General features: G+C 28.8%; 3 protein-coding genes across 5 annotated transcripts in view; 1 reads left to right on the top strand and 2 right to left on the bottom strand.

Moving 5' to 3' along the window:
- Positions 1–940: 940 nt before the first annotated feature.
- Positions 941–35,646, bottom strand: LOC136081802 (ribonuclease kappa-like). 2 transcript variants are annotated; one of them, XM_065799969.1, is made up of 5 exons: positions 35,493–35,646; positions 15,336–15,420; positions 14,064–14,152; positions 5,862–5,964; positions 941–1,057 (listed from the first exon to the last, which is right to left on the bottom strand). In XM_065799969.1, the coding sequence occupies exons 2-4, from the start codon at positions 15,405–15,407 to the stop codon at positions 5,871–5,873; spliced, it is 255 nt and encodes an 84-aa protein (XP_065656041.1). In that variant the 5' UTR covers positions 15,408–15,420; positions 35,493–35,646; the 3' UTR covers positions 941–1,057; positions 5,862–5,870. The 2 variants fall into 2 exon arrangements, with proteins under 2 accessions (XP_065656041.1, XP_065656042.1); XM_065799970.1 differs by having other exon boundaries at positions 5,878–5,964.
- Positions 17,982–19,024, top strand: LOC136081360 (uncharacterized). Its single transcript, XM_065798671.1, has 3 exons — positions 17,982–18,031; positions 18,128–18,588; positions 18,660–19,024. The coding sequence occupies exons 1-3, from the start codon at positions 17,982–17,984 to the stop codon at positions 19,022–19,024; spliced, it is 876 nt and encodes a 291-aa protein (XP_065654743.1).
- A 14,798-nt stretch (positions 35,647–50,444) lies between the features above and the next one.
- The window catches only part of LOC100206232 (ran guanine nucleotide release factor), a 28,490-nt gene continuing 17,392 nt past the window's right edge, over positions 50,445–61,542 (bottom strand). The window contains exons 4-7 of one of the 2 annotated variants that reach the window (XM_065799966.1): positions 57,293–57,339; positions 54,731–54,785; positions 54,401–54,495; positions 50,445–50,633 (exon numbers count right to left, since the gene is read on the bottom strand). In XM_065799966.1, the coding sequence (XP_065656038.1) occupies positions 50,540–50,633; positions 54,401–54,495; positions 54,731–54,785; positions 57,293–57,339 (291 nt within the window). In that variant the 3' untranslated portion in view covers positions 50,445–50,539. The remainder of the gene's footprint in view (positions 50,634–54,400; positions 54,496–54,730; positions 54,786–57,292; positions 57,340–61,542) is intronic. The other variant, XM_065799967.1, reaches the window with a different exon arrangement.

Below are 61,542 nucleotides of genomic sequence, written 5' to 3'. Positions count from 1 at the left end.
GGATTAGCAATCTTTTTTCTGCCATTTCGTAGTTTCATCTTTTTCTAAGAATGTATAAAATGAAGAAGCAGGGTTTTTACCTCCCTACATTTTCTTGGGGTCGAATCTTAAGATTTGCCCATACTAAAAAATTAATGAGAGGTGAGAATGGTTACGAATCACGATTTATGTATTAAAATTAGCAAAAATAATGAACTATTAACTATAACTAATTAAATTATTAACTTCGACGTCAAAAATAGCGTTTTTGTAAAAATGCAATGCGACACACTAAGATGAATATCGCAAAGTAAAAAGAATTTTTCAAGTGTTGTGGGTCATACCATTAATCATTTATAGATTAAACTAGAGATAAATTAGTAAAATATATTACTTAGTTTAGTTTACATATTTTTTTTCAAATTGGATATTTGAGACAGTCGTCATTTTGACGTATAATCAACTTTTTGTTATACTGGAGTTATCAGAGGTCTATTGAATATTTTTAAACAAATTAGTAAATTACTTAAACGTTATATAATTTTTTTTTAATTGAATATTTGCGACAGTCGTCATTTTAACGTATATAAATTGTTCTCTGCGTGACACAGATGTTACCTATCGCTTTGCTTTCGTCATTTATAAAAACTAATAGCTTTTAAACAATGCGTTAAACCATTTATTAAGACGTCCTTGATATAACCAACCCAAAACGTTAACTGGGATTTAAAGGATTCAGCATCCTTGAGAGCAAAAGAATTCACCAGGCGTTTATAAGATTTCTAAACAAATTCGCACAACTCTAGTGTAAGTAACTTTAAAAAAAATCTCATAATGCGTAAGACAAGTTTTGTAAATATTTAAGTTAAAAGAGATACTTCTTTAGATACTTCTGATTATCTTTAAACCCCGATACATTAGCTCAATCATAAGAAAAAAAAAAGCATAAAAACAACACAAATTATACAAAAAAATTAGTAACTAAAAATCCATTTATACTACATAAACTAAAATATTTTTTTTATACAAGTAAATTACGGTTGCTAAGTGATGTAACGAATGTAAAACTTCCAGTTATCTAAAATTAAAATTAAAATCTATTTATCTAACAGTTATTAAAAAAATAACAAAATTTAAAAACTTTAATTCCCCTTACCACAAACGTGAAAGAAAATAATTTAAAAATTATGACCATATAAAATTTATACCACCCTCATCAAATCAAAAATGGTTATACCATATACGGTCAAAATTTTCATCATTCATAAGAAAATATTGTACGAAATAATAATAATAAAAATTTTTTTACTGAAGGGTGTAGGACAAAAAAAATTAAATTAATAAGCAATACCATTGGATAGCTTTAATTTAGTTTAACAGCATCAATTAATATGCGAACTATTAATAATCTTTATAAGGAATATGACATCTATTACAGACAATTTACTAGAATTGCCTGTAATAGATGTCATATTCCTTATAAAGATTATTCTTGCCGTAGAACAAAATCTGACATTATAATGACATACAAAATTATACACAACTTTGTCGATCTACTTTTTTCTGAGTTTTTTACATTTGCACTTTCTCACTATATGTTATGCCCCAAAATTTATTCGACGTAATATATGTAATAACGACACCCAGCGATTTTTTTTTCTGCAAAAAAAAATTATTAAGATATGGAACTCAGTCACCTTATCTTTGTTTAAATCAAATTTAAAAAAGTACAATATACATCACAACTATCCATTAAGTGTTTTGTTAATATATGGGAAAAGAAATTGGTTTTAATTAGCATAATCTGTACAACTTTTTTTTGCTGAACGTTTCATTCAAAATTTCTTTTATTTTACTTTTATGTGTACTTTTAAAATACGTTTTTAAAGTAATTTTCATTATTTGAAATTTGCTACTTTGATTATTAGTCAACAGTTTATTGAATTTAACACAAAGGTAATAATAATTTTGTTCACTAACGGGTGATAACTAAAAATCCGGACAAAGTTAAAGTTAATTTTGCTTCGTGTTAAAATAAGTATACATAATAATTAAAATATATTTATTTAGCTCACATATTCTTTTTTTAGAAAATCATAAAAAGTATTTGAATCAATCATTTAAAAATGAAGGTGAACCAAAAAAACAAAGATGAACAGCAGAAACGTGTGTATGAGTTTTATTTGGAAAATATAAATCTCGGCAAAACATACACAGTAAAGCATTTTCTTGCTAAAAATATTCCAAGAACTACCATTTATGACATAATAAAACGCGCTGAAAACAAATTTGGACATGAAAGAAAGCCTGGAAGTGGTCGTATAGCTAAAAAATTGCCAAAAAGTAAGGTTTCTAAGCTTAAAACCATGTTTGACCATCAAGATGGTATTTCACAAAGGCAAATAGCTCGTAAATTCAGTATTTCGCAACCGTATGTGAATAAAATACTCAGAAATCAATCTGCTATCAAATGTTACAAAAAGCAAAAGATTCCGAAGCGAGATGAGCAAATGATGCTAAGAATTCGAACATGCTGCAGTCGGCTTTACCAAAATTACCGTGACTTTGAATGGATCATTGATGATGAATGGTATTTTACTTTAAATCACAGTTCGATAAATGGAAATGCTAAGTTACTACTCCAGTGATAATTTATTCCACCGAATGTAAAATACAGCCAAAAAGAGAAGTTTCCAGAAAAAATAATGGTCTGGATCGCTATTTCGGCCAAAGGTACCTCAAAACCATATTTTCGAGAATCTAGCAACGCTATCAACCAGTTTATTTACTTAGAGCATTGTGTTTAAAAGAGACTTATCCCGTTTATAGAAGAGCATCATTTAAAATGATAATTTTGTGTTCTGGCCAGACCTTGCATCTGCTCATTTAAAGGCTAAAAATATTGAAATTGTACCAAAAAAAGATAATCCGACAAATTTACCCGAATGCAGGCCCATTGAAAATATTTGGTCAATATTGAAAGGTCTCGTGTATAAGAATAATTGGCAAGCAAGAAAACTTTCACAACTTAAAGAAAGAATTAAGTATTGTTTGACCAAAGTTGATCCTAATGTTATCCAAGAAACAGTTAGTCGCACCAAGAGTTTGATTGATAGTGTCAGACGAAATGAAGTGAATGAATCAAATTGAATATTATATTGAATAAATTAAATATTTCTCTATAAAATACTTTTTTTACTTTTATAAAACATTAAAAAACAAGGAAGTTATGGTCCTTCAAACTTTGTCCGGAATTTTAGTTATCACCCATCAATAACATTACAAAAGATAAATTCATAATATTTCATCTTAACTGTAAATTGGCAATTTTCAACTTATCTTAAGAGTTTTGAGCAGTTGTATTGTTATGCTTATTATGATAATAATGTATATTATGATAATAAATAATGAACCTCCCCCCCCCTCCCTATGCATAACCTCCCCTAAATTTACTTTTTAAGAAATTTAAGAATTATAAACGTTATTTGTTTAAAATTTTTAATGACAACAGATTTTTTAAAATAAAAATTAAAATTTGTAGATAATTTTCCTTTAACTTTAAATAGTACGACAAAAAATAAATTATGGGTATTAGGATTAATATTGTGTAAATCATTGTAATTTGACATTAGTAATGTTAAATTAAAATTACCGTAAAATGCATTGCAATAAAAATAATAAATTATAAAAACAAGTGTTTAAAGTTTCGTTGAAAGTTGTTCATAGTTTTATTGAAGGTTGTTGTTTGAAATATTAGAAATTATTGCTTGTTTTTCACATCAAGCATCCTACCATTGTGAGCATCTCTCCATATCCAAAAGTTACACAACTGCATTAATGAATTAGATCTTGCTTCTCATTACAGACTTGTCACTACAACAAATTGTTTTCTAAGATTTCTAAGTAGTTTTTTTTTCACTTTTAAAGACCTTGACATATTATATTGGAGCTTGGACTGATATATATTTATTGATATATTATATTGGAACTTGGACTGGTATTTATTTATTTATTTATTTTCATTTTCATTTATTTATTTTCATTTTCAAGGAGCTTTCACTGACATATGGATCTTTTTTATTCCAACTGAAACAAATTATTAAAAAAAATTGTTGCAATAATAATTAACAATCATCATTCATATTTTAAAAATCTGGAAAACATTTTGCAAAAACAAATCTGAAATTTTACAGTTGTCTTAATTTAGTTTTAAGCTGATGGTTTCTCGATATTTTTGAAACTTTGCTTATTTTTTGTATGAGTAATAACTGAAAAAGTTGAAAATAAATATATTGCAAAAGTATATATATAAATTTGTATGAAAAAAAAAATGACTGAATAAAATGACTGAAAAAGTTAAAAAACATATACATATATATTGCAAAAGTATATATTTAAACTTGTATTTATGGAAAACTGCTTTGAAATCCGGAAAAACTATTAGTTGAAAGAAATATCTGAAATTTTAGATATATCCAGAAAAAGATAATCCCAGAATTAAAACTGAAAAGAAATGCATTTAGTTAATACATTCAAAGGATACAAAGAAATGCATTTAGTTGATACATTCAGGATCTATACTCCAACAAAAAAGAATGGTAGAGATAAGGAGGGCAAAAGATAAAAAATATCAAACTCGGAGATAATTTGGCAGAAAAAAAAAAAAAAAATCAACCCATAAAGATAGAGAAAATTTGCACAAACTTATGGTTATTCTAGACTAACCATGCAATTCTTAAATACAACAAATAAGTGAATTTTGAATGATGAATTTTGGTGCTGAGCCACTAAAGTAAAAAATTTGACTTTATTCTATTTCCAAATTTTATATACTGAAATTTATAATCTATTTAAATATTAGATCTAATAGTAGACTCTTGGTCCTAATAATAGATAGAGAAAATATAAATTTTGTTCTGCCTGCAACATTTATACATTTATAGTACAACATTTATGTGCCTAAGTAGTCCAGTTTTTTGTCGATTTCTGAAAATCAATTTAATCACCTTTTGAAAATCCACTCTCCAATTTATCTAAAATTTAGTAATAACAATATTATTTTTAATGTTGTATATAAGTTATAGAGCTATGTACAAAAATATAATAGATTTTTTGACTTGACTAAAGAAAAAAAAATACTCTTATTTACAAATCCCTTTTATTTTGCCACACTCCACTTTAGGAGTTTTTAAACAATGGCTTTAAAACAATGGTTTTAAAACAAGCAAAGAACTTGAACTTTCCTTTGATACCTTTTTAACAAAGGATTCAGAATCCTTTATAAAAAAGGTATCATATAAAATTTTTATCAGATTTAGAATCTCCATAAAAATTTTCACAAAACATACCTCTTCCTGTTTTTCAAAAGCTTTTTTTTTTTACAAACACTGCAAAGTTTGTATATCATTTTAAATTTGTTTTTATTTTTAATAAAACTTATTAAATTTTTAATTAGCTTTTATTTTGCTTCTTAGTGTTTCAAATTTTTTCATAATAATACATGCTCATAAAATTAAGCAAAATAAATATGCATGGAAAAATGCAAGTATAAATAATACAAGTATTATTATATATTAGTAAGTATAAATAAAATATAAGTATTATTATATATTAGTAAGTATAAATAATATATAAGTATAAAATAATATATGCGAGAAAAGAAGTATAAAATAATATATGAGAGAAAAGAAAATTATTAATACAAACAATATACAAAAACAAAAGCATGTGCATTTAATTAACAAAAAATAAAAAAATTTTCAGTAAAATAATTTACCATATACTTATGGTAACAAAGTAAACTTCTTATTTTTAATAAAAAAATAATGTGATTAAAACATGATTGAAATACCTTATAAATTATTATAGTATAATTGAAATACCTTATAAACTTAAAACCTTGTGTATCCTTTTGAAATTGCCCATTTCTGATAACAACACAATATAAGTACTGCTCCATAGATTCCAGCTGCTATAAAACAATTCCTAAAAAATCAAAACATTTATCAATTTTTAACATGTACAAACACGTATATTAAAGGGATCCCAAACTGTCGAGACATATTTTGTTCATAATAAAAAGAATGGTTAAAAAAAAAACATTTCAGGTAAATTTTTTTGATTGAAATAAAAGAACAAATACAAACAAAAAAAACCCAACTTTTTATTTTAGTCAAAGCTTGCTTTCTCTGTTTTGTAGTAGGCCAAATAACTTTCATAATATATGCCACAGACTTGATGATTTATTATATCTACAGACTTGATGATTTATTCAAGTTTATTTTATTCCTAAGAGTTTTAGTACATTATATCATTGACTTTTTTGTTGTTGTTTAAAAAACTGATTTTTTAGACAAACAAAAAAATCAATGATGTCATGTACTAAAACTCATAGGAATAAAATGAGCTTGAATAAATTATTAAGTGCGTATTGTGGCATATATTATGAAGACTATTTGACCTACTACAAAACAGAGAGGGCAAGCTTTGACTAAAATAAAAAGTTGGCTTTCCTTGGTATGTATTTATTCTTTTGTTTCAATCAAAAAAAATTCAGCCGAAACATTTTTTTTATCATTCAGTGACCATGAGGAAGTTTATTTAAAGGCATTGCTCAATGAAGGTGCATGTTAAATGTAAAAAGTAATTTCAGATTCAGGAATTTCACTCTTTTTTAACTTAAGAGGTTGATTGCTAAATAAATATCAAATGTTTACATGACTTAGGAATGGGAAATCCAAAAATAGAAATCTAAGTGTTCTAAAAAGAATTTCTAAGTGCTAACTGGTATAAATACTCACATTTATACCAGTTCGCACTTGTGCCAGAATTTTGCAAAAGTGCGCCAAAAGAATTTGCAAACATTGGTATAAGCGCAAACTGGCATAAGTGCGCCATCCAAAATTGCAAATATTAACATAAGTGCAAAGTAGCATTTCGCATTTATGCCAATGTTAACAAATTCTTTTTGCGCACTTACACCAGTTCGCATTTATGTCCATTCGCACTTATGCCAGTTTTTGCAACTGCTTTGCACTTATGCCAGTTCACACTTATGTAAGTTTGCACATACGCCATTCGCACTTATTAAATTTGCGCTTATTTAGTTGTCCCATCAAGAGACATCAAAGGATACCATAGGGTAATTCCATATGAAATCATCTTAAAAAAAATATTTTCGACACCTTTACGTAAGAATTTATTCATTCTTACCTTACTTGCAGTCCATATTAAAAAACTAATAACTGTGAAAATTTTAGTTACAAATACACATGGGGTCCAGAGATATCGACAGTTTAAATAATGCTGACTCAGCATTTTAGTGATTATCTGGAGCGACTACAAAGCAACTTTGACATATAGTATCTTCATAATGGCTTGGGAAAATTTCCTAAAATTGGGTACCCCAATAGATTTTTACTTGCGGAATCCAAAAAGAGCACCCTCAAGACTCAATTGTCTCAGGAAATGTCTTGTTTATCCAATTTTGTTCAAAATTATGGACTTGAAAATTCATGATTTTTGGAGGTAAAATGAAGGCTGTGGCCCGAATAAAGTTTAATTGTATATCATTATTTTATCTTAGGTCTACTAAAAAAAGTTAGGTTCATCAATTGTCTCTCTAATACTTGGTCAAAATTTGCATTTAAAAATTGCGTATTTTTAGAAAAATTTAAATTTTGTAACGAAAGCAATTGAAATGTTTTTTAGAACATTTATTTGAATAAAACATCAAATAGTGTTATTTATTGATTAGTTTAGGACGTTTATAGTCATAGGCCAAGGGAGGGCCAGGGGACCTCTGACCAATTCTGCCCTCCCCTCCCCCCAATCTCAATTTAATAAAATTCAATTTAAAGTTTTTTTTTAGTTTAAGTTTGAGAAACAATTTTTAATCATTATTTCAATTCAAATCAGTGAATGCTCACCTCTTATTATATCAAAAACAAGCAAATGTTTTGTTCTTTTTGAAGGTTTTACTTTCCTTGTTTGTATTTTTATAAAGAATGATTGTGAATTTTATTGTTTTTGTATTTTTTTAGCAGGTAATATTATAAATAATAATCATATTTAATATGGAGAAATGTGACATTGGAAAAAATCTTAACATTCATTGCCACAAAACTGGATTTTCTAGAAAACAAGGTTTTGTTCAATTCAAAGATCTTTCTTGTGAAAAACAAGAAGTAATAATATGGCGAGCAAATTTAAAGGAAAAATAATGTTCAATAAGAGTTATATGTTGTTATCATGAGCAATTCTATGGAAAATATTTTGAGAGAAAAATTACAAAGTGTTGCAATCCTTTTGGAACACACATGGAAAGTAAAAAAATTGCTATAAAAGGTAATCTAACATTAGTTACAACAGAATTAATATGGAAATTAAAATAAAAGAAAAACATTTTATTATTTATAAAAATTTTAAATTTTTAGTTAATTTAAAAACTTAAAACTAAATTTGTTTCTTAGGTAATATAAAGATTTCCCTAGACTTGGCGAAATTTTTGCAACAAAATAATGTTTATGTAACCCCAGGTTGGAAATTCTGTAGTAAATGTTACAAAAAAGCAGTAGAAACAGACGGAGATCTAAATTCACAGGAGGAATGGGAATCAAATTAAAAAAGAAAAAAATTAAGTTAGATACCACTATAGAATTGCTTGGAATTTCACCAGTCAAACTAAAAAGTTTTTCGAAATACAGCAAATTGCCTGCAGCAAAACAAAAGTTTGAGAACACTATTGACAGAGTTGCAAAAATGGTCTCATTAGCATATAACGTTAAAGAAACTTCTTTAACAACAGAAGTGGTAATTGTAAGAAGTGGTAAGTGGTACAACAGAAGTGGTAAGTGGTAAAGAATGCGGTAGTGGTGTAGTGGTAGTGCGCTCGCTTCATAAGGGAAAGGTTCCGAGTTCGATCCCCACCACGTCCCTGGTAGTACCGCGCTCAACTTGCTTCTCCGCGCAGCGGCCTTGTTCGTCAAGGTTTGTGTTTCGGAGTTATAGAGTTGAGAGAGGGTTATAACCACAATTAAGTAGCCTCCTCATCTGTAGTGGCCTTCTGGGCCTTGGGGAGGTGAAATAACAAAAAAAAAAAAAAAAAAAAAAAAGTAAAAAGCCCTATTTCAAACAACAGCATTAACAATGACTATGATCTAGACATTTTAATGTATGAAATAAAAAAAAAAATTTCAGGGACTGACTCTTATCGCCATAAGGTGCAAATGTTAACACTCGCACCAAAATCATGGGCATGTACAAAGATATCAAGCTACTTTGAAGTGTCTGAGTATCTTGTTCGAACTGCAAGATAAGTTAAAAATGAGCATGGAATTCTATCATTGCCAGAAAAAAAAATTGGAAACCCACTTTCACCAGAAACAGTTAATTTAGTGATTAACTTTTATCAAAGTGATGAATTTTCGAGAATGATGCTAGGAAAAAAAGATTTTTTAAGTGTTAGGAAAAACCAACATGTTCAAAAAAGATTATTGCTACTCAATCTTAATGAATTACATGTTGCATTTAAAAAAGACTACCCTAACATCAAAGTCAGTTTGTCAAAGTTTTGTACTCTTAAACCTAAATGGTGTATTACAACTAATGCGTCAGGTACTCATAATGTATTTGTATGCAAACATCACCAAAATACTAAATTTCTCATTGATGCCATTAGGTGGAATAAAAGTTATAAAGATTTCATGGCATTGATTGTTTGTTCGCTTGAAAATGCAGAATGTATGTTGCATCGATGTAACCAATGCCCTGGTATTGAAGCATTAAAAAGTTTTTTAGTGCAGGAGTTTATGGACCATGAGCTCGAAGATGTAGCATTCAAGAAATGACAGAGTACCGATCGTACAACACTACTATTACAATCATTGCCACTAGATGAATTTAATGATTTATTATGTGACAGCATTGACAACCTTACCACTCATTCATATATTGCAAAAACACAAAGTAGATACTTAAAAATCTGTAAAGAAAATCTTAACCAAAACGAATGCTTAATTTTAGGAGATTTTGCTGAAAATTATCAATATGTTGTTCAGGATGAGGTTGAAAGTTATCACTGGAGTTAAAGTCAATGTTCACTTTTTACGATTGTACTTTATTTTATAGAGAAAAAAGTTCTCAAACACAAATCTTTTTGTTACCTTTCAGAAGATGTTAATCATGACACAGGATTTATTTACAAGACTCAGGAAGATATAACTAGATATATCAAAGAAAATCTACCTGATGTATCAAGTGTGAAATACTTTACCGATGGTTTTGCAGCACAATTTAAAAATTTGAAAAACTTCATCAATCTTTGTCATCACAGTAAAGACTTTGATTTCAATGCTGAATGGGTATTTTTTGCCACCAGCCATGGTAAATCCCCCTGTGATGGTATTGGTGGGTCTGTTAAAAGAGTAGGATGTCAAGAAAGTCTAAAACAAATAACTACTGGGCAGATTTTAGATGTTAATTTAATGTACCACTTTTGTAAAGCCAAGATAAATGGAATTTGTTTTAAATTATTTTCTAAACATGAAATCAACCTAACACGAGCACAATTAGAAAAAAGATATTTAGGTGGAAGAACAGTTCCTGGTACAAGCACATATCATCATTTTATTCCAATTGCTTGAAACACTATAAGTTATAAAAAAACAAGTATTGATACATGTATTGAAATTTTAATATCATTCCAAAAAGCAAACATAAAGAAATTTCATTTAACACTAAAAAAATGGATTATATTGCATGTTTTTATGACGGATTTTGGTGGGTAGGGATTGCTGAAGATGTAAGTGAGCTTGATATAAAAGTCAGATTCATGCATCCACATGGACCAGGTAAAAACTTCTTTTGGCCAATGAGAAATGACAAGTGTTGGGTGCTCAATTATGAAATTATCTACTTTCTACACCCACAACAATATCAGGTCGTACGTACAACATATCTGATTTAGATTTAGAGGATATAAACAGTTGGTTACAAAAAAAAAAAAAATACATTTAAAATTATTTTAAATGTATTTTTTTTTTTTTTTTTTGTAACCAAATCTGACTTTTCTTTTTTTACTTTCCATGTGTGTGATTTTTTCCAATGTCACATTTCTCGATATTAAATATGTTTATTATGGACTGCAAGTAGGTAAATATGAATAAATTCTGAGACGTAAGGGTGTCATGGTCTGGATGATTTCATATGGAATTACCCCATAAACATCAAGATATCAAATGATGCCATAGACATCAAGTGATATCACACAATGCCATAGACATCAAGTGATTTCACACAATGCCATAGACATCAAGAAATATTAAACAATTATGCAAACAACTGTTATAACAGCACAAGCAAAAGAATTTTTTTGCACCATGAATTAGCTACAGTAGATAATTAATGCTTTTGAACTGTGCAATAATAGAAAAACATCAACAATATGCTAAAAAACTTGACAAAATTATTTTGCAGCACCAGGCTTGGTCCGGAAGCTGGAGCGATCGCTCTCGATAACTGACCATGGGAATAATATTTAGTTGCAAAAAACTAGCCAGATTTTTTAGTCATTTTTTGAGAACATTTTGAGAACAAAAAAAAAAGCATTAGAAAGATTAACAGGACCAATGAGAGAAAATAACAAAAAAAACTAGAAAAAGAATATAACTTTTAACGCGAAAAAACTTAAAGCAAAATAAATTAAATATTTTTGAAACATTGCTCTTTCATAATTTTTTTATAAAATTAAGCAACATTTTTAATATAAAGTAACATCTTACGACTGCTTGGAAACAAATGTACTTTTATTTATTAAAGAGTTTAATATAATTTTCATTTATATACTCGTGTCTTTTTTCCAGTGCTGGATTAACCCCAGTTGGGGTTAAAGGTGACTATAGCCCTGGACCCTGCAATGTTAGGGGCCCCAAAATGGTCAAGACTTTTTTATTTAATCATTTTTATGCTGTGGCACATAAAAAGGCCTCCAATATAAAAATAGCCCCCAGTCCCAAAAAGTCTAACTCTTACAAGATTCTAATTGAACTAACGCTAGCTTTAGTTTTATTTAAGCTAAATTATTTTATTAATTAAAAAGTTAATTTTTTTAATAACAATTTTATGTTTCGCGTGAAAATTTTAACATATTTGAAACAATTCTTCTTAGTAAGATGAACAAATCAAATAATTAAATCATTAAGCTACTGTAGAAATTAAATTAATTAGATAGAAATCAACTAAAAAGGTTAAAAATACTTAATGAAGAGGAAGCGGAACTGCTTCACATTATCGCTGATATATATATATATATATATATATATATATATATATATATATATATATATATATATATATATATATATATATATAGCGCGAGTTACTTTGTATACATGTTTGTGTTTAGTAACCAGAAACCTCTTTTATGTTTATGTCATAATTAGTTTTATTAACTTCGATGATTATTAACTATTTCATTGAAAACACAATTATTGTTAAAAGTCTTTTTGTTTACAAAATAAATCGTTTAAAATTGCTTTAAAAGATTACACTAGAATAAAAAACAGATACACAAAATTACATTTACATAAAAAATACATACTTTTTAAATAAAAAATGAGAATATGCTAATAAAAATCAATAATATATAATAAACTTTCAAAAATTTTGACAATTTAAAAAATTTATATTTAAACCATTTATTTTTGTAAACAAATATTAGTTTAAAAGATTTATGTCTGATATTTTTATTTTTGTTTGATAGCATATTCTTAAAACAATATAGGCAAAAAAACATCTAAACTCAACAAATTTCGAATAATACAATTTTTAAAATAATTAAACAGAAAACTCTAGAACTTTACTTCGCTTAGTCAGGGTATTTTTTGAACCAATAGAATTAGTTTGTTCGTAGATTTAGCGGGTTTTCTAGTGTTCGCGAATATTCTTTTTATTCTTCCGCACCAAGATGTTTTGAGAACATTCAAGCTTATGTATGTTTGCATGTATGTCGGTAAAACAAAAATTTTTTGTTTTACGGACATACATAAACTTAAATGTTCTCAAAACGACTACAAAACCTGGCCAGATTTCCGTGGTCAATAATCGAGAGCGATCGTTCCCGCTTCCCAACCAAGCCTGCAGCACATTAATGTTTTACTTAATTTGCTCAGCTTGAAAAAACCTACTTAAAAAACATTTAATGGAAACCCTACCCCACCTGCGAATCTTGATATAGCTGTCTGATAACCATTTCTTCGAATCAAAAGACAATTCCTTTCTTTCACAGAACCTGAATGCTGTCAATTTTTTAAAAACAAAATGAATATAATCACTATCATTAAATCAGAATCAAATTAAAATCAGCCTTAAAAATGCTTAATGAAACAGTTTCACTCTTGAGTAAACCAATATAAAAATAAAGTTCTGGAAACAATTCAATTTATACCAATTTAAATAAAATGGTATAAATTGGTATAAATATCACAACTGAGCTTATAAAATGTAATAAATATCAAAACTTATGACATTAATCGTAATAGGCAATAATTTATAATAATTGATTTTAGAGATAAATTGAATGCAGACATCTCTTAACTAATGTAACAGGCTCCACAAAATTCTCCTAGCTGCATAAAATTAGACGCAAGTTTGTTTTTTTATTTAAGTATTAAAGAAAATTAAAACTGTTTTCAAAACTAATCAACTTGAAAATTAAAAAAAAACTCACTTTCAATTCAAGACTATATTTATTTAATATATATTTTAGGACATAAGTAAGTTAACAATTAAAAAAACAATTTTTATGTCTTAATTTTTATTTAGACTTAAGTCTAAATAAAAATTTTAGTTTTGCATACTTTATTAAAAAAAAAAAAGTTGATTAATCACCAATTATATTTAGCTTGAATATTGACATTATAGATATATATATCAACAAAATAGATTTTATAAAGAATAGTGATATGATATCAATATAACAAAAGACAACATACATTCATAGGTATGCTATTGGTGTTACAATCAGTCATTGTATAATAACTGCATCTTGTTGAAATTTAAAAAAAAATTATAATAAAATAAATTACTTAGAAGCTTGGCTGTAACCATCTTCAGTACTTGGTATATCTTCAATTAAAGCTACTGACTCAATGTTGAAAAAGATACCCATTAAAATCTTTAAACAAAAACAAAACATTTTATCAATTTAGATAATGGACAGACACTTGTTTATTAAAAAAAGTTAAATTATAAAATAATATAAAAGTGAACAATCAAAGTTAATGTCAAAATAAGTACTTATCGATAATAATTACAGGCCTTGTTAAGAAGCGCTACGCAGCTCGCATTTTGCTTGCGAAAAGGCGATTTGCCTACGCGTTCAGCAGTTTTGCGCTACGCAAAAACTTATATCTTTTAGAATATTTAAATTATCTTTTGATTACCGTTAACGTGGCGTTTATTCAGAAGAAATAAAGTCGTAAGTAAAAGCATTTAACCGCAATTGTAAAATAATAGATTTTTTTGTTAAAGAAACAGTTTGTTTCATTTTTTTTTTTGTTATTAAAAATTAGTTAAAAAAAAAAAGTGTTTTAAGTTTTATCTTAAGGAATTAAATATATAAATTCCTTTTAAATATAAAAATTATTTTTAGTCATAATAAGTTTAAAAAATGCACGATTTATTTTGATGTAAATATTTTATTAATAAGATATTTTGTTTACGAATATGTTATCGGTAACTGATAACAAAAAAAAACTTTATTGTTTAAAAACATTATTAAAAAGAGTTCACAAATTAAATAAGAAAAAATGTATTAACAGTTAATAAAATAACCAAAAACCAAATATAAAATCATAAGAAAATAAACAAACATTTTACGTTTCATGAAAAAAATATTTTTTTCAAAATAAAATTTAGTTCATATTTGAAAAAAATAATAAAAATGATTTTTTTAATAAGAACTTAGATTTTATTTGTAACTTTTGTTATAGTGAGAAAAAAACAAACTGTTTGTATGATTTTTAACGCGTTAATAAAATAACTTTAATTACAATGCGGTACTTGAAAAGACGCTAGTGACGCAATATAACTTCTAACGATGCAAAATATATTTGCTGAGTTGAGTTACTTAGAAATGCGCTACGCGTTTTCGCTACGCAGCGAAATCTCGTAACAAGGCCTGTAATTACGAAAATTATTATCAGATAAGTGAACAATAAAATTTAATATCAGTTCAAAAGTAAATTACAAAATAAAACCTTAAGTAATATAGTTGATACTCAATAAAGTAATAAAGCAGAAAGAATATCTGCCATGATATGTAGGAAAACCAATAAAGTTAAAAAAAAAACACATACCAACATAATTATTCCCCAAATGCTTAAAACAAAACAGCAATTGGAAAGTTTTGGCCCACAAATATGAATCATGTTGCTTTAGACCCTAGTTACAACAAAATAAATTATAACTACTTATAATTAAAATAAACTATAATTTAACATAGGTAAAACTATTAATTTAAATTATTGTTTACTCATAAAAAAAGTTAATGTTTACTCTTAGATTCTCATGAGAACTAGTAAACGACCGGGATTGATATTTGACCGGGGCAGGGTTTGATAAAATATAGCTGGGGCCGGGTTTGTGACCGGGGCTGCAGAAACATTTATACATCCTAAAGTATATTTTTTTAATTCAAAATTCATGTTACATTTTATATATATATATGCATATATAAATGTCATCATCATCATCATCATCATCATCATCATCATCATCATCATCATCATCATCATCATCATCATCATCATCATCATCATCATCATCAACACCATCATCATCATCATCATCATCATCATCATCATCATCATCATCATCATCATCATCATCATCATCATCATCATCATCATCATCATCATCATCATCATCATCATCATCATCATCATCATCATCATCATCATCATCATCTTCTAAAGTGGCTCAAGCTTGGCAGATAAAGCAGGTCTAATTTATTATTATTATTGTTGTTTTTAATGTTAATTTACTTCCACAAGGTTAAAAACACCACTACAGACAAGGAGGCTACTTAATTAGGGTTATAACCACAATTTTTTATTTTAAATTCACCTCCCAAGGCTGAGAAGGCCAATACAGACGAGGAGGCTACTTAATTGTGGTTATAACCCTCTCTCAACTCTATAACTTCAAAACAACTTTTGTTTTGAAGTTATAGAACTGAGTATGATCCCCACCATGTCCCTGAGCGTGGTACTACCAGGGACATGGTGGGGATCATACTCAGAACCTCTTGCTAATGAAGCAAGTGCTCTACTACTACCACATACTAACTAAGTAGCCTCCTTGTCTGTAGTGGCGTTTTCAGCCTTTTAGAGGTGAATTAACATAAAAAAAATAATAATAAATTAGACCTGCTTTATCTGCCAAGCTTGAGCCACTCTCCTATTGTTGTAAGTTTACATTTCTTTCTTTTTTCTACAGATACAATCATGGTCAATGCTCAAACAAGCTATCATTTCTATTACAATAAACCAAAACTCAATTAACCTATTCTTGTTTGCATTCAAATAAACTCATTCTTACTTGTTTCTTATTCAACAAGTTGCATCCTTTTACTGTACCTGTCCCTTCAAGCTATAAAAACTTTTATTGACCCAGTTTTTTTCCCTACACATCAAAAAAACCTTATAACTATTAGCTACCTTCATGTTTATTTTAATATAAACCTACAACATTTCAAATCTTCAGTTAACCATTTCCTAGTATTTTTAATTATTCTCTATTTTAAATTAACTCATAACTTAATAGTGGTTGCTTGCAAGTAACTTGTTGGAAGTAAATTAGAGTTTGAAAATATATAAATATATGCCAGTATTTAATAAATAGTAAATGTAAGCATAAAATTTTAATATATAAAGTATTATAAATTTTTTTTCTAGCCCTGACTATCAACCCCTGCTAATATATAAATAATAATACATAAAGTATTATTAATTTTTTTCTAGCCCTGGCTATCAACCCCTGCTAAATCTTATAGTTTAGCCAGGGCCAGGTTTAAAAAAAGTCTTATTTTTAGCCTGGGCCCCGGTCACTTACTAATGAGAACAGTTAGTTCTTACTCTTAGATACTCATGAGAACAGTTAATGTTTACTCTGAGATATTCATGAGAACAGTTAATGTTTACTCTTAGGTACTCATGAGAACAGTTAATGTTGTAATAAATAATGTAACCAAATATAAATAGTAAAATTTCAAGGAGATTATCAGATTTAAAATGGTTAAAAGGTTGTTAAACATATCCAAATTTTGGATTTTAAAAATTAAAAATTTCAAAATCCAATGTTATTTAAATATATAGAACACATTTAGGGTAGTATGTATAGATATATTTAAAAAAAATTATTTTCGGGACACTATGTTATAATTTATGAACTAATAGAGTGTGCATAAAATCTTTGAAATATTCCATCATTTAGTGGTGCTATATGACCTTAAAAAATGAAAAAAGAAAAGTGTTTTAAAAGTGTGTCATGTTTGGTCTTAAATGAAGGGAAATTATATAAAAATTTCAAAAAAATTAATTATTTTATAAATAATTTAAAAATATATGCCATATATTTTAACGACCTTATTTTTTTCTAATTCCAAAGGGCTGTATATATATATGTATATGTATATATATATACAGACCTTGGCGAGAAGCGAGAGCTTTAGCTCTCACTCTTGCCCACACTCCCCTAAAACGGTTTACGGGAGCAATTTATGGCTTTTGCAAAAGTTTTTTTCTTAAAAGTATAATTCTCAATGTCACTAAGATAAAAAACGCAGTCATTTAAATAATTATTTTTAATAATTCTTAAAATGCCTAATTTCATTAATCGTAATTTCATTATTTGAGCATAATAATTAGTTTTTGTGGTTATATGCGTAGGCATAAACATTCTATAAAATATAAACTTTATTATTTGAAACACAATTATTTAAAATGAGGTTAAATGCAGCTGAACGAGAATCTTTTCGAAAGCGACTAAAAATGTTTTTTGTAAATAAACCTAATATAAAATAAAAAAAAATCGTAAATCATTTTGAAAAAGGATTTGCTTGAAGTACAATATATGATAACCTAAAAAGACTTGAAACTGTTCAATCGTTTTCTGATAGAAAACACCCTGGTCGTCCGACATCCTGGACTAGAGAAAAGAAAGCCGAATTAACGAGACTTGTCAACAATCGAAAAGGGGTCAGTCAGAGAAAAATAGGTATTAAATTCGGTGTAAATCAATCGACAATTGGTCGTCAGTTAAAAAAAATGAATATTAAATATAGAAAACGTGAAAAGACTCCAAAATACGCTATAGAACAACAAATAAAGGCAAAGAAAAGAAGCAGTAAACTAGTTAACCAACTCTATAACACAAAATCGCTTCTAGTCATCGATGATGAAAAATACTTTTGTTTTGCAGGGGACAACATGCCTGGAAATTCTGGATACTACACAAACAACAAAAAGACATGCCCAGAAAGTGTTCGTTTTATAGGAAAAGAGAAATTTCTAAAAAAATTATTAATGTGGATAGCTATATCTGACCGTGGTATGTCTGAGCCATTGTTTCGCACTTCCAAGGCTGCAGCGATCAATTCATCAATCTATATTAATGTTTAGAAAAACGACTTCTTCCATTTATTCACAAGTATCATGGAGACTTTATTTATTTATTATGGCCAGATTTAGCAAGTTCTCATTATTCTAAAGATTCTCTAAATTGGATGGACCAATATGTTTATTACGTTGTTAAAGAATCCAATCCTCCAAATGTGCCTCAAGCACGACCAATTGAAAATTTTTGGGGACATTTGGCACAGAAGGTTTACGAGGGAGATTGGCAAGCTTCAACAGAGCAAGTTTTGATTGATTGCATTAAACTAAAACTACAAGAAATTGATTTAAACTTTTTACAGTCGCATATGAAAGGCGTCAAAGCAAAATTGAGATCAATTGCAGATGGTGTTTTTTCATATAAAAAATAATATACTTTTATTAAAAGATAAATGCTTTATTTAAAAAAATATAATAGTAGTTTGTTTTTTTATTTATAAATAAGTTATTGACGTTTTTATTTTGTCCGATAACTTCCGCATCACCCGTTATTACAAAAAGAAAATATAAAACTTTTTTTAAAAGCAGTAAAAATGACGCTTGTCTAAAGAATTTTTTCATTCTGCGATAAATGACACTTGTTATGTATATATTTTTATAATATTAACGTAACAAACATATGCTTGATATGGGGCAACGAATCTACTAAAGTGCAAACTTTTTTTAAAAAAGAGATAAATGAATGCCATGCTTATTTTTGCATATGCAAACATTGGAGTTTGCCTAAAATTTTTAAAAACACACATTACTTCAGCAATTTTTAAATAATAATGCAGTTGATAGTTTTTTTATGTATTATAAAAAACAAATATTTATGATCAAAAAATAATAAGTTACTAAAATTTTAAAATCATTTTAAAGGCTTTAAAAGAAACCATGCTAAATCATAGTTATTTCCTTTAGTTGCGTTACTATTAAGTAAAATAATTAAGTATGCTATCAAAGATAGTAATTATGTTTTAACATGGTTTTTGCATGCATTAACAAAAGCATGCAAAATCTTACTTAAAATGAATGATTTGGAATTACTTTAAACGAAATCATACCTAAACATTATAATTACTTTTTTCTATAGCGTGCTTTTTTTTTTTACTTTTCTTATTTTCCTTAAAGTGAGCAGTTTATTTGCATATTAAAAACACTTTGAAATGTTGAAAAGAATATTTAAGTTTTGCTGAATTATATACAATCTAATAGAATATAAGAATTAATATGTTTATTGTAATTTTTATTTTTTATAGTACATTTAGAAACGCTAATAATATGATATTTTTATTAACTTATTATTTAATACTTAAATGGTATTAGGTATGTGACATGAAATTTTTAAATTAATCAAACACTAGATTGTTAAATATCATTGGAAAGTATTTTAAAGGTGAAAAAATTATCAAAATCAAACAATTCTACAAAAATTTATAGCGTTTAAAGTACCACATTTTTGATATATGAATTTGTTGAAGAAACCATGACCAAATTTAAGTTTCTCTTAACTTAAAATGTCATAACTTTGTCAATTTTTTTCAAAATTCATAAAACTTGGTATCAAAAAAAAGGTCTTAAAAAGGAGAATAAGAATACATAAAAGTATGCGAGGCGTTAGAAGGGCGTCTACTACATTCTTATATATATTTAAAATCTAGGTTTTTTTTAAATAAAATTTTTATTTTTTATTGAAATTTTGAATTCTTTTCACATTTTTTATAATTTTATTCAATATTTTTTTCAATTATATTTCAATATTTTATTCAATATTTTTTATATTTTTATTCAATATTGTTTTAAATTCAATATCATAATATACATTTAAACATTACTAATGTTCAAATGTTTATTACAATATGCCCTCCCCCAACTACCCATGTGTATAGCAGAGCTCAAGTCAAAAATAAGTATGTATTTTGGTTGAGTTAGTAGTGTGTCTGGGGGTGCTTTTTGTTTCATGAAATTTGGCAGGTAGCAAGAAAAAAAGTTTTTGCTGATGTCTGAATATATTAGAAAAAGTTTCAACTTTCCTTCAATACATACCTGATGGACAAACAAGGAAGTTTCAAACAACAATAAATTCATTATAAACAAAATTTTACAAAAAATATTTTAGTGCATAATTAAAGTTAAACTCTTCTAGCACTAAAAAAATCTATGTTGATACAAATTTCAAAAAAAAAAAAAAAACACAGAAAAACATGTTCTTATCATACCACTCTGAAAAATACAAAAAAAAGCGTGGCACAAAATTTGGACGAAGAAAATGGCTATGTTAAGAAATGAGAAACAAACTTTCAAAACAAACAAAACAACTTTTATTTTATATCTAGCTCCTTTTATTTTAATTTCTTCAAGTTTGTATGTTTTTTTATTTGTAAATAAATAATAATAAGCCCTGGGCTTGTAACAAGTATAAAACCAAAATTTTGTAATTAATAACCAATTTTTTTAAATGAATGAACAGATAGCTTTTGCAAAAACCAAAGGCTCTCCTAAGAAGCTGTTTAGAGGAGCAGCTCGCATAGCTTGCCATGTTGGTTTTAGGAGAGTTTTTTATTGTTCTCACACCCATTTTTTCCCTCCGAGGCTTTTATATGTGTGTATATATATATATATATATATATATATATATATATATATATATATATATATATATATATATATATATATATATATATATATATATATATATATACAGGCCTTCCCAGGAGAGGCGTGCGGTCGGTCGCTTTGAGTGACCACGTATACACATATATTTTTTGAGAATATGGCCACGGTTTTTTAGCATATATTAATGACGCATTTTTAAAAAGGCGCTGAAAAAATTTAACTAATTTGTCGTATTATTTTATTATTTTTATTCATAATTTATTCTTATTATTAATATATAAAAATATGAACATAAAAATGAGATTTATATATATATATTTATATTTATTTAAATTTTTTTTTTTTTTTCTTATTACAATTTTTTTTTAATGTCTAGTAAACATAAAAAAAAACTAAACAGAAAATGTGACCGAAAACTTTTTTAATCTATTTTGAAAATATATTTATATTATTGTAAATGTTACAAGTTATTAAAGTATTATATAGTTATTATTTTAACAAAGAAATTTAAAGTATTTTGCTGCATTCACTGTTAGTAGAACAACATTCATCGTCACTGCATTCTTCATCTGTTCCTGAGACGTCAGTGGAGCTACTTTCGTTTTCGCTAGATTTTGCATCTCGTTCATCTGGACACGATAGTTCATTGTCGGATGAACTTGTGTCACTTATCGGATGTGCAGTTATCGGTTCTTCATTTACATTTTCAGGATTTGGGGCAAAGTTAATTTTTTTTTGAGTGGAAATTTTTTTGTTCTGCGCTTTTGTAAATATTTACTTACGGCATCTTGCAATATCTCGTTTTTTCTTCTACAGTCCATACATAGCTGTTTCCAGAAATCAGCATGCACTCTTCCAAGGTGTTATGCTGCAGACTAAGTCTTTTATCTGACAATATTGTTGTTAGTGTGCTGAAACATCTTTCGACGGCACTATTCGATGCTGAAAAACACAAACACAAATCAGCTATTAGCTAGATATTTGGAAAATCCAATTTATTAAGTGAAAATAATTTTTCCCATATTTCATAACATGTTAATTTTAAATAACTTCTGTTTACTATTATTTGTAGTGCTTGCCATTCTTCGAGAATCTTTGCTTCTTGAATGTTTGCTGCTAAAAGTGATTCCCTAAAATATTGCACAATGTATAGTATACTTTGATAGCCATTGTCCTGGTCGTTTCTCCAATTTCGTGGATCAAGCCACGCCATGGAGGTGAAAACTTCATTTTCCTTAAAGGACGAGAATCGACTTTGGATTAAAGATATCAACAGGTTAATGCATTTTTTTACGTAGCACCAAAGCTCTTTCAACATCCGCCTGTGTTGGGTGTAACATACCTTCAAGCTTGATGTCAAGGTATTCCTTGTTTTTCAATTTCTTCTTTTTGTGCCCTGCCATTAAGTATCCTGACTCAAGTGTAACAACACTTTCTTGTTCTCTTATAATAAACTTTCGCGTCCAGCTACAAATGGCATCATCAACTTCCTCTAATTTAAGTGCAGTCAAATTATTTATTGTCAGAACAACATTGGGGTAAACTTCGTGTGCCAACAAAATATTCTGTTCAAAAAAAAGTGACAAAGGACCCATTGCATCAAGCAAATCAAGGTATGCACCAATTTTGCAAAGAAAAGCATAGTTAATTTTTTAAGTATTCCTTGGATTTTAGCTCTTGTTTCATTCCGATAACCATGTTGGCTTGCAAGAGCATTAGGTAGTGCAACTAATTATGAGGGCTAGTTATGTAGAAGCTTCGTAAAACCTTTTTGTCTATGCAAGGCAAATCTAGTTCCAGTAATTTTACCAAGTGTATAATATTGTATTGACAGGGTGGCTGCTGCTTCTCTGCAGGACTCCTTTAGCTTACCTGAGTTTCTTAAAAGATAAAAAAGAGTTGTATAAAAGTTGTCACATTTTGTAAATTTTTTAATCTGCTTCATAGCATCTTTAATGGCAAGTTCCAGCCGGTGAATAACGCAATGAATATTTACCAACCAAGGGCGTGTTTCTTTCAATTGAGCTAATGCCCCAGTATAAATGCCCATATTTACATTAGCTCCGTCTGCGGTGGCAGAAACCAACTTTGTACGATACTCGGTAATGGACAGAGGAATTTTACATTGCGTAATGTTATTTTTTAGAAATACACTGTCTAATGCTAATTTTAAAGAATCAGCATTACCTCCTCTGAAATCAGCCATATTGCATAGCGCAACAAAGAAATAACATGGCACACCGGAATGCTGCACCCTAACTAACACTGCCTCTTTGTCACTGCCAGTTTTTCTAGCCTGGCTACCATCTGAAAGCAAAGCCATGAATGGCTTTTTCTTAATAATGGCCGCAATCTTCTCTGTAATTGTTTAAGCGATGCAATGTATAAATTTCCTGGCTAAAATAAAATATGGATATTTTAAAATAAAAATAATTTTTCTATTAGTCTATTGTTACATCAAAGAAGCCAACACGACTTTAAAATTTGTGTGTGTGTGTGGGGGGGGGGGGGGGGGGGGGGGGGGGGGTGTCCAAATTTTTTTTTGCAAAAATCATCCATTTCTAAAAATAATTTCCACATTTGGAAAAATAATCCTTCATTATAATAAAATAATATAATTTTTGTGTACAGACTTAAAATATCGCAAATTTTTTACCATCTCCAGCACTAAAAAAAGTTGTCTACGGCCTTGTGTGTGTGTGTGTGTATATATATATATATATATATATATATATATATATATATATATATATATATATATATACTTTATAATATATATAATATAGATATATATATATATATATATATATATATATATATTTATATATATATATATATATATATATATATAATATACGCGCACTTATTTTAGTAATACTTATTAAGTCATTTAGATAAGAAAATCTTTAGTTAGTCAAAAATTTTACTTGCACTTATGTCTATGCGTATACCCTTATTTTCATTAAGTTGAATTTTAAAAATGCTGCAAAGTTTACATTTAAATATTTTTGATGTAAAAACTTCTATCACAGTTTTGAAGGAAAAAGGGTATGTGTGATCATTTGTGACAGAAGGGAAGGGATTAAAAAATATAAAATATAGAGTGACATACTTTATGGATGACCCAATTAATTGCATTTACAAACGATTTGTTTTACTATAACAAAATAAGAATTATGTAATGATGTAAGTGTTTATTTTGTAAGTAATAAAAATTCAATGAAAAAGTGCCAGAACTTTAGTAAATGCATTTAGTTTTAATTTATGTTACACAAATTTAAAATAAAAATGTGCTCAGAACATTTTCATATTTAAAACTTTAAATGTAAAAACGTAACATTTTATATTCTTTAGCATATATTATTCAAAATTTATTGTTTTTTAACTAAATTTTAGAAAAAACAAAACTTTATCATGTTTTTGCTAACTTATGCTACATGAAATTGCGAAAGTTTTTTTACGTTATTTTCTTGAAACATATATTTCATAAAGTACAAAATCTGACCAAGAACAAATTGAACATGTAAGCTCCATTTTCACACTAAATTAATTCAGATTATGCAAATAAATGTAATAAACAAATTGATTAACCAAATAAATCATGATTAAAACAACATTTTAGAATGATACTTTTTTATCATGCAATAATGAGAAAGGCCATAACATTCGGAAGCATAAAAATGACTTCATTAAATTAATTTTAGTACTAAAGGTATATTTTAAATAAACTTTAATGCATATACATAAATAATCATTTGCTAACAGTTGACGAAAAAGAGAATAAAATTGGATTGCTTTTTTACTCTCCAAGGTGGAGCTGCTCATATAATACGGTTTAAAAATTTTGGGGTGAGTCATCAATGAAAACACCCGAAAAACCTTTTGGAGGGATGGTAGTACATACCCATAGGATATCATAACAAGTGATTTTAAAATCAACGATTACCACCCGTGATAGAAATTAGCATTTTTGTTTTTCTTAATACTGGTTAAGTTTCAAAACTATCTTTTAGTACTAAAAAGCTATTAATTCATCCAATTCTGAGTTGTTGTTTTTTTTAAATGTGTATTTTCTAACAAAACAACTGAAAAAGCAAGAACAACAAAGCAAATTTATGTATAATTTCAAATTTATGTATAAATTTTTATGTATAATTTGATTCTCCTAATATTATAATGGATTTAATCATATAGCTAAAACATCTGAACACTCTTATATGTATTGATTTTGACTTCTATACATGTTTGCTGTTGTAGTCTACAACACAGTTAAGTAATTGCAGTCCATGTTCTGGGTGAAGTGCATGTCTCTTTAATCGTTGCCATTGAGGCTTGAAGTTTGCATGAAGAGCTTCAGTGGCTTGTTCACTGTATATTCCAAGACTTTGATGACTCAGAGAGATGAACTGGGTCACGTGAAAAAAAACAGTGTAGACCTTTGGAGTGATTGAGACTGGAAGAGCAAGGTATGCAGCTTTAAAGTTCTCAATGTATTCTTGAAAATTTTCATCTAAATGGGTTCCAAAACATGCAGTAACTAACTTATCAAACTACCTGAATACTTCAACATAGGGAAATGCTGCACTTACAGCTGCTTCTTCAACTTGTCGATGAATATAAAGAATTTTTCAACAGCTTTTGACAATGATTTCCATGAAAATGTCCTCCATGAATGGGTTGGAGGGGAATGTTTAAAACCTCTGGCCATTCTTTAACCTCTGACCAAACTTTGCTCAGACTCTTGAAAAGGTGATTGACCACACCCATCAGTAGGTGAAGTTCTATTGGTGGTATTGCTTTTAGAATGAGTGTTTCATCTGAAATATTGAGCAAGGGCACGTTGATGACATTTCCAAAGCATTTAGCACCCTTTACATTACTTTCTTCAGCAACAAAAGCTTGGTGAGCCTTTCTGATGCTTCCAAAAGCTCCCAGTGCACCACAATTTCCGAGGTTTGAAGAGTCTCCATCACACCAAAGGCAAAGATGTTTGCTAGCACGAGACTGAAGTCCACAAAGAATATTAGCAACTTTCATGTCACAAGACAAGACAAAGGAAAAAGAACCAATATTGGTGAGATTCAATAGGTTTTTAATGTTCTAATAGTTTCTGGCATTCCTTCAGAGATTGCTATTACCAGCTGTTTCTTTAATCCAGAATATTTGAAAGAAGAACTACAAAGCTTAGAAGTCTTCAGGACAGGACTGGTTGGTTCTGGGGATACCTTGATAATGCCCAGACTCATATTAAGAAAGTCACCTCCACTATCAAATCCAATCTTAATTAGATGTTCCTCGGAAACAGATCTTGCTGATACCATAAATTAAAAAAAGCTGCCAATATCATTACAATGAACAATATCTTTAAGGTAGTCAATGTGATCTTTGAGCAACTTTCTTTGCTCTGCAAATTTCCATATTAGCAAAATATGGCTCAACAATTTTTTGTTGGCCTGCAGAGTTAAGAGTTGAAACAAGTTGTTTTATTTGTTTGTTAGACAAACCAGTGTTAAGTTGAACTGTTACAAGGCTTTCAGTTGGAAGAGGATCCTTAAATAGTTGTGTTTTGCCTGAAATTGAAAACAGAATAATAGAATAAAATAAACCTAATGAAAAGCTAATGTACCTAATATGTTGGGCAAAAAGCAGAGAAAAACATTTACCAAGTTTCAGTGGTAGTTTAGGTCCCCCACTTGATTTGCTCAGTTGCACTGTACTATTTGGAGAAACACCCTGGGTTCCCAAAGTAGAAGAGGCAAGAATTTCTGTACTTTTTGCGTCTGTTTTTGCAAGTGCAATCAGGTTTGTACTTCTAATTCCAGGGGTGCACTTATGGGATAAACCTGGTCCAATCACAGTAAGGCATTTTGTGCATTTTTTTTAACTTTAGATGATTTCTCTCGAGTAGTACTGCTGGACAAAGGAGATGAATTTTTGCCCTTTCACTTACCAATTTGGCAAATAATATAGTCATCTGCAGGAGAATTTCTTGTTGATAGCTTCATAGCAATTGAACTGAAATCATACAATTTGGGAAATGGCTGTGATGTTTTTCCCTCATCAATTTTTTGCAGAATGAAACGATTTTTTGCACATTCCATTTGGAAGATGATCAACATTAAAGTCTAATGGTTTTGAAGAGTGTTTTGCCAATCTGCTTATCAAGAAAGGTGTTATAGTTCAATCACATTTTGACATGCAGAGAATGCATGTCAAAATGTGATCGCAGTATAACAGCTTTCTTTGTTTGAAATTTGAAATGTTTGAATATTAGAACAAAAATGATGATCTTAAAAAGATGTTGTGGATTAACAAGAAATCAAAAAACTGATGTTCAACATTAGAGATGTGGTGGGTTCTAGTTTTATAGAAGAAAAAGAAATTTTTTTTTAGAGTTGAAATTTTTAAGAATGTTTGTTGTTATTCTATATTTACAATAAAATAACAATATAGGCTTATAAAAATGTTTTTACTTCATAAAACCCTTTGAAAAAAATTCACAATATGAGCATTTTTACTATTAAAATATTACAATTGAAATTTCTTTCTCAGACGGTAATGGTTGATTTTAAAACCACTTGCAATAATATTCTAAGGGTCAATATTATCACCCCTCCAAAGGACTTTTTCGGGTGTTTTCGTTGATGACTCACCGCAAAATTTTCAATTTATGATATATATATATATATATATATATATATATATATATATATATATATATATATAGCCAGGACTAGAAAAAAATTTATAATACTTTATATGTTAGAATTTTATACTTACATTGATTATTTATTAAATACTGGGTTATATTTATATACTTTTAAACTCTAATTTCCTTCCAACAAGGTTGCAGGCAACCACTATTAAGTTATGAGTTACTTTAATAATAGAGGATAAGCTAAAAGGCTAGAAAATGGTTAACTGAAGACTTTAAAAATTGTAGATTGAATAAAAAAGGAAAACATTATAAGGGTAACAGTTAAAAGGTTTTTTTTTAGTTTTGGTTTATCGTAATAGAGATAATAGCTCATTTGAGCATTGACCATGATTAGAGAAACAGCATAAAAGAGAAAGGCTAACCCAGCCCCGGCTATATTTGATTGAACCCGGCCTCAGCTCCAGTAAATATCATCGCTTACTAATTCTAAGCAACCAAAAAGTAAAGATTTTTTGACAAGGCAAAAGTATAAAAATGAGTTGTCAGCAACTAGAGCCACTTAAGATATAAGATTGTCAGTAAGATTGTTATTGTAGATAAGAAACAAAACAGGAGAAAGAAAGTCTTACTCTCAAAGTTACTGGAAATAAAGAAGAGTGTAGGCCTTCGAGAATGACTTAAAATGATGCGGGTAGCAATAAATGTTTTAATAGTCTTTTATATGAAGCTTTTATATGAAACATTTATATGAAGAAACTAATACTAGAAAGAAGACTAATCATAGGAGAGGTTTTCTCGAGTTTTTAAATATTGGAACTACTTATTTAGAAAATAATTTTGCAATTGAAATTATTTGCTAAATAAGTAAATTATTAGTTCAAATCATTTTGCGATAGAAATTTGAAATTGCAAAAAAATTGGAAAAATTTAAAAGAATTTTAACGCTCAATAATTATAAATATAATTCAGCAGCGTCCCTAATACCCAGTCTGTAATACCCAACATAGCGAGGATCATTGCTGAAAGTTAAGCATATATCTAGCTAACAATATCAGATTTAGAACATAGTGCAAGCGAGGAAGAAAGTTTTACTTAAATAGTAAACGTTTTGAATTTGTAATTACATTTTGTTCTTTGAAAATAGTTTTATAAGTAGAAACATTCTATTGCAAACATTAAACCAGTGATTGCAAAAGTTAAAATAAAAACTAAATTACAAAAAAATAAAATTAGAATTAATAAATAATTTTACTTCTGTTCAAAGAAATATTTTTCTAAAAAAATAATTTAAGCATATTCTTTAACTAAAGGAAATATGATTCGATTTATTAAACAAAACTTTTTTGTTTCGCTTTTTATTGCAAAACAATTTGAATGAAAAAAATCAAATGAAAACACCAACTTAAAAACCATTTGAATGAAAAATCTAACTATACTTAAATTTTTAATAGTAAGCTAGATCAAAAAACAATAAATTATAAAAAACAAAGTAAATGCTTTGCTCTAACTTGTTTGGTCTATAGATTTTAGACTTGTATGGTCTTTAAGCATGTTTTTGTGCAAATATGAAGCTTAAAGTTTTATGACGGTAATGTTTTAATTTATTAATTAGAAAAATTCTATCTATTTACTTAGTTTTATTTTAAACGCGTTTTAAGTTATTAAGGTTATAAACTGTATAAAGCAGCAATAAAACAGCGCCACTAAGTTGTTTTACATTAACACAAGCTCATTGTTAAAATAACTTTGCAGTTTTTTTATTGTGGTTTTATAGTTTTTTTCAATTAAATACTCTTTAAAAATAACATGTTTTATTGTCAGCATAAACGTATTAAATAATTTTCCATGACTAATTAAAGTGGTTAAAATATTTTAATACTTGCGTTTTTACTCTTAGTGTTTTACTTTTACTTTTTAATTATCATGTTAAGTAAAAAAAATTACTAAAAGTTATTTTTATAAAAGTTAAAAAAAAAACAATTACTAAAATATCTTAATAGTATTAAATACATTACTTGCTCATTACACTATAACAGCAACTTAAACTTTAAATTATAAATTAAGCTATAAATTATAACAGTAACTTACACTATTAACTCCACCAAACCAGAAAATTATAAGATAATATTTAAATATGAGAGATAATATGTTAAAAAATAAAATTACAAACTAATCTACAAAAGATACAATTTTATACTAATGCAACCCCCCCCCCCTATTACTGCAAAGTGGCACCAGGGGAGAGAGAGAAAGAGAGAAGGGGGGGGGGGAGGGTTGCACACACACAAAAAAATTTTTATGCATTGATTTGAGCCCTGATAAGATACAAGATTTAGATTTATATCATGATATATTTATACTATGTATGTATTTATGCATTCATAATATGACTATATATGGATACAAACACATGTTTGTTATTTATTTAGATGCTGGCATTCAATATCATTACATATTTGTATAAACTTTAGTATTTGGTGTTGTATTTGCCAAAAAAGACAATGATGAGATGAATGTGTGTTATGACTCTTACAAGACAAGAAAAGGAGACACAATCTTAGATTGAGAATAGAAAAAAGGTTGTATAGAACTACAGTTTTCAGAGAAGATTAAAGTGGTTTAGGTATCAGCAAAAGGGAGATAGCAGCTTCAGGAGAAAATGGTAAAGGTAGAATTAAGAAAACTTGAAGAGAGTGCATTACATATGATATGAACGAGTTTTAGTTCGGAAAAAAAAAGCTTGAGATTTTATATATTAGAGAAACAGCATAAAAGAGGAAGGCTAAAGCTTGATGATGATGATGTTTATATATAAATATACATGCGTACACATATAAAATACAGCATGAATTTCCAATAATAATAAAAAGATTTTAGTATGTATTAATGGTTATGCAGCTATTTTTTATCAAACCTGGCCTGGTCAAACTTAAAGCTCTTTTACTAACTATTGCCAAAGTTTATATATATATATATACAAGTCTCAGCGGGAAGAGATGAGTGCAAGAGTGGCAAAAAGCTCTCTTAACACCAACATGGCGAGCTATGTGAGCTGCTCCTCTAAACAGCTTCTTAAGAGAGCTTTTGGTTTTTGCGAGACTATCTGTTTATTCATTAAAAAAATTGCTTATTAAATAAAAAATTTTGGTTTTATTACAAGCCCAGGGCGCGACAATTTTTTTAAATGAATGTTGACATTCGTATCTTTATTAACGACGAACATCTAATTCAAGAGATATATGTTATATAAGGTAGTTTTATTTTCAAATTATTTTTATTCTAGTTAATAAGTTTATTGAATTCAATTAATTTTTATTTCTTCAAAACAATTTTTTACGCATTTGCAAAGTGAGCGCAAATTAATGATAATTAATATGCAATGACCTAACGATTGTAAATTGTTATCCATTGATACTAAATAATAAACTTTTCTCAATTTAGTTCACTAAATTTATTTACAAATAAAAAAAATCGTACAAACTTGAAGAAAATAAAAGGAACTAAAAATAAAAGAAAAGTTGACATTTAATAAAACTTTTAAAAATTATATCATATTAAGTATTCAATAATAAGTTAATAAAAAATCATATTATTGGCATCGTTAAACGCACAATAAAAAATAAAAACTATAATAAACATTTTAATTCCATATATTCTATTAGATTGTATCAGAGTTGTTAGACCTTGGCCTTGCCTTAAGGCCAAAAATTATAACTTTCGGCCTTGGCCTTGAAAATTTTGGCCTTAACCTCGATTGTGTTGGCCTTGACCTTCAAAAAAATATACATAAAATTAAAAGAAAAGAATTAAAAATTTTCATTCTTTATTTTTATGTTGTTTTTTTTTCGACATTTATATATATCTGCAAGTATATTTTTTTATTGACTTTATTGAATTCTGCACATAACCTTGGTCTAATTTCACAAAATGTGAAATTAGACCAAGGTTTTATTGTCACAGCACTTGCTACCTACAGTTTTGTTAATAATTGACCTTAACGTAAGGCAAAAATAAACATAACTTGTCTCGACACTTAGGAATCCCTTTAAAGAAAGAAAACCGAAAACATAACTGTAATAAAAAGGAGCTGGTTTTTTTTAAGAATAAATAAAATTTAAATATTTAACAATATTTAGCAATATATCTAAATAAATTTGACAGTTAAGTTAAAGCCGAGCACTAACTTTAATTTTACTAAACTTATATATATTTTTTTTAATCAGAATTAAACTATATATTTTTAAAACCAAAATTAAGTTAAATACTTTTTTTATCAGAATAAAGTTATATATTCTTATTAGTTTTAAATTAAGTTAGTTTTAAATTAGTTTTAAATTAAGTCATATTTTTTATCAAAATTAAATTATATATTTATTATGATCTTCTGCTTTAAAGGGATCCTAAAGTGCCACAACAAGATGTGCTCATGTTAAAGAGAATGATTTTAAAAAAAATGTTTGGACTGAATTTTTTTGAGTAAAACAAAATAATAAGCTTATACCAAGAAAAACTAACTTTGTTGTTTTACTCAAAGCTCGTCTCCATATTAGCCAGTGGCTTTAAGTCTACAGCAATCTACAGACTATAATTTATTCAAGCGCGTTTGATTCCAAAGAGTTTAAGTATATGACATCATTGTAAAATTTTGATAAGAAATCTAAAACTTCTTTTTTTCATCAAAGTATCGCATATTTTTTCATTAAAGATTTCATAAGAACTTGTTTAGTTATTATTATATAAAAATTTTTTTATTATAAATTACTATAGAATTTCTTTGATTATTTTATTTCTAAATTTTACGAAGTTTGCATTAAAAATATGAATACTTCAGATATTTTAAGCTTGTCTATTGCTATAAATTATTTTAGTGTTATATTTATTGTTATTAAATGATTATTATCCTTATTAAGATTCTGTTAAAAAAATTATTTTGTATTATTTAAATTTGAAAGTTTAATTAACAGCATTTATTTGCTAAACTCTTCATTGGGTATAAATATTTTTGAAATTCTTATTTAATCACGCGAAAATATATTTAATGAACTTCTGTAAAACATGTATTGCTTATTTTATTTTTAAAATTGAACTATGATTCGTCAAGATTGGTGAAGATGAAGTCAATTTTAAAATTGAAATCGTTTAATGAAAAACTTTTTATTGTCAATTTTGGTAGTTTTTTGATTTGTAATGTTGAGAGACAAAATGTATTTAAATGTAAAATACTTGCCAAATATGACATATAAATTTTGAAGGATTTAATATAATGTTTTTTAAAGCACGCTGCCACACATTGAAAATTTTAATTGCCATCTGTCTTGAATTATTGCCACAAAACTGTCGCCATCTGTCTTGAATTATTGCCATAAAACATTGAAAAATCAAAAAATCATTAAAAAAAAAACATAAAATATTGAAAAGTCGCTATCTGTCTTGAATTATTGCCATAAAACATTAATTATTACTTTAATTAATAAAAAGCTGTCTGTAAATTTGTTTATTGTAAAATCTATAAACATTTTCTAACTAAAAATTAAAGAATTTGGAAAATATTTCTAATAAATTATGTCATTCACCAGGCTTGGTCCGGAAGCGGGAGCAATCATTCTTGATTACTGATCACAGAAATAATATTTAGTTGCAAAAAACTGGCCAGATATTTTAGTCGTTTTGACAACATTTCAAAATACAAAAAATGTATGACCCTAAAATCTAGGAAATGTGCCCAAATTTAAAAATGGTACATTAAAACATGTTAAAATGCTTCTTAAACTAAAATGTGCATTAATAGCATTTGATTTAAACAATATAAAGAACATATAAACTATTTTACACAAAACCATTGTTTTATACTTTTTAAGCGATTCTAATATTTTTAACATCGCTGTATACTGCCAACCGGGGTGACTTTGGACTGCGGAGTAAACTAATTATATAACTAATATAGTTATATTTTTAAATAATAAATCTTTAAAAAGTTTATATATTTTTTTCATTCATTGTTATTTGATTTATTGTAATATTGCATGGGCAAGTATAAATCATACAAAGTTAAAAAAATGTTCAGTAAACAAAAACATGCGTGCAGAATATTCGGATGGTACAATTTTATCAGGAGCTGATAAAATTGTACCATCCGAGCCTCTTCTGCGTACACTTGGCGCACTAATCGTTTATAAAATCAACTTACACCAAGTGTTAATGTTCATGTATAAAATAAAGATAGGACTATAACTAATTATTCTACTTCAGTTTCTTTTAGCGATGCCCCGAAACTACAAATGTAAACTAAACCTAAAAGTGTCGTATGAAACAAGCTCTAAAGATGATATAAAAAAAGAAAACCCACCTTAAAGAAGGTTGGAGACATTTATAAGCAAAGCAAAAGAGATACTTATTGCTCAAATGCTAGAAGCTGTTGCTGATTGGGGTTTTCCTATTGGAAGATTAGAAGTTAGAATGATGGCTTTTGATTTCCTCAAAAATCGTAATGGATCAACCAGTTTCAATTTGCAGATACCTGGAAATAACTGGTTAAATTGTTTGCCATGTCGACTAATCAGTCGACATGGCAAACAATGCAATCGCCTAGTATGCCCAAAACTATAATTTTTCTTGATTTTTTTTAAAAGACAATGATTTGTGTATGATTTACTTTTACAGTTTTTAATAATTTAAACAAAATTAAGAAAGATTAGTAATTGATTCTTCATAATTAATCATTGTAGTTGTATCATTAATTATATGTATATTTGAAATAGTTTATCAATAGTTGTTGTTTTTTGTTTTGTTATTTGAAATAAAAATTTTAATTAAGCAGCTTATTTACATAGTTATAAACTCATTTTAAAATCCTTGATGTTGAAATTGCAACTTTTAAAATTTCAAGCTTCAAGTGTCTGGAATCACACCATTTCCCGATTTTGATTTTTAGACTGTTTTTTTATGTTAATAACATATTGGGAAGCTGAAAGCCAAAATTTCTTCATGTTCTTTATAATTACAGTGGTATGATCCATGTAAATATTTCCATTTTTTATTGATTTTAATACAACAGTTTAATATTTTCTTTGAAAAGTCACCCCAGTTGATAGTATATAGAATGTATATATAGCATATATATAGCAATGGTATGAGCGTGTAATTTTCAACTTTAGATTTATTAACTTTTTGTAATAAAATACTATTAATAAAAAGCATTAGATAAATTAAGGTTTTTATGAGGTAGTTAAACATCTTTGTTACAACAACAAAAGCAAGATATTTATTATCCGTAATTTATTTTTACAATAGTATTAATAATAATAAAAATAATAATAATAACATTAATAATAGTAATAATAACAATATTATATAATAATAATATAAGTTTAATACAAAATTGATACAAATTATAGTAATAGTAATAATAAGTATGTTTTATAATAGTTACAATAAAAATAAATAAATAATGAAAACAATAATAATGATGAAAATAATAATAATAATAATAAATATTATTATGGTAGTTATAAGCATAAAATTATTTATAATAATAAGTTAATGATTTATTAGGTTGGTGAAATATTATCTGAAAGTTATGTTACCTGAAAGTTGAAGATTCTTCTTAAAAAACTAGGGTCTTTTGTATTATAAAATTTATGTGCCTACAATACACGTAATTAAAAATTTATCACAAATTTAAGTCAATACAATATTTTTATAATAATTAAACATCTATAACAAATTTTCTTAGTTAAAACGCAAAAAATGCTAACACAAAAAGCACCACTCGAAGAATGGTTGCTTGTGCAACGGACCGTTTCTTTTAATTATATATAAAATTATTCTTTTAGTTATTTACGGTATTACGGAATAATTATGTGTGGAGGAGGTTAAGTTATGGAGTAAAAGCGGGTAAAATCTTAGTCAATAGAATATAACTATGGTCTGGAAGTCTATTGTTGTATGTTATTGTTCGCATTTATTTATGTCACGTGATCAAAGAGTATGCAAAACAAAGTTTAAACAGACAAACAAAGTTCATACAAACCAACAAATTTTATATAAACAAAGTTTGCAGTTTTATTCAAAACTACAACCAAGTTATGCCTGGCAGAATATGTGGTTTTCCAAATTGTACAGTTTCCTATACAAATAAACACAGCTTTATTTGTATAGGAAACTGCACAATTAGCCTCCAAATTCCAACAAGAAAATGTGAGTCTGACAGGAAATACGATATTGTTAAAGTTTTAAATAAATATCGTAAAATTGATAGGTCATTACAGGAGATGATTGATGCTGGTCATGTTTATATATGTAAACGTCATTTTAAACCCGATATACATATATATATATATATATATATATATATATATATATATATATATATATATATATATATATATATATATATATATATATATATATATATATATATATATAGATAGATAGATAGATAGATAGATAGATAGATAGATAGATAGATAGATAGATAGGTAGATAGATAGATAGATATATATATATATATATATATATATATATATATATATATATATATATATATATATATATATATATATATATATATATATATATATATATATATATATATATATATATATATATATATATATATGTATGTATGTATGTATGTATGTATGTATGTACTCTCGAGTCCCGAATACAAGGGAGGGTGGGAAAAACAGGTGGGTGGGAATTTTAGTCCAGATCTAATAAACGGAAAGGTTTTAATAAACGGGGTGGGGAGGGAGGTTGAGTTGATAGTTGGAGGATATAAAAATTAATCTTTATAAATATGTTTATATAAAATGATATATATATATATATATATGAAGTCTCAAACACTAAAAAACTGTGCCTACACCTATGGTGGAAAGAATGTTAGTGCTGCTATAAACATGAAAATACAAAAGCGATCTTTTTATTTAAACAGATCCTCAAAAGCGTTCCTGATTGAACTATTTTTATCGCAGTGTTCCACTTCATTATCCAACTGTTCGTTGTAAACGGCTTCAAGGTTGTTGTTTTCAATGCGGCTTTTAATGGCACGGCAAGATGTTATGTAGCTACCCACAGTGCCTCAATGGTTACCTCAGCATGTGTTCCAATCGATAGGAATCTTTAGGTGCGCATTGAAACTTTACATCTTGACGAGGATTAAATTTTACCTGAACACCTTTGCCTTTAAACACAAATTCTAGTTTAAGTGAGACTTTAAGGTCACTGCAAACCTGAGTGTAAACACTCGTTCTCTTGAACTAGAATAATTTTCTTTGACGTAGGTGTCCAAACCAGTAAAGTTCAAGGTCTTTTGGCTAGAACTTTCATTCCGGTGGAGTGGCATTTGGTCACCATTCAGCACAGGTGGATCAAGTCCAAAGTTTTCAATAAAGTATTTACGTACAATCCAAATGTTTTTCAGGTACTCAAATATTCTTTCTTCACGGTCGGTCTGCATTATTTGAAAGCGTTTGTTAGGATGGCGCAGACTGACACCATGCTCACTCTTCCAGTTATTTACCCGATGGTTGGAGAAAATAATTTTTTTATCCTCTTGCACCTCTTCTGGATGTTGGGCAAGCCACTGTTTATAAAAAATTTTGCATTGCGCTGTAAACATTCTCCTTTTACATTCGCTGTAAAACTCTCTTGCAAGGTAACCTTCGCTTGACAATGTATTAACGTGTTTCCTTCTTTTTTCACTGAAGTTTACTATTTGAAAGTTTTCAGCAACCGATAAATCGTACTCTTTTTTGTAACTTTTACAAAGTTGTCCCAAAGCATTTTTTTCCTCTAAACTGTATTTATCTCGACCAGTTCTTGAAAATTTCTGATCTGACGCCATGTTACAATATAAATACTTTTATAAAAAATTTTAATTTATAAATCCAAACCAATATTTGTTACCAACCATGAGCAAGATCTCGTCTCGTTCTTGTTTCTCGTGAGAAATGGGACTTCTCGTGAGAAACGAGAAATAGAAAATTCTCGCGAGAAGTAGAACGAGACTTTAAAATTATTTTATGAACGAGAATTAAAATTTATTATAATTTACAAAATGCTTAATAATTTGTTTTTTTAATTAATAATGTTTTGACTCCGTGATTTTAATAAATCTAATTAAAAATTTAATTTGTTTTTGACAAAAAAAAATTAAATTTTTAATTAGATTTTTAATTAGATTTTTTAACTAGATTTTTTTTTAAAATCTAATTAAAAAATTTTAATTAGATTTTAAATATTTTTAATTAGATTTTAAATACAAAAACTTTTTGTATAAAATGGTGCACTTTCGACTTAATTTCATTAGTTTACCAGTGGAATTCAACTTGACACATATTGTTCGTATTGAAAAGAAATATTCTTGCCTCATTTCAACGATCAAAAATGTCACCAAGAAAAAACAAAATCTGGAGATATTTTCAAAAAAAAAGTGACGGTTCTGAATGCAAGGCGTGCAAAAAGTCTTTGAAAACAAGAGATGGAAACACAAGCGGACTTCATCGTCACCTCGAAAAAAAACACAGCCAAGATTACGTTGAGTATTCTGAAAAAACTGACGACTCTCTTCTTCCTCCTCCTAAGAAGAAACAACGAACCATGATCGAAATGCTTGAAACAAAGTCCAAATATGACAAAGACAATTCCATTCAAAAACAGTTTTGACTGGATTACTTTGGCATCCTTTTCAGCAGTCGAAGGAAGAGGAATCAAGAAATTGTTTGACATTGCAAACCCTAAACTGAGCCTTCATCACAGAATAGCATATTCATGAAAGCTTTCAATTTGGTCAAGAGAAGTTCAAGCTGGAATGAAGAGCATAATAACGGAGATTACGCCAAATCTAAAAAGTGCTGCATTTACTTCTGACCTTTGGACTTCTAGAGCTCAGGACAGCTACATCTCATGGAATTTTCATGCTATTGACGAAAATTGGAGACTACATCACTGGACACCCCATGTCCAACAGTTCCCAGGCAGACACACAGGTATCTTATTTGAAGGAAAGCTGGATTCTTTCTTAGAAGAACTAAATTTGCCTGCTGATTTGCCAATGTACTGCGTGAACGACCAGGCAAGAAACATGAAACTTGCAGTCAAATTGTCAAAGCATCTTGACCAATACTTGTGCAACAATCATATTTTGCAATGTGCAGTTCGAGACTCATTTGGAATGACTGCTGGAATGGATGATGCGTTGCAAACATGCAAAGGTTTGGCTTCTTTAACTCACCAGTCAACAGTTGCAGCTGAGTTGCTTGAATCAGAATCAGACGCTCAAGGAATCAATTTTAGACAGTTACGCCAATCTGTTGACACAAGATGGAATAGTGAACTGGATTGCATGGCTTCTGACCTACATCTAAAGAGTGCAATTATCAGCTTATGTGCAAATGAAGATATTTTTTCTTCAAAGACCATCAGTGCATCACAGTGGAAATCAATCGAGGGAGCAGTAGAAATTTTGGCACCACTTAAAGAAGCTACAGAAACGTGGTCGGCTGAGTCTACTCCAACAATTAACACTGTCGCCGTTTCTCTTTATTTAATCCATGACAAAATTGATCAATTTATTGAGACGGATGGAAAAAATGGCTACGGTGTCTTGTATGCAAAAAACTTGAAAAGCTGCATTGAGAAAAGATTTCCTCTTTGTCACACTGGAAACTTATTGAGTGCTGCAGCAAACTACTTAAATCCTGCTTTAAAGGGACTTCACTTGAAGCTCTTCAAAAAATTTCAAACAACAAAAGAATGGTTAGCCTCACTGATTAAGAATAATGTTAAGTGCCAACCTGTTGCCAGAGTCCTTTCAGCAGATTTGTCCCCTAATTCAAAACTGAAGCGCAAGTTAAACGTCAGACATGAAACACAAGAGCCAACATCTGAACTGAATCCTATTTTGAGCGAAATAAGCCAGTATGAATATCTCCCTGATGCCGAAAAAGACTTTTGATTGAAAAAAGGTTCTTGATTGGTGGAAATTGCATTCAAATACATTGCCGGAACTCTCTTTATAAGCTAAACAAATTTTAGCTCTTCCAGCAAGTTTAACTAAATCAGAGAGAGTTTTTAGCTCAGGTGGAAATGTCGTCCGATCATCCAGACACAACTTACACCCAGAAAAAGTAGAACAAATCATCTTAATTAGAGAAAACATTGTCTTGTTGGAAAAGTTTGGCAAAAAAATTCTGAATTAATATTTGAAAAAGTTGTTTACATTTGACAAATGTCGTTTGTGTCTATTTGTCAAAACCATGTTTACATTTTTTTTTTACTTGGATTTTAAATTTGTTTTCAAAAATTGTTAAATTTCTCGTCTCGTCTCGTTCTCGGTCTCACGAGAAGTACTAACTTCTCGTCTCGGTCTCGTCTCGGTTTGAAAAAACCTAGTCTCGCTCATGGTTATTTGTTACAAAACACGCATAAAACTATTCTAACGTGGCTTTCGGTCAAATGCGCATTTTCTTACAACTGTTTTATTATAATTTCAAATGGATTTAATAAACTGATATAAGTTTCATACTTTGCAAAGTATAAAACTTATATTCAGCATGTTAAATCCTACATTTTTAACAAAGCTTTGCAAATCTATAGTTTTAATTATAGGATTTAAAGCAAAAAAAGAATTAAAAAAGAATAAAACCAAAGTTTTGGTGAGAAATAAACTAAATGTTCATTTTTAGAAAATTGAGATTTCTTAAGTCGACGATTTTTAAAGCCAGTTTTCACTGAAAGTTTTTGTTTTTATCGGTGGTTGAAATTATTTTCTATTGTTATGGCCGATTTTCACTGAATTTTTTTTTTGGTTTTGAGATATAAATTTTTTGTTGATAACAAGTAAAAATTATTAAACAGGGGGTCCTAATAAGCTAAAGGTGGGTGGAAAAAATATTTAAAATTTAATTAACAGGCGAGACGTTTTTTAAGGACTCGAGAGTATATGTGTGTTTGTATTATATTGTATATTCTATACACATCATCAGTATGTAACTGTTTGTAAATGTCCTTTATTTATGTGTGTATGTCTATATATGCAGTTATATGCAGTTATTAAAGCCAAAATGTAATGATCGATTGATATACACTTATAGAATCTGGTCGCAAAACATTGAAACTTGGTTCAGTTCCAAACATTGAATTTACTTGTGAAATCTCACGAAACATTCACAGCTGAGCGAAGAAAGCTTGGAAAAGTTTATACTAATAAAGTAAAAACCATAAAAGCTGTTGGTTACAAGAACTCGAAAGACTTGGTAGGAAAATATTAAAAATAGAACTGGGAATTTTCATCGGGGTGAACGTAAAAAAATGTTTATTTCATTACAAACATATGAAGGTCTCCATTTAACTGTGAATTCATTAATTGAAGCTACCAAGTCTTTATTAACTAGTGGAATGCCTTTTGTTTTGACTGAACATTTTACCCAAGATGTCCTGGAGAAATACTTTGGGAGGCATCGCAGCCTTGGTTGCTAAAATGACAACTCTACCCTCATTTAGTTGGGATACCAATCAAATGCTATCATAATGCAACAATCTGTAGCACCTGTTACTGAGATTATTGTGGAGAATCACTTCTGATGAACCATTAGGAAAAAAGTGTAAGAGCAAGAAAAAAAAGCAAAAGAATCTGGGAATTTTATTAATAAAACTAAACACATAACAAGTGACATATACAATTTTACAACATCCTTGTTACTCTTTGAATTGTTTTTTAAGCTTTTTACAAAGTCCACCCTTATTATTTTTTTGCTTAAATTTTAGTTTATGTTTGGTGGTAATGTCTTTAGCCAAAGAAAATGCTTGCATTCGAAAGTAAAGTTTTATCATCTTTTCTAAAAGGTTTTTACAAACATCATTATCAATATCAACTACACATCTTGTCAAGATAGAGTTATAAAAGCTCACTACTTCTGTATCTTTAAGTAGTTTCCCAGTCATTCTTTTAATGTTAATTCTTTCCAAATGTTTGATAATTGTTTCATTTCGAAATTGAATTTCAGCTTTCACAAATATTTGATGGCATTCATTATTAACAGCTGTAAGTCCACCACGACTTTGTGCTTCAATCAATTCCTGATAATTTTGATTTTCATTGGATTTATAACTTGGGCTGTTTTTCATTTTTTTTATAAACTTTATGACAACATACCCAGCAAGATATTGCAAGGCACCAATTTCATCATTTGTTATATTTTTTATTTGTTTTGCTTCATTGTTGGGCATTCTTTTGAAGTATGCAAGCACCTTTTCAGCCAGTTGTGTTGCTGAAAGGGTACTATTGGGTTCCTAATTCAGGAAAGTAAACATCTACTTCGATTACTATTTTATTGTAAAAGCTGGAATAATAATTTTCTGCATTGTTTGTATTTATCAAAACGTCATAAACCTTTTTTACATCTGCATAAAGTGCTTCTGTTAGTATGAAGTTATAACACTTGAAACAATCTCGTCGATTTAAGTTGTAACAGTTATCCTCAGATACATTTTTTTGTGATTTTAGAACTAAATAACTGTGTATTGTGCTATTCATTGTATTTCTACTTGTATCAAAGATCTCTTTTAGTTGTAAATGTTTACAGTTTTGGTGACGGGTAAGACCCCTTTTGATTTACAAAATTTCCCACAGTCGTCGCACTTAAAACTGCCTGGTGTTGACTACTATGAGAAAAGAAATCTGTAGTCATGTATTAGATACAAAGCCTATTTTTTTAATTAAATATATTTCTTGCGTCAATATTCTTACCTCTGCAACATCCACAATATTTTCAATAATAAATTGTTTATCTAAAACTTTCATCTGCATATCTATCAATAAATCTGCAGAATCCTGTGTTGAAAACTTGTTACTTGACGACGTAACTTGACTTGTTACTTGACGTAAAGGCGAGTTTCCACTCATCCGTTTTTAAATGAGAAAGGGAAAGGAAAGGAAAGGAATAAATAATCACGTGAGCATGCGTAATAAAAGTTTTTATTTGTTCAAAGGATCACGTGATTATTTTTCCGTTCCCTTTCCCCTTCCCGTAGAAAAGCGGATGAGTGGAAACTCACCTTAAATGTTGTGCACACTTTTTGGTCACGTGATTGAAAAACTATTTATTTCAACATGCGCAGCGTAACAATAAGAAATAACAATAGACTTCCGGACCAAAGTTATGTCTTATTGACTATGGTAAAATAAAATAGTTATGAAAAGGTAATTTTTTTGCTCTAACTTATTTATTGAAAACATTTTGCAAATATTTTTTGATCATGTTGTTTTGTCCCCCAATGTTTTACTACTTCTTATCTTCTCAATGGTCACACTCTGTTAATTTAAACATTAATAATCACTTTGTTAATTATTGGCATCCCACATTAAACTTTCTTTGACTATAATTTATTATTCAAAATATTAAAAAAGCGTTATAAGCCTTTAACACTCATACTTTACATGTGTGCATTATAAAATTCAAAAAAGTCATATTAACAAAGTCAAGTTTTCTTTTATTACGATCTATTTTTTGTATTACTTCTTTATAAGCACGTTTCAACAATTTTTAATAACGGTTATAATGGTTTTTTTAAATCAATAAAAAAAATTTATTTTATAAGTTTGTGCGACGTTATCATAAATTTTTGGTAATAATAACAATGATTGAAATACTACCTACTTGTTGATTTTAAAACTTTATATAAAATTGCTAACATAAAACTGAAATATTATATTTAACCTTTTTTATGTTACAAACCAAATTGAGATATCTTTAACACATATTATGAGTTCTACTTTATTTTTTTGAAAAACTATAATATGTCGTATAATAATTTAATTCTTGAATTAATAAATTATGTAAGTTGAGTCAACAGATGTGGTTAAAAAATCGTTGATACATCATCAATTGGAGGATATGGCAGAGGATTTCAACTTCCTGTAATTTACAAAATTTATGCTTCCTGCGTCCAAACCGCTTTAAAAATATTTTTGCTAAACAACTGCTTATTGCATATAATAGGTTCACCAACAAATATGGCAAAGCTGACTATGGGTTTCTGACCAGACATTGAAATAGACTTGCCAATTGGTCCATTAAATGAATGGGGTCCAGTTGTTGCACCATCTAAGGAGTGAAAAAGATGTCGCAAAGGAAGCTCGTTTAGATGTAAAAGACAAATGGACCAGTGCAGTGGTCGACCAAGTTCAATTTCCATTCTGCGTATAACTCCATTGTTTAAACCAGTATTAACGTTAGTTGAATCAGAACCAATACAAACAAGGTTCGTGCAGTCAACAGTATCAATTATTGAATCTGCAATGGATTTGGCTGATCCACTTGTTGGCGTACAATGATCAACATACTTTGAATTTGGCTCTGATAAAATGGAAATATGTTCCTCAGAAATCACAGTCTGCCTATCCCCCTCAAGTTTTAAAGTCTGATCTTTCCTTCCATCAAAATACAATCCAGTAATTCTACAATCAGCATTTTTACAGGATGTTCTCAGTAGTTTTCGTTCTCTGCGAATTTTATTCCGATCCACTGGCCCCATATGTTCTATACCAAAATCAACCAGAGTTGCTGATACAATCGCGGCAACTGCTCTATCTGATATGCCAAAACCATCTGCTTGTAGAGCAATATTTTTTAAACAACGGTTTTTCAGACGAGTAGATGTGACTTCGGTATCGACATCTGATACGGAAGGGGAATAAGTTTCGGTGTCAGAATTGTTGTCTGTTTCATTATCTGATTCATTATCAGATGTTTCAACGACTCTGGCACACCTAACTGCAGTCTCTTCTTTTGATAATGAAACAGATTTTCGTTTTAAACGCCTCTCAGCACGTGCGGATTCCTTCTTGTCGATTCCAGCTATTCTGCCAACACGTATAGTGCGTTGATCAGTTAGGAAGTCATGCTCAATTGCTGGCACCTTCAGAACCATTGGACAGCAACAAGACGAAAGTTCTTTGCATTTACACAAACAAATGTCAAACAATGTGTCAAGATCTTTTTCTATTTCATCTTGTTTGACTGTTGCAGACTTTGATCGAATCACTTTCTGAACATTGCCTATGTACTTCTCCAGCTGTAATTCCATGCCTCGAAGACTTATAGTAGGAACTGATGCTTTAATCCATATCTGAGAAAGTTTCTCTGCTAGTCTCTTACAAACAGACCGTAGTGGTTCAGTTTCATAATTCTTCTCAGACAAGTATGCTTTGCCTACTTGCTTGTGGGTTGGCAAGCAAAAATTGGTTAATTCACGACCTTCTCCAAAAAGTAAATGACGATTCTTTGAAGCTTTAGATCTTGAAATCATTATTGTTTTACAATTTTAAACTTTAACATATCAGAATTTCAGTTAATTTCTAAAAATACAAGATGAGACGGATAAATTCTGCAATCAGGTGATAAAAGCAGAAATTAATAAACAATCATATAAAAATAGAATAATATAATAATAATAATATGATAATATAAAGTTATAATAGCGTTGGAGTTAATCATATCATTAGGGTTAATTTAGTTAGGTAGGTATAGGTTTGGTTCAATTTCATAACCTTGGGATTATATCTAGTATTAGGGTTATATGCATGTTTCAGTTAATGCATGTACTAAAGTAAATATACTTAGCATATAAAACCTTAAAACTTATAAATGCAAAGTATAATCAATTCTTTAGAAATATTTTTTTTGTAAATATTAAACAACACTATATCGCGCCACTTTTCACAAATTCTAAAAAAAATTAATTTTTATGATCCGGCCTAATATACAAATGCATGTATGTATGTATGTATGTATGTATGTATGTATGTATGTATGTATGTATGTATGTATGTATGTATGTATGTATGTATGTATGTATGTATGTATGTATGTATGTATGTATGTATGTATGTATGTATGTATGTATGTATGTATGTATGTATGTATGTATGTATGTATGTATGTATGTATGTATGTATGTATGTATGTATGTATGTATGTATGTATGTATGTATGTATGTATGTATGTATGTATGTATGTATGTATGTATGTATGTATGTATGTATGTATGTATGTATGTATGTATGTATGTATGTATGTATGTATGTATGTATGTATGTATGTATGTATGTATGTATGTATGTATGTATGTATGTATGTATGTATGTATGTATGTATGTATGTATGTATGTATGTATGTATGTATGTATGTATGTATGTATGTATGTATGTATGTATGTATGTATGTATGTATGTATGTATGTATGTATGTATGTATGTATGTATGTATGTATGTATGTATGTATGTATGTATGTATGTATGTATGTATGTATGTATGTATGAAGGTGTACATGTAAATTGTAGGTAATCAGACCTGATGTGCTCGAACCTTTACATTTTATGAAAGAATTACACTGGGTACATTTCGCTTAACTAGCTGGATCCTATGATTTTGTAAAATACTTCCAGACTACAATAAAACACTGCTTTGTTTTGGTATGTTTTTTTGGTAATTGTCTTTTATTGGTTATATATATATATATACATATATATATAAAACTAAGTAAAATAAAAATTAAATATAACACAAATAAAAACAACGCTACTTAAAAACATAAATGATTTTATAGTATGTGCAGCAATGGTATGTTATAGGAAATCTATTTTTTTTGTATTAGTTTTGATAATATTAAGTACTAAAAAATATTTATTTTGAAGGAAAACACACTACGACGGTATGTATCATAAAACTGTAATTATTTTCGTTGTATATTATACATAAATATATAATTCTTTTAATGTTAAACAATTTGTTGTTTCTCATATATAAATTATTATTAAGTTTAGCGCTACGACTGTTATACACATTCATTCAAGAACTTCTTTATGCAGATTGTTAACACTTGTTTACAAAGAAATAATTACATTACCAAAAAGTAACTAATTAATAAAAAATTTAACTAATTGATAAAAAATTAATAAAAAATTTAACAAAACTTATGAAAACAGCATAACAAAATAACTTCTATTTTTCGTCTTTCATTTAAAAATTCAAAAGTAAAAAGTCCAGTACTGCGCATTGCTTTCTTTATTAAGTTCGAATTATTAAGATTTTAAAAACCGTAAAAAACCGGTATCCTTTCGGTATTAAAAAACTTTGTTTGATACCGAAGCTCTAGCTGAGGCCATAGTACCGCATCGAAGTGTCTTAAAATATTTCATACACGACGACTAATAACGTTATTTAATCAATTAATAATTAGTTTTGATATAAATTCAAACAAGTTCCAAACCTCATGACCATGCTTGTAGTACCAACAGGTAGTACCGCGAATCCTTCTTGCTTGCTTATGTAGATTGTGTACAAACCTTTCTTCTGTCTAAAGACATAGAAAAGATGTTGTGTTTTGACGCTCCAATTTTGTAACACCTCTAAGTTGATACCAACAAAGTTCTTCTAGATGATTAACGTACTTGTAAGCAGGTTCAGCGCAAGCATTTGGAGTCCATTGGATTTTTTGGAGATGAGACAACCAACTCGAAGAATCTGTCATTATTCTTTATCTTAATGACTGACCACTTCGGTATAAAGGTGGACATTTCAATGTAGCTTGTCCCGTGGAATGGACGGTATTAAGCAAACCCAATGAGTAGTGAGTTGCAGTGAAAGAGTGTTAACCGGTGCATAGTGAACTTTTCCATCCGCTTGATAATTTTTGATGAAGCCCTTCAAGCAGATACTTGATTATCAGGGAGAAATGGCATCACACCGGAGATAGACAGTTTACTTTACTGTATCTTCTAGTTGGTTATCACCGTAAACATTGGCAACGGCTAGTCTCTACTTTTCTGTTTCATCTACAAAGATCAGCAAAACATTTTGGCCATCATTCCGGATTTGGCTTTCTATTTTCTTGGTGACGCTAGATATCATGGTATCCATGAAGACTGGTAACTCTTTGGGTAACTTTGGCTGGTCTACAAAACATCCTAGCTCCGTAAGAACATATCCCAGTCTTGATCAGAACCAATTTTATCAACTCTTCGTAGGCCGGGGTTTGGGTATCTGTGGCGCTGGAATGTGTTGCACTAATTTTGGTTTAGGTGTGAGCTTTTGTTTAATTTTTGGCACAAGATGTTCTTTAGGTTTATTTAGTTCTATCTGGTTTTTAACGCTGCATGGTACTAAGCATAATACTAAGCATGGAATTGTTCATTAGCTTAAAGTAATCTTTTTAAAGACTAAGATAACTTTTGTTTATAACTCGGTATTGAGTTGGATGCGTATATGTGTAGACTTGGTATTGATTTGGTTGTGCAAAATTTACAGCTCTGTGAATTCAAGTACGATCTAATTGTAAAATGGGAAACTTTGAAAAAAAAAAAAAAAAAAAAAGCAGAGTTAGCCAGAAACATCTTTAAAAAAACTGCTAACAAAATTTTTTGGATTGGAAAATTGAATGCTTGCTTTGTTCTAAAAAAAAAAAAACGAGAAAAACCTAGACTCGTACAATATAAAATATACAGATATACAATTTTTAAAAGATCGAAAGAAGACACAAAATGATATTTGGTTCAAAGGATTTTAGAAGATCGTGACATTTAACATTTAGAAGATCGTGACATTTTAGAACATCGTTACATTTTAGAAGATCGTGACATTTAACATTTACTAAGCGACAAAAGGATTAAACTGAGAACGTTGATTCTTTATTATCAGAATAAAGTCTCTTCCTGCTAGGATTCTAGTGTTTTAGCAGCATTACAAATAAAAAAAATAAAAATAAAAATTGAAGCACTTGTTCTCTGACATAATTGTTACTACTTGTGGAAGTTTGGAAGATTTCTCAGTTTCGGAATCTATCATTAGTTGTGAAAAAAAAAACAGCAAGTTGAAATGCTTATTTTATACATCTCGTTATTTAGATAAATATTAAGAATATAAAATTAAATTATAAGAATATAAAATTATAATATATTAGTTATAAGAATATAAAAATGCTAGTTAAAGTAAATTTCCAATGATAATTTCACATTTTGATAATAAAACTTTATAGGGTATTACTAACGGCACAAAACGAAACAGAAATTGTTTTCTGTTTTTGTAAATATTGATGGAGATTTAAAATTTTTTTTGCATTCCGCCAATGGTACTGAAAAATCCCATCATGATACTTTAGTAAACATTTTGGGTAAATATAAGCTAAGAACATATGTGAAGGGTCTATGTTTTGACACAACTGCAACTAATACTGGAAAACATTTAGGCACAAACATTCTGTCAAATACAGAATTCAACTATATTTCAGCTTGCGTGTCGAAGACATGTTTACAAGTTTTAGTGCAAACAGAGGTTCACATTGTTAAAACTTTTTTAAAGTTCACATTAGAAAAACTTTTCTAATGTTCAAAGAGTTTAAATCCAATTGGAATCTAATAAAGAAAACTATGGATAAGTCAAAGTTAACAAAGTTTTATAAAGTTGCTGTTAAAGGAAAGTATTTTAAAAATATTCGAGGAAACAATATGCACTGTGCCAATTTTGTATTTCCAAAAGATTATTATAAAGAACTTGTGAAACTTGCACTCACCGAATTATGTCCATATAAAAAACTGTAATGTTTATGCTCTGGGATCTTTCCCAGGCACCTTAAGTTTTTATATTATATTAAAATCAAAGAAGTCATAAACTGATGATTAGTTTACAAAAAGAAATCAGAATTTTTATACAGTTTACGCAATCCTCTTTAGCTTCTACTGAGCTTTTTCAAGACATAAATGCATACTGGCAGATGATCCAGTATAGTGAGTGGATAGAATCTTATGGTCCAGGAGCTAATGGGGTACTGGATGGAATTTAAAATTGAAATCAATGGAAAGACATACGTAATATTTGGTTAGGACATTGGTTCAATTTTTTTTAAGATCCAGAACTCGGAGATGATGAGAAAGACAAAGTGGGTAAAGTTCTTTCCTCTCAACCTGCACAAAAGCTTCTTAAGTATGAAAATTTAGATCTTCTAAAAGATCTGGACTTCACCAGGAAGAAACTTGTCACACTTAATTGGTATAAACTCGCGGTTTATTCTGCTAAATACGAGTAAGAACAATGATAAACATTGGCTGAGATGTCCTTCATTTTTCTAGAGATTTGTGGACCAATTTAAAATTTTTAATGAGTTTGTTCACGGACTAAATGTGGTCAAAGACTGCTCTGAACAGGCAATCAAGTCTCAGATCTTCTCGATTCTGTTCACAATGAAAATAGCAGGCAAGATATACTGTTAGCCGTTCAGCAAAGAAGGGGTCTTTTAAAAACAATAACATTGCTATATATATATAAAATCAATCAACCAATTATTAAAATTTTGTTCAATCTGAACAACTATTTGATTATCTTTTTTGCATTTCTTATTCTCCTTTACAGAACTTTTTTTTTACCACTACTCTTTCATATTTCTCTGTTTTCATTGTTCAGCCTAGTTTAAGCAACGCAGAAGCAGCACATAAAACAAAACTATCAATTATTTATTTCATAAATACAAAATAATTTTTAAGAATGAAAATATTTATTTAATACAGTAAAATTATATAGTACATATAAATACTTTTCATTAAGATCTTGTAACTTTAAATGTTGCCATGTTACACAAATATAGTAGAGTCTATTATATTTAACGAACAAGCCATTTGTTTAAAGATATCTTTTGTCCAGATATCGATGGTTGATGTTTGAACGCTGTACAAAAATATCAAGCTTTATTATACAATACCATATACAAGTATATATTGTATAATACAAAAAAATTAACAATTAATTTTAACAGTAAATAATATATTATATAACTGTTAAATGGCCTAATAAAGTTTCTTATAATATACCTGCTTGTTTATATGTCTGGATTTTCTATTACCCGGAAAAATACTTTTCTTGCAATGGGAAATTTAAAATTTACCTAGGTAATGCTTAGGTTTATAGATTTAAAAAATAAAGTGCCGCGAATTTCAATTTCAAGTTAAATTTTTGTAAACTGTTTTTAATTAAACCATGGAAGTACATACTATACTACTGTACTATAGTATACTCTCTAGAATTTCCATAATTAAATTGACACATTAAAATTAAGGCATTAAAGTTAATTAATTAATAATAAAATCATCACCTAATCTGTTTTTTATTTTTTGAAAAACAACACCGTGGTTAAAAATCTTTTTCTGACTCTTTCCACTGACGCTAGTTTGTTAGCAGAGCCTAAAAACAAATTTTAAGTTTCGTCTCGGTAACCTCAAAGAAAATAAAATTTCTATTTTCGAAATATTAGATTCAGTCTTATATGTGAATCTAGCTTGATGGTCTGATTCATTAAATTTTTTTCTTCAATTTTTACAGTTTGGTTTGCTGCAAATACAAACTTAACCTCAAAATCAACTATTAGTTGTTCATCTACTTTTTGTTCAAAAGTAAATTTAACGCTCTGTCTTTTAATTTTACCCCAATTTGATATTGTTATTCATCCTGGAGTTTGAGAGAGTTTAAATAATTTATTAGGCGCACAAGATTGGGACTTTTGCGCTTTTTTTATTTTCATTAATTCACTTCCAACAATCCTGCAAGCAAATACTATTAAGTTGGAAGTTACAAGAAAACAAAGAACATTTTTAAAATGCAATGAAAAAATTTACAAAAGACTTGAAAAGTTGTAGGTTATATGAGTCCATAAATCATCCAGGTCATATTTTAAAAATCCGAAAAATTGTTTGGGTTAAAAATCCAGAAAAAATCCGGAATATATTTTCATCTTAAATTTGCATTTAGCTGAGTTGTTACAAATATGTTATAAACTTTTTATAATTTTTGTATGAGTGGTAAATGAAAAGCTTAAAAAACAAATATATTACAAAAATATATACCTTAACTTGTATGGAAAATGTTTTGGATATCCAGAAAAACCAAAAGTTAAGAATTGTCCGGAATTCCAGAAAAAGATAATCCCTGATGAGTCGGGAAAACATGAGGATGAGAGAGAGTTCTTAAGCATTGATGTGCGAAGAAAAAAACTAGACGAATAAAAGTTTTTAGAGTATGCAGAGATAGATACAGTAAAAGGATGCAACTTAACTGAATGAAAAGATAACCGAGAATGATTTTTGGTTTATGGAATTAAAGATGATAATTCGTTTGGCAAGTTACCATGATAGCATTAGTAGAAAAGACAAAGAGATGCAACCTTACGATGGTGAAATAGCGGCTTAAGCTTCGCAAATGGAGCAGGTCCAACTACATTTACAAAGCGTTTTTTGAACCTAGTCTGAAAGAGAAAGAGTATCATTGGAAAAACCGACCTAAATATGAGAATAGTATTCTATACAGCAAAGTATAAATGATTTAAGTATAAATTTTTATTTAAATATTTAATTGAATAAATCGAATATTTAAGTCAATAAGTAGAGATAGGAATCCGATAGTAAGAAAATAGTGAGCACAATAAAGAGAAGCAACCTTAGTAAATCCTAACTTTTGCAGTAAATAAATATTTTGTTGAGTTAAAATTCACCAGCCACTGCAAGCCCTTTAGCAAGATTATTAATGTAGATAAGAAATAATACAGGACCGAAGAAAGAACCTTGCATCACCCCAGAAGTTACAGAAAACGAAGAAGAGTGTTGGCCTTCGAGGATGACTTTAAAACTGTGATATAAATAAATGGTTTTATAATCTCAAAATATTTCCCAGATACACCATATGAAAAAAGCTAATGAATAAGGTCAGCATGTCAAACTTAATCAAAAGCTTTAATATGTCAAGACTCCACCTGCCACGTCATCCACATCATCGAATGTACTTTTCTGTTAAAACAGTTAGCAAGTCAGCCATGAGACGAGATGATCAAAATTTATATTATCAGAGATTAAGTTATTAGACAAAGATGAGATATAAAACATTTGTTAATAAAGACTCAAAGAGCTTGCTAATAGTGGAAAAAAAACTAATTGGAAGATAGTTAGAGGAGTCATAGTAGGAGATAGTTCGAGTGTTCTCCAGAGTTTTTAAAAATTAAAACCGTTTTCCAGCAGGCAGGAAAACAAGATTCAGCCAAGTACTTGTTAAATAGTTCAGAGAGAATTAAAGAGAGTTCTGGAAAATACTTTTGTAAGACTAAAAATCATTAAATGACACAAAAGCTGGGAACATCAACAAATGACGTAAAAGTAAATTTCTATGATTAATTTGTTTTTAAAAGTTTAAATAATTCATTAAAATCTTTTTATACTCAAATTTTGTGACAATTGTTGATGACACAACTCTGTTACAATTGTTGATGACACAACTCTGTTAGAATTGTTGATAACACAACTCTGTTGCAATTGCTGATAACACAACTCTGTTGCAATTGTTGATGCCACAACTCTGTTACAATTGTTGATGACACAACTTTGTTGCAATTGTTGATGACACAACTCTGTTACAATTGTTGATGACACAACTCTGTTGCAATTGTTGATGACACAACTCTGTGACAATTGTTGATGACACAACTCTGTTGTAATTGCTGATAACAGAACTCTGTTGCAATTGTTGATGCCACAACTCTGTTGCAATTGTTGATGCCACAACTCTGTTACAATTGTTGATGACACAACTTTGTTGCAATTGTTGATGACACAACTCTGTTACAATTGTTGATGACACAACTCTGTTAAATTGTTGATGACACAACTCTGTTACAATTGTTGATGACACAACTCTGTTACAACTGTTGATGACACAACTCTGTTACAATTGTTGATGACACAACTCTGTTACAATTGTTGATGACACAACTATATACTACATTCATGACAAGAAGTCATCACTTTTAGATAGCTTAGAACAAGCTAATCTGTTAAATCTGATAAATCTGCTAATCCGATCAATCTCTTAAACCGATATCTTGTTGATTCTTGAATCTTGGGAATCCATTGAAAAACAACAGGACAACTGGGTTCTTTATTCTTACATTTTCTTTGAATGTCTTTCACTTCTGACCTATATACTATATACAATCCATTAAAAAATTAAAATCTACTAGAGTTTCCTCTCTTTATTGTGTAAAATAAATCTCTTATTACTTCTAGTATGGAATACTGTTATCATACTTGGGCTGGTTCTTCTAATGATGCGATTTTTCTTTTAGACAAGGTCCAAAAGAAAAATCGCAAGGTTTTATTTGACGTATTTCACATCTTTCTATTTCATAATACAGAATAAAAAATCTAAAAAAAGCAATTGATTAGAAAGTTGACAAATCAGTTAAAAAAGACCGATGCTAATTGTGCAAAAAGTGTCAGATTAAGCCAATACTAATGCTAAATAATCGATACATCACTAATGAACATGCCTATAATACTAGACTTACAAACTATTAGGAAACAAAAATATTTAACCATTCATAAAAACAAATCATCCATAACAAAATACTAAAATATATACTTACACATATAGAATATATAAATAAGAATACTTACCACAAAGGACTATTCATGATAACAAGTATGTCAGTAGAGAATTGTGGTAGCCGATACAACAATAAATCGATTTCAATTAAATTTTTTGTGTTCTTCTAAACATAAAGGAAAAAAAAAAGCAAAACAATAAAAGTAAAAAAATGTATTTTTTCATTTTGAATGTAGATTTTACTATGATAACAAAATTAAAGATATGATTTAGAAAAAAAAAATGACATTGCTATCTATATTGAAATGGCTGAGAATTGTTTAAAAATAAATTGTATGAAACAATGAAAATCTAACTTTAAATAAACATCTCTACACGTATATCATTTAAAATCTGTGTACTTCATTAAATTTTGTTGCATATTGTTGACCAGATAATGCCCAGGCTTCAGAATGGCTAAAATAAAATCAACAAAAAGTTATAACCAAAAAGTATATACAAAGTAAAAAAAAGCACATTTAACAAAATTAAGTTACTAAATGTTACAGCCAAAAATGTTTTGGCTGTGGCTTAAGTAAACTTTTTTATTTTGACTTAACATTTAGAAGTACTAAGTCAAAATTTTCTTAACATTTAGTACTTCTTTTATCACTTGAACCTTTATGTCTATTTTTTATATTAATTTATCATTAACATTCTAATATGAATCTTAAAGTATCAAATATATATATATATATATATATATATATATATATATATATATATATATATATATATATATATATATATATATATATATATATATATATATATATATATATATATACAAACACAACCCTCGGAAATAGGAAAAATTAGATTGATAATAAATTGCAGACCTCAAACTGTTAGAGGTTGAAATCAGGTCGGCAAAAAAAAAAATTAACACAACGGGGTTACCATAAAACATAAAAACGAGGTCAGCGATTTTTTGCCAACCTCAAACACATTTAGGTCGTCAATTAACTCATCATATAATTAAAAGTTACCCAGAATGTTAGCACTTTTTTAAAAACCGTGTTGCAAATCGTTAGAATAAATTAGCGCAGGATCTACTTGATGTACAGCTAACTCTTGTTGAAGCCAAAGTAGTATCATAAAAATACTTTTTATGATACTACTTCCACTGCAGCAATTGTCAATCGTCAGCATATGAAAGCTTGGTGTAGTTTTCCTTCATCAAAATTAAACTTTTTATGTATAAGCTTTATTGATTATTGAATAAATAACTAAAAATCTAAGATCTTTTTACTTTCAGCTGCAGTCCAGCTAGACAGATCTTTTACAAACTTTTGACACCAAACGTTTAGCTCACTATAAAACTAATTGCAAAACAACCACGGAAACAACAACCATGGGAAACTACTGCTTCTCTAAAGCTGTTGCTTTACTTTCACCCAAAATTAGACCCATGATGAGCAGATTACTCATCTTGGTAATGAAACGGAATTATTCGAAAAAGCAAATGATTTTTGAAAATTGCAAAAAATCTGGATAGGCAGTTTTTTCCCCGAACGCTTGAAGTTAATATCTTTAACATTGCGTCATTTCATTCAACAAATTCAAATTAAAATTAGGATTGTAAAAACTGTTTCTTTAAGATTCTCATTTGTCTGGTTAAACATAAAGAAACGGTAAAAATTAAAGCTTGTGAAATAGAAGACAACTTTATAGAAGATATTTTGCATCCTAATTGTTTGAAGTAGTTTCTGGAAATACTTTTGTATATTTGGTTTTTAACCTAATATACAAAAGGGCTATAGCCTATTTTCCAATCTGTATGCATTCTAAAAGTACCTCTGGGTTTTATACGCAGCCTTTTTAATCAAATTCAACAAATATAAATATTGATAACAAGAATATGATTTTAAAAGAATTTATTACTGCTCTTTACGGCGAAGAGATTCACAAAAAAACGAGAAAAAAAAACAAAAAACTTGAAGATACGAAATGCAAACGAAAAATCTTCTTTAAAAAAGAATAGAAAAATTAAAGGTGAAAATATAATGAATAAAAACAAGAGAACTTGGAGACCATTTACTTTTGGTCAAAATTTGAACTGACGTCATTATATTATTTAATAAAAACTATTTTTATTTTACGCCTGTAATGTCTTTTTTTTTGACGGTTTACTTTATGTAGTTTTGTAACAATTTTTATTACACCTGATAATGCTGAAATATTGTAAATATATAATTATATCAAAATATATCTAAAACAAAAAGTCTATACACAGCCTTTTTAATCAAATTGAACAAATATATATATATCGTATAACAAGAATATGATTTTAAAAGATATATAAATACATATATATATATATATATATATATATATATATATATATATATATATATATATATATATATATATATATATATATATATATATATATATATATATGTTTTACTTATTTTTCAGTCGATGCAGCAGTACTTCTTGCATGTTTTACTTATTTGTCAGTCAATATAGCTGCACTCCTTGCATGCTCTACCTAATTAACAGTTAATGTATGTTAAACAGTAAAAAAACAAAAATAAAAATATTTAGCAAGTTTTTATTTTTATTTAAAAAAATAAAAAACATTTCAGTCTATTAAGTTAGGTCATTGTGACTTAAAAAAAATGATAAATTTTAATTAGCTTCCTCAATTAAATTTACTGGTTTTTACATAAAGTGTACTTGACTTTGTCATTTTTAAAACAAAGAGTCATTAAGAGCCATTTTTTACGCCAAATAGTAAATTCGAAGCCTTTACTACAGGAATATGTGTGTGTGTGTGTGTGTGTGTGTGTGTGTGTGTGTGTGTGTGTGTGTGTGTGTGTGTGTGTGTGTGTGTGTGTGTGTGTATAAATCTAACTCATTTGATTTCTGTTTTTTATGGTGACAATTTTCAAAATAATACTAAAGGAATAAATTCTTACAGTTTCATGCAAGTGTCTTCTTTATGAATTTTTTCAACACATAAAACCTAACAAAAATGAGTTTTTAAATTCACACCAAATATGAATAAAATAAATACATTAAAACTTGTCTTTGAAAAAAGAATTAATACATTTAGTTAAAACTATAAAATTTCATAACATTTAAGGACAAATGGAATCATTGAACATTGAATAAATTGACCATAACAGTAATTACCCCTTTAAAATACATCAATTTTAGTTTATTAATCCAATATATATATATATATATATATATATATATATATATATATATATATATATATATATATATATATATATATATATATATATATATATGTATATATATATATATATATATATATATATATATATATATATATATATATATATATATATATATATATATATATATATGGCGCAGATGTATTTTTAATACACTGTTTTCAGTTTAGAATGTTGAATGCTGGATCATCTTGACACAATGCATAGGTTTTGCTTATGTCTCTGTTTTTGTGACTGGGCAATTCACTCACATAATGAGGGTACACCTCTAAAACTCAGTTTTATGGTTCTGAGACCAGCTGGTAACCAGGTTTCCTGAACTCTGTGGAAGCTCTCAGAGAGGCTGATTCCATCAACAGCTGAAAAATATCAAAGTATTAACAGTGCCATGTTGCGCATGGATGGTGTCCCTGTTTGTACTTTTTGTGTGCATTGTCAAGACCACATTTGAAACCCTTTGTTATGGCTTAGGGTTTATTAATAGTAATGAGACAATTGCTTGGGCTATTAAACAGTGTACTGATAACTGTCTATAATTAGAGTCAAGTTCTTTAACAAATTTAAAATTGAACAAAGAACCAAAAAACTATAAAACACAAAAAACCCTTGTCATCACCAAGTTCTCTAAACCTGTCATTCACTAATATTCATGGTCTTCAAAGTAACTTTTCTTCTGTTAAGTCTTATCTCTTGCAAAGTTCACCAGACCTACTTGCTCTTTGTGAGACTAATTTGAGTTCAGCTGTCTCATCTTGCAATCTTAGTGTTGACGGTTATCTTCCTTTAATTCGTAAAGACTCCAATAGTCACATGCTTGGTCTTGGCATTTAGATTACATTTTGTAAGAATTCACCCATTTCACCATTCATTCATTTGTCAGGAAATCCACAGGTTATTCTTTTATGTGCTTTCATTTAGCACCACTTTACTCTTCATCAATTCACTCCATCGCCTTTCTCTTTGTTCTACATCACTTTCCTTCATCTCAAGACTGCACTTTTTTTGATTTTATTTCTGATCATATTGACCAAGCCCTCTTTCTTAATTCATCAACCAATATTGTTGTTGTTGGTTACTTTAATGCTCCTCAAACTAAATGGCTCAGCTCTAGTGTCAGTGACTCTGCAGGCGTTAAAGCCCACAACTTTTGCCTTTCTCAATCTCTAACTCAAATAGGCAACTTTCCTACTCGCTTTCCAGACAACCTGAATCATCTACCTTCTCTACTCGACTTATGTCTTGTTTCTGATCCTAGTCAGAGCTCAGTTTCTCCACATTCACCCTTAGGTGATCACAGTTTGATCTCTCTAAAACTATTATCTCATTCTTCTTCATCATCAAATCCCCCTATCATTGTGCCTCTTACAACTACCTTGATTGGGACTCTTTCTGTGATTTTCTTTGTGATGGCCCTCGGGTAGAAATCTTTTGTCTTCCTGCTGACAAATGTGCTTCTTACATAACTTCATGGATTCAGGCTGGAATGGTATCTTTTATTCCCCCTTGACAATTCCAGGTCAAGCCTCACTCTTCTTCATTGTTTTCCTCAAATTGCGCTTCTGCAATTTCCAATCAAAACGTTACTTTCATATCCATCAGCAAAACCATACTCCAAAAAACAGACGTTTGTTTATTACTGCTAGAAACATTATAAAAAGGTTTTGTCTAATGCCAAAACCCACTATTTTCAGGTCATGAAATCTTGTATTTTATCAAAAAAATGAGGCTCTCGTGACTTCTGGAAAATCTTTAATAGTATCAATAATAAGGACAAATCTGTAATTCCACCTCTCTTGTATGGTTCAGACTTTGTCACCTCACCTAAAGACAAAGCTGAATTGTTTGCTAAGAACTTTTCATCAATATCATCTCTTAACTCCACTAGTTGCATTCTACCTGATTTAGCCGACCAACAGGTTGATCCATTGCTTGACATTCGTATCACTCCAGCTTCTGCATCTAAAGTGATTTCCTGCTTAGACTCTTCAGCAAGTTGTGGTCCGGACAATATACCTGTTATAGTCTTGCAGAAGTGTTCTCTGGAGTTGTCGTCTATACTTTTCAAAACTATTTAACAAGTGCTTATCAGAGTCTTTTTTTCCAGCCTGCTGGAAAGCGGCATCTGTAATTCCTATTTTCAAAAAATTCTGGAGAGCGATCTGATTCATACCATTAGTCTTCTTCCTATCATAAGCAAGGTTTTTGAATCTTTAATTAACAAACACTTAATCTCTCATCTTGAATCTAATAACTTTCTGACTATGATACTACTACTATACTAACTTTCATCAATATGAATTTCCATCTTCTCGTTCTACAGCTGATTTACTAACAGTAATAACTGTTAGGTTTTATTGTGCATTAGATAAAAGTGGAGAGGTTAAGGTCATTGCTCTTAACATTTCAAAAGCTTTTAATAAAGTTTGGCATGCTGGTCTTCTCCATAAGCTTTCTTCTTATGGTGTATCTGGTAACATCTTTAAGATTATTGAATCCTTTCCAATCGAAGTATAAAAGTTGTCCTCAATGGACAGCACTCTTTTTCATATCCTGTAACTTCAGGGGTTCCTCAAGGTTTAATTCTTGACCCTATACTCTTTTAAATTTACATTAACGATCTTCCAGATATTCTCACAGTGGCTGGTGAACTTTAATTCAGATAAACCCATTTTTTTTCAGCCAATCCGCAATAATTGAAATCTTTCTATATTTATAAATGGTAATGTACTCGATGAGTCATGTACCCTTCATCTTCCAGGATTAACTTTTACTTCCGATCTTTCTTGGAAAACATTTATCAAATTGATTGCAAATTTAGCATCTGCTAAGGTTACATCTCTTTATCGAGCTCAACACTTTCTTACTGCGGATTCTATTCTAAATCTCTATAAATCTCAAATCCGGCCTTGTATGAAATACTGTTGCCATAACTGCGATGGATCTTCTAAAATGCCCTTTCTCTTTTAGACAAGGTGCAAAAACGCATTGTAAACATAGTTGGACCTGCTCTTGCAGCCAACTTCCAACCATTATCACATCATCGTAATGTTGCTTCTCTTTCTCTTTTCCACAAATACTACAATGGACTCTACTCTAAAGAGCTAGCATCTCTTATTCCATCTACTAAACTTCATTCTCATGTTACTTGTCATTCAACTAAGTGTCATCCTTTTTCTGTGACTGTTCCTAAGTGCTCCAAAAACTCTTACTCATCTAGTTTTTTTCCTCGAACATCAGTTCTTTGAAATTTGCTTCCTTCATCTTGCTTTCCTGATTCATATAACTTGCAATTCTTTAAGTTGTCTGTCAATCGTTATCTTGCTCTACAATCTTCACCTTTTCTCTTCCAGTAACTTTCAACTCTAATAGTTGTTGCTTGCAACCTTGTTGTAAAAGAAGATGTTGTAATATATATATATATATATATATATATATATATATATATATATATATATATATATATATATATTTATATGTATAACAATATGCTAAAATCATTTGAAACAAAAAACAAACAAGCAAGGAATAATAAAATATTCAAGAAATATTCAAATAAAGTTTAACATGTGTTCTATTTGAAAAACTCTAGCTAAAGATTCTGTTATTGATAATTCTAATACGCTTGTTGTTTATTTGAAATAAACAAGCATTTAGTGCATCTAAAAAGTAATATTCAGCAGCCATATTCACTTCTTTCTGTTAAACCCTGCAATAGGCTATTGGCTGATTAAAAGTTAAACAACAATTTTTAACAGCAGCAAGAAAATAAACTCGTATTCTTTTGTCTCCATTTGGTTAAAGGCAGGAGTAAATTTAGCTAAATCTAATCCTGCTATACCATACAGTTAAAACTGCTATTAGAGGAATTTTCTTCAATATTAAGAAAAATAAAAAATGGTATCCAATCAAAACAAACATAAACAAACAAGTTTACTTTTATAATAAATAAGCTAAATATACACTAT

This window comes from Hydra vulgaris, chromosome 06, assembly GCF_038396675.1.
Source record: "Hydra vulgaris chromosome 06, alternate assembly HydraT2T_AEP".
Classification (NCBI taxonomy): Eukaryota; Metazoa; Cnidaria; class Hydrozoa; order Anthoathecata; family Hydridae; genus Hydra; species Hydra vulgaris.
This window is presented reverse-complemented; position numbering and strand designations above follow the sequence as displayed.

What these genes read in the sequence shown, in the direction of transcription:
- LOC136081802 (XM_065799969.1), bottom strand. Translation starts at nt 15,407, where the DNA reads ATGATTCATATTTGTGGGCCAAAACTTTCCAATTGCTGTTTTGTTTTA. An exon ending in TTTGGGGAATAATTATGTTG is followed by an intron (nt 14,153 to 15,335) that starts GTATGTGTTTTT and finishes TTTTGTTTAAAG; the next exon opens with ATTTTAATGGGTATCTTTTT. An exon ending in GGTTACAGCCAAGCTTCTAA is followed by an intron (nt 5,965 to 14,063) that starts GTAATTTATTTT and finishes TTGATTTTTTAG; the next exon opens with GAATTGTTTTATAGCAGCTG.
- LOC136081360 (XM_065798671.1), top strand. Translation starts at nt 17,982, where the DNA reads ATGAGGTTAAATGCAGCTGAACGAGAATCTTTTCGAAAGCGACTAAAA. An exon ending in TTTCGAAAGCGACTAAAAAT is followed by an intron (nt 18,032 to 18,127) that starts GTTTTTTGTAAA and finishes TAACCTAAAAAG; the next exon opens with ACTTGAAACTGTTCAATCGT. An exon ending in GATAGCTATATCTGACCGTG is followed by an intron (nt 18,589 to 18,659) that starts GTATGTCTGAGC and finishes ATTAATGTTTAG; the next exon opens with AAAAACGACTTCTTCCATTT.